The following is a 66,975-nucleotide window of genomic DNA, read 5'->3' as shown; positions in this document are numbered from 1 at the left end:
GCCACAGTTTGCTCTGGCATTTGCTTTGGAGTGGCTGGCATGCCACAGTTCACTTCAGAACATATGCCACAGCTCACCCCAGAGGGCCATGGCATGCTCCAGAGTGCTCTGGAATGCTATGGTTTGCTCCAGCACATGTGCTGCAGTGTGCTCTGGAGGGCCATGGCATGCTCTGGAGTGCTCTGAAATGCTATGGTATGCTCTGTCATATGTGCCCCAGATTGCCATATGGTGCCAATTTACATGTGCCATACATACAACACTACACTGCTGAGCTACCCTGAAGCATGCTGAGGTCTTGTGCCAACTTCCAGTGCTGATCTACACATGCTGCAGCATGCCACTGGATAGGTGACATCTCACACTAGGCTACTCCAGGTACTACAGGGACAATTTGATTGTGGCCTACTCATGTGTTATTTGATAATAGAAGCTGAGCTGGTCCATACTGCAGGGGGATGACTCAATGTAGGGCTCAACCTCCACTGGCCCTGTCATATGGTACAATGTAGGTACATTATGTGAATGCTTGACACATGATCAGTATGTCCTGAAAGTAGTTATGAGGGTCACTTTGTGAGCCAGTATGTGGGAATCATACATCACACTCCAGGTGAACACCAGGTTGAGGAGTATTCCAGAGTCAAAGAGTAAGCAGTTTGTGTGGCTCAAACATAGCTTTTCTGGAAAGCTAGCAGGTAGATGCAGAATAAATACTAGGAGACAGATGAAAAAATGGATGGACGGTGGGGGGGGGGATATTCTGTGCGAGGGTGCACTGCCAGGTGGCTCTTTATATCGCCAGAACATGAGGAATTGAGATTTTTGCTTGCTTGCACTTTCAAGGCTGAATAGTGTCAGGAATATTGCAAATGAGGTGCATATTGTGTGACTGCAAATCTTTGTCTTGGAACCTGGGTTGAACTGGTCATTGTCATGGGCAGAGACCTACCAGATACCTGCGAACCAAAGTGTTCTTTCTTGTCTACTGCATGCATTACAGCCCAATCGATTGGGTTCACCCTACCCAATGTATTCATAGAAAGCATGCTTTGTTGCATTGGTATACAACAAAACCAGGTGCACCATGTGGTACCTGACTGAGCCACTTTCCTCCAACATCATGTCCACCTACATGGTACACAAGACTCTATTCAATGAGCACACCAATTCTGTCAACACCCTCTCCTTTAGTCCATGTGGAACATACCTTGCATCAGGTTCTTCAGACCAGTCAATCTGCATCTGGAAGGTCTCCAGTGGTAGATTCATCTTTTGTGTTGTTTTTGACAGTCAAATCAACATATTGCTTTGGCATTCCATCAAAAAGAATACTCTAATCTGTGGTTGCGAAGACAGCACTGTGTTCTATCTCAGTGATTTCTCACTGGTAAGTGAGATTACTTGATTAATATCATTGTATCCCATTCTAATGCACACTGCATACCAAAGACTGGTTTTGCAGGGAGGGAGATCTGACTCAGTGTGAAGGATATGCCAATTTTCTGCTTGGACTTGGAGCCAAATATGGGGCTGTTGGCAATTGGTGTTGGGAATGAGGCTCACATCACTCAGGATGAATGTCTTCATAAGACTCCACTGGCTATCATTAGGTTTGGGATTACAGACTTGCATTGTTCTCCAGCAAGTTACACCACAACAACTAAACTTCTGCATCCTCAATATAAACCTCAAATTGATGGTGGTGGTTGTCAAATTTGTCCCTGATCAATTCACTTCTATGAAAGAGGCAAGAGGCTCATTGTTTCATACCTTAACCATGGTGTCATGTAAGAAGTTTACAGTGCTGATACTAATAGCACTGATGCAATATACAGAGCATGGGACATTGCTTCCATGACAGCACTTTGGCACATCCACTCACCAGGTATTCCCAAACAAATGTAGGTTCTAATGAAGTTATGAGTATCTCAGTGTACAAAGAAGTCACTATATTGGTACCTAATGAAGTTATGAGTATCTACACTACATCAGTACCAGGTAAATGAATGTAAGTATAGGTATGCTCACCTCAGTGTATGAAGAAGTCATTGAGGTGGAAAAGAACAGTGCAGAAAATTTATAGTACCATAATTAGTAAGTGTAGTGACATCAGAATTTAATTCCAAGGGTTGGGGAGAAATTCTGAGCCCTCTGGGTAAAACTCTGAGAGGCTACTGTAATTCTGAAATGCATTCTCAACACTCCCCCTCAATCAGAACAGAGTCCAAGTGCAGATGCAAAGTGTTTCACCTTGATGCTAGGTAAAGGTTTGGTAAGGGTAGCAGCAACCATGTCATCAGTAGGACAATAAATTAAATGAAAGGAATGGTTTTCCACAGTGAAACGAATGAAATGGTATCATATATCAATGTGCTTGGTGTGCAAGCATGGTAGCTGCCATCCTTTGTGAGTGTGATGGCAGATTGGCTGTTGGAATTCAGTGGGATAGGATGTTTGAGTGGTTGGAAAACTTCCCTGATGAGTCATTGAAGCCACAAGCCCTCCTTGGCTGCATGAGTTGCTGTGACATACTCTGCTTCAGCAGTTGAGAGTGTTACAAGTTCTTGTTTCTGTGAAGCCTAACTGATAGCTCCTCCATCCAGTATATAGGCATATCCCCTTATAGCATGTCAATGCTCCTGCGAAGCTCCATCTGCATTGCTATAGCCCTTGAGGCCTCAGTTCTGTATTTCTGAACATCAAAGTGAGTGCTTTTGTGCCTGTGATGTACCTGTAGATTTGTTTTACAGCTTCCCAGTGGGTCATGTTGGGTGCATTATTGAACTGTGCAACTGCTAGAGACAGCAAATGCAATGTCTGGGCACATTCCAACAGTGAGGTGCATAAGGGAACCTACAGCAGCACAGTAGGGTATGTTTTTCATGCATGCAGGCTTCTTTGGCTGGCTGCAGAATTTCTCCACAAGATAGTTTTATTCCAGGGTCCATCAAAATTGCAGCAGGCTTGCAGTTGGCAAGGTTATATTTCATCAGAATGGCCTCAATGTAGGACTGCTGGGATAGTGATATGGTGCAGGCTTCTCTGTTCCATGTCACCTTCATCCCAAGTAGCCAACTGATGGGCCCTAGGTTGGAGATTTTGAAATGAGTGCTGATCTCCTGTTTAAATGAGTGAACTGATGATGGGGAACTGCCTGTTACAGTGCAGTCATCAACATCACTGGCAAAAATGAGAATTTCTGGTCCTATGTGACCATAGAATACTCCCCAGTCTGCATGTGCCCTGGTGAGTCCAAGATCTGTGAGAGTGGCACATAGCTTCTGGTACCATTGAAGTGCACCTTGTTTTGAGCCATATAATGCAATGTTTAGCTTCCAAACTGGACAGGAAAAATTCTGCCCTACAGCATAGCCCTCAGGGAGCTCCATGTAGATGTCTTCCCCATCTCCAAGTTTGCCATTTAAGAATGCTGAGTGGAAATCAAAGACATCAATGTCCCAGTCATTGCATGCAGCAATTGCAAGTATAGTGTGAAGTGATGTGAGTCTTGTGACAGGAGCATAGGTTTCATGATAGTCGATGCCCTGTATCTGAGAGTAGCCCTTAGCAACTAGGCAAGCCTTGTACTTCTTGATCTCCCTAGTAGTGTTGCATTTGATCTTGAAGACCCATTTGCATCCTACAACATTTGCACCTTTTGGGGACTCAACAATGTCCCAGGTGTGTGCATCTGACTTAATGAAGATCACAAACTCCATCCCATGTGAGAATAAACAGCTAGGGTACAAGCAATGCTGCCTGGGAAAAACATTTTGGGGGTAGGCATTAGAGCTTGCAGGAGCTTGCATGCACATGTACAAGTCTCCTGCTTACATAACCACTGCAGCGCTATTTTCAAAGTCCCCTGGTGGAGTCCAAGCCCTGCACACCACAATTACACCATGATCACTGACAATCACAAATCCTACAAAAATTGGCATGCCCAGACAAAGCCTTGGAAAGACAAAGAACCAGATCACTAAGTGCACTGAATCATACAATTTGTATGATGCAGCAATAGCCTGACATTCTCACAGAAGGTCAGTGTACTCAGCTTGAGAACTCTCCATCCACACCACCCCCTCATTCTAATGACCTGCACACACTGCCACTGACTCCCTTACCAGCCTCCCAGCCTTTATCTCTTGGCCATGAACAAGGCACTCTGGTAACTGAGGCATCTTCCAATGAAGATCTTGTCACTTGAAGCAGAGCTGTTACAAGTGATCAGTGACTTCAGCTTCAAGCATCCCTCTGAAGGTAAGTTCTCCATACAAGTCAATGCCATGTCCATCATTTGACAACTGATTCAAATTCAAATGCAGTTCAACAAGAATGATGTATCCCTCAGGTGGGTTGGGCAATGGATGTCCTCTGCCAAGCAAAGTTGAGTCATGGCAAGACTGCAGTCTTTGTGCTTGTGATGCCACAGCAGTTGGAGCCTGTTGATGGAGAAGTATCTGACATTGTCCTCTGCCATACCAGGTGGTTTGTGAAGTGTGCACCAGATGTCTGCATCCATACTTTCTGTAGAGGGACTCTTGTCCAGAACTGCTTTGTGACAAGAACCAATGCCCCCTCATCATTATGGCCACTCTGTATTGGTTGAACACTCTCATCAGGGACAAAGTTCTGGGCACAAAGAATGTGATGCACTTCACATTGGTGAACAACTTGGTCAGTCCCATCAACTACTTCCAATGTCTTCACTCACCCCCACATAGTCTAACTGCCCTTGTGCCTTCTCAGTGCTGCATTGCCAAAGAAGATCTGAGTTACTTCAAAACATTCATTGTGAACACAAGTTTTCTTCCATGTTGATCTTGCATTGTTATTCTTTATAGCTGTTTTGACAGCCACTCAGAAGGGTTTCTAACTGATACCCTTACCCACAGGTATGGGTGCAGCTTGGGCCACTCACACCTATGGGAATATAGGTCTGAATGCATATATCTCCTTGAAACATACTTTCTATTTTCTATGTTATTACTGCATGTTTTTGCTAAACACATTTATTATATCTTGTTTGATTTTTTCTAAGAGAGAAAGACTGAATTTTTTACATGTTATTCTGACTGAGAATATGTTAGTGTTCACTGCATGTTCTTGTAGAAAATGAACATAATATCCCCTGGATGTTCTAGAGAAGTACAATCATCATGATCACTCAGTGTTCTGTTAAATGATACATTTCCCACTCTTTACAGTATCCCATGCTTAAATAATTGGTTATTATCTCTGCACACATGCAAACAAAATGGAAGAAATAAACTGTGTATTTCTTTGAATATTCTGTAAAAGAAAATCTAAGAAATCTAGTCAAAACTTTCAAACTGAACAACATCAGTAATATCATAAAGAAATGTTTATGGGCACATCAGACAAAGAAAATAAAACATTATCCTTAGATTTTTTCTGCAAAACCACTGGCAATAACATGGTAACTCTTTTTTGAATTTTCTCAACATGTTTTTTCACAAAACACTGTACAATGCTTGCAGTGACACCATAGAACTAAAGGAGTCATTTGTCCCAAAGAAGGGAAGGTTGATCCCACTCTCCCCTGATGAGCAATGAGAAGTCAGTAACTTTGTCAATGGACAACTCAAGAAGGCTTATATTTGGCCTAGTAAATCACTGCAAACCTCTCCAGTGTTCTTTGTCCCTAAAAAGGATGGAAAGAAGCATATGGTCCAGGACTATCAATATTTAAATGAGCATACCATCAAGAACTCATATCTGCTCCCTTTAATATCTCAACTTGTTGACAAGTTGAAAGGTTGCAAACTCTTCATGAAGATGGATCTTTGTTGGGGATACAACAACGTTAGGATCAAAGAAGGAGATGAATGGAAAGCTGCCTTCATATGCCATCATGGTGCCTTCAAGCCCCTGGTCATGTTCTTTGGGCTTTGCAACTTGCCCACCATGTTCCAGAACATGATGAACAATATATTTGGTGATATGGAGGATGTGCATGTTGTCTACATCAATGATCTAATGATATTTACAAAAACAGACAATCAGAAGGAACATGACAAGATCATGCTGGAGGTGCTTAGAAGGCTAAAGATAAATGACTTGTTTGTCAAACCACAGAAGTGTATCTTCAGACAACAAGAGGTGGACTTTTTAGGAATGATCATTGGCATTAATGGAGTACATATGGACCCTGCCAAAATCTCCACTGTGCAAGATTGGCCCATACCTATAAATGTTCATGGAGTTCATGGTGTCACACACCAAAGGTGTTGTGGACATGGTTACAACTGACTCTGCCTAACTTGTTGGTAAGTTGCATGCAATGTCCATGCCATGCAGACTAAAGGCCTCATGCATAGAAAGACTGCTGGACATGAGCAGTCATCCTTCACACAAGAATGAGTTGTCAGTGCTAAAGAGAAAAGAGGAAGTGAGTTAAGTGCACATTAAAAGTTTTTAGTGCCTGTGTATGGCATTCCAGTTTTCATTGTATCTCCATCATTTCCAAAGATATTGACTCCATTCTCACACTCACTTAAAGTGCTCAGCCATGCAATTCTGCCTTCCAAATTTGGAGAGGATCCTTGCACCCTACACATTTCTACAGCACTCCATCCATCAGATGCTCATTTCACTAAGTCCATCAATAATGGCCACCTCTTCATTGACCATCTTGCTTGTCTTGTTTGCCAGAGACAGTGGCTATGTATATCTACCAGGTGTTCCCACCAGCTTCCATCCTGAAGCCCCCTGGTTCATCCCATCATTGTCAGCCCCATCTCATCCCATGCAGCTTGGTCAGCATGTTCCCCTCATCAGTATGACTTCCAGAAGGACATTCTTTGGTTGCCTCAGGTCTGTCACTTGGTTAGAAAGGTCTTATGTGGTCATTTCAGTCTCCCCTCTTGATGAAGCATATGGATCATTCCTCCCTGCTCCCTGCACTGTCTTTATTCTGATCTTGTCCATCATTCTCCCCACATTGTGACAGCTGCAGCATAATCTACTGTTCTCCAGCCTCCCTGATCACATTTATGACAAGTATGATGTACATCTTGCCTTCTTACTGCAAGATCCAGCAGAAGATGTCCCCCCTTCTCCTCCTCCTCCATCAGAGCCCTGTCCATGAAGCTTTTGTTAACTTTGCTGAGAGGATGAAATGGTGGGAGACACAATTGCATATGCTCCCATTGCCCCACAGGCCCCCAATGCCCTAGCCCCTTTGATGCCTGACTCATGCCCTTCATTTCTGGAATTAATACTTCCATATCTGGAAACACTGTCCATCTGTCATACCATCTTTGGATCTAGTGATGTCTCTGCTGAGATCTGACTTGCATCACCACCCCCTAATGTGATATCAGTGTGCTTACTCAGTTTCTGACTCTATTTGACTCATTCTGTGATGTTTTGACTATCCTTGACTCATTCATTGCCAATACTTACCAATCCTCTTTGCTTGCTTACTTTTCATTTCTCACTTACTCATCATGATTACTCAGTTCTTACTCATTACCTCATTCTTGTGTGAAGGATGACTGCTCATGTCCAGCAGTCCTTCTATGCATGAGGGCTTTAGTCTTCATAAGCATGGCATGGCATGCAACTTGTCAACAAGTTAGGCAGAGTCAGCTGTAACCATGTCCACAATGCCTTTGGTGTGTGACATTGCCTGTGCTCAAGATCCCAGATTTTTTGAAGCCCTTCACATTATTTACTGATGCTTCAAAGCTTGGGACTGGGGCTGTTCTTGCCCAGAAGGGATCTGATGGAGAGTGGCACCTGTGTTCATACCTTTCACAGTCACTCATAGGGGCCAAACAACACTACCAAGTGTATGACTTGGAGATGCTAGCAGTCATCCAGGTCCTTGAAGCCTTCCACCTATCTGCTTTCCCCTGTCAAGCCAACCATGGTCTACATGGATCACAAAAATCTCAAGTACTACTGGGAACCACAGCAGCTCACCACAAGACAAGCTTGTTGGGCTGCAACTGTTCAATCCTATCCCATCTGTTTCTCTTCACAACTGTGGGTCAGTTGTCTGTCCCTGCAGAAGCCCTGTCCCATCAAAACATGTCTGAAGAACCACCTTCTACTGCCACCATCCTTCCCAAGTCCTTGTGGCTTGAGAGGGGGGTGAGCTCTGCAGTTCATCACCTTGCTTCACCCAATTTTTCCATTTCTGCTCAAAAACACAAACTAAAAATACAATGAATAGCTAGAATCAATCACCAAGTTTCAGCTTGCCTGTCTGAGGAACCTGCCAAAGGAGCTGCACCATAACAACAAAGAAACCCCATAATCAGAAACCCTATACCTGCCCATCTGAGGAGCCAGTAAATGAGGCCAGGGGTATCTACACCATCTCCACAGACCTGTTCAAGCATGTCAAGAACAATATGTCAAAGGATTCAACAGGCCCTGAACCATCAGACAACATCCAGGTGCAGTCCAATGGAACTAAGACCTTTGGAACAACCCACTTGTACATCCCTCCATCACAATGCCAGCATTGCATGCACTCCTATCATGATCACCCAAGCACTGGACATCCCAGGCAAAAGGCAATATTTGCCAAAATGAGGAAAGAAGTATGGTGGGAAGGCATGGGAATGGACATCAAGAAATATGTAACAGGCTGTCTGGTATGCCAAACAATGAAGGTCATTACTCATCTGCCAAATCTGCCAGTGACCCCACATGACATCCCCAATTCCCTGTTCCCATTCCAACAGATCTCAATGGGTCTCATCACAGATCTTCCCATGTTGGGCCCTGAGAAGTATGACTTGACCCTGACAGTTGTCAATCAGGGCCTGACTAAGGGCACAATGTTTATCCCATGTCACAAGACAATGGACTCTGTCAGGATCACCTATCTATTTCATCATTTCATTTATTCTCATTATGGCATCCTTGAATTGGCAATCTCAGATCATGGACCCCAGTTCACCTCTGCTTTCACAAAAGAACTCTATAAGGTGATAGGGGTCAAACCAAAGCTTTCATCTGGGTACCATCTGCAAACCAATGGAGAAAGCAAACACATAAACCAAGAAGTCGAAGGGTATCTCTGCATGTATTGTGCAGAGTTGCCAAACTCCTGGGCTTCAAAAGTACCTATGGCCAAATTCACTCACAACTCTCACATCCACTCCATTCACAAGATGACTCCATTCTCCCTCCTTATGGGTTATGATCCTGTGCCCTATCCAAAAAAGCAGCTCACACCTGTCCCCACAGTTGATGAACAACTTGAATCATTAGCTGTCAGCTGGGATACTGCAGTTCTGGCTCATAAGGCTGCACAAGAGGTCATGTGCCATCACTCCAAAGGGGATTATATTGAACCTAAGATCAGCAATCAAGTTCTCCTAGATACTGGGTGGTTACATGTCAAAAATTGATGCAATAAGATTGCACCAAGATGGGTCAGACCTTTCAAGATCACTGCTGTCATCAGCCCAGTAGCAGTTCACCTTGAGCTACCCCCAACCTGGAAAGTCCTTCCTGTATTCCACACATCCTGCATCTTTCCATATATCAAGACTGACAAATATGGACATAGTCTTCCACATCCACTGCCAGAGCTGGTTGATGACAAGCTAGAATGGGAGGTGGAGGCTATACTAAACCATAAACAGGACAGGCACAGAGGAAAGTGCAGTTACTTGGTCAAATGGAAAGGGTTCCCCCATTCATCCAATACTTGGGAACCTGAAGACAATATAAAGGAGCATGCTGAAGACATGCTTGACCAGTACAAACTCACTCACCATCTCAGATCTTAATGGACTCACCTTGCTCTGTCAATACTGAGAATGACTTTGTTGACAGTATTGGATCCTTTATGATGCCTCCTGTGAACACAATTCCCCCTCTTCATTTGCCCTGCTCCTGTAATATGGTCTGCTCAGTCTCCTTGCCCTTCTCACAGGCAGGGGGATGTTCCAATCACTCAAAGATTCAGATCCCCAACTACTCTCACCCCTTCTCTGCATTCTCTGTCTGCCATGTCCCACTGTGCAGAGCCCCTCCTGGAAGGGACAGTAATGCCTCAGGAACATGAAAGGATAAGGGAAAAGCTAAATATGATGCCAATAACCAAGCAACCTCACCCTGTGTCCCTGATGAAGCCACCCCCAGTGGTTATCAACACCAAGGTCAACCCCCTTCCCCTTCCCTCTGCTCAACCCAGCCTATCATGCAGCCTATCAGTTACTTGCTGCCACAGCAAGCACAAGGCCACACAAGCAAGGACTACCAATCCCAGAAGGTCACTTCCTCAACCTGGTTTGGTTGCTTATGAACTATGATGAGGGGGACAAGCTTGACAAGTGGTCACCAGAACAAAACAACTATCTATGGATGTTGTCTTTGCTCTACTGAGCATCAGACATAATCACTGCAATCACTCAGAAGCTCAGGGTCAGGACCCTGACCAGGGGATGTCCCCTTGTCAATCAGCTTCTTGTCAGGGTTATGGAACATTCTGCCAGAGATGTCCAGGACACTGTTGCTCATGCCACATATCACCTATCTACAGCTCAGCAAAACCAGGCCTTTGCAAGATCACCTCTGTTCAGGGTTAGAGATCACCTGAGGAAACTAGGGACCACTGTCACATGAGAAGTGCCAAAGGAAGAAGAAAAGGCATGGGTACCCAAAGTTCTGGTTGATAGGCTTGGAAAAGATGAGCTCTTTAGACAAACATCCTTTGTTCTTAATGGTATCACTCCTACCTGCAAGCATCAAGAAGATTGGGAGGCTCTGCTTCATAATGCTGCTTGGGTGGGTAGTGACCAGGCCTACTTTAACACCATCTGTGCCACAGCACCACTCCCCTGTGAACCCTTTCTTCCCATCCCCACTGACCAACTCCACAATTATCTCAGTGGTTGTACTTGCATCCCTGATGGACACCCCCTCTCTACCCCTTCACCTGCTACCAATTCCACAAGCTCAGACATTGGTCCTGCCATAACAGTGCTGGATCATGCTGAACCCCTGCTGCCCACAAGAACACCTCTCCATCTCCCTCACCTCCCACTCCCCACTTGTCTTTGCAATGCCTGCTCACAGCATGCCTATCCTCCTCTTCTTCAAGGGTCCAACAAGCTTGAGAGGGGGGTGATGTTACACCTCAAGCCAACCCCTTTCCACTTTTGGTTGCATGACACTTATGCCATTGTGACTCTTACATTCCAGATCATCACCACATGGGCTATAGTCTGGATCATCCACCATCTGTGGAGGAGGTTGGTTGTGGTCTAGAAGTAGCACAGGTTGCTGCACTTTGTTTGCTTGATTGTAGGTTTCCCCTTGCCTGTTTCTCATTTATACTTGTACAATATGTCATCTCATCTCGTTCCCCTACCATCAGTACTGCCCCCTTGCTGTGCTTGATTGCACAGCCAGTCTGGGCCTCATTTCCTTTACTACTGAGTCATCCTGACTCATTTCTATTTCATTGTTGACTGTCTGCAGCAATCTACTATTTACAGAGTCATTGTGTGCCCTCCCCTGCAGAGTACATAAGTAGAACTATGATACTCTGTAACCTTAGTTTTTTGCTACCTTGCAAATCCCCATATTCTTGCTCTCTTGCTCTCTTCAGTGTCAGAAATGTCCTTCCCTCCTGAAGGAGTGTGTCAAAGTTAGCATCACTTGAGGATCCATAGGGGTAATGACAAGTTCAGCCTATAGTGTGTCCCTCCTTCAATTTGTGCCTAGTCCATTTGATGAAGTCACTGCATTGGAGCATAACAATGGTCTTGGGAAGCCATCAATCATGGCAACCAGCTCTTGTGAATGTGGAGAGTTTGAGCAGAATTTTTAGGATGTGCTCACCATAACATCCATTGGATCTAACATTCCCTCAGTTGGCTGGCATGATGATGCCCATGACATTGCAAACTTCCTTCATCAGGAAATTAATTGATGTCTATTGTGCCTTTCACATGCATGGACAGTCAAAAAAGTCTGGATAGTTGCCAGGACTATTTCTAAGCAGACTCTATTTCTATTTTGACTATCCATACTATTTTTCTGACTATCCATCTATTTTTCTGACTATTCATACCATTTCTGTCTGACTATCTGGTCTATTTTTGACTATTCATTGACTATCCACACTATTTTTTTTTGACTATTTGTACTATTTGTGACTTTCCAGACTTTTCATGAGGGCGACTTTTTTGACAATCTTGATAGCAGGCTCACATAGTTCACAAATAATGCATCACAAGATCTCATTCATTTACCACAAAGCATAGTAGGAAAAAAAAAATTAAAATGAGCATAGTAAGCACTTGCATCTCGATTCAAGTGCAAGTGGAGGATTGGACTTGAAGTGGTGGAAAGAATGATTAAACATTTATGCTAACAGGCATCTGAGTGATTGGGGGAGGGATGGGAGAGTATGTGATATATGTATGAAATATTCTGTGCCACACAATGTAGGGGATTGCGATGAGGGGATATCCAGCCAAGTCCATCCTGTCAACTCATCAGCAAGATACTCATAGCATACACAAAATCTTACAGATGCTTTGACATAAATCAGTATTAACAGCAAAATAAAGCTCATCCATCAGGTCACCTGGAGAACTGCCATCATCCAACATCTCTGTGGAGGGGATAACAAGGGTGTGAGCCATAGCAATGATCTCACTCATTGCAGCATTATTGCATTTAGAAGTGGATGCATGATAGTTGCGAGTGCTGGTGCCCCAATTCTGCTCAGAGAATGCCAGTGCACTTGATGGCTCCTTCTTGGACACTTTGTTGAGCTTGAGCAGAGTTTTTGCTGTGGCCCTCATACCATGGGTACTCATTTGATCATCGAACTTGCACCTCCCCCTTTGGAATAGCTGAATGGCATGCTCAAGCTAAAGTAACAGTTAAAGCTGCAGATCAATGACTGACAAAAAGTTACATACTGTGGCAGCACAAAGGGAAAGTGCCCCTCTGACAGCATGTTTCTTCATCATGTTGGTGCCCAGTCCTGGAATGTCAGGGCATCCAATACAAGGCTGAAGATGGGCATGCATGAAGAGTTGCAGAATGAAGTGTGATCAATAAGTGTGTGCTGGGTTCATCACATTGAGGTCTTGATATAGGAAGGAAAGCAGTCCATCTATGAGTTCATTGCAAGTTCACCTGACAGCAGTGGTGGACCATGCATCATCATCCAGATCCAACATAAGAAAATGAGCAATGAGTGTGATGGTGGTAGAGCCAAAGTTGCTGTGCCACAGACTGAGTTGCCAAGTTGCCTGCCCAAAAAATGAGTCAAGTATCTAGTTTAAGTGTAAATAGAATAATCTTACCAGCATGAAAGTCAGCATCCCTGGGCATACTGCATGAGAATCAAAATCCAAGACAAGGGAGGTCATGATAATTTGAAGGGCAGTCATGAGCTCCAGATCTGGGATTGCCCATGGATCAGGGAAGGACCTGGCCCACATGAGGAGAGTGGGAAGCATTTGTTTTGACCATCTTCTATCCTCTTGCAGCTCTTCAGGCAAGTTTGCATTGATGAAACATATGCACCTGCAAGTCATGCTGTTGGTCCCCATCAAAAGTGGCTGATCTGATGTGGAACTTGCTAAGGCCAACTCCCTTGATTCCTGAGTCATAGCTTTAGTTCTGCGCTGGCTACTGTCACTAACCTTCACTTTCTTCACCAGCTTGTCAATTCTGATATTAGTCTGTGACTTGACATAGGTTAGCAACAACCTTAAGTGAACCAGAGGACATACCATTGTAGTAACACATGACTCCTTTACAACCTTCATGCAAACATTTACATCACAGAGGTCACAGAAAGAACCCCCATCATCCACATTCTCAACTTTGGATGAGAAGACATATTCAATGTTGTTGTGATTGGTGTGCCTGCACTTCAAGCCAGCCTGCACTGCATGGGAAATAGGATTTTCGACCTCAAGATCACTCTTGGCATCAGCACTTGTGTTAGTAGCATGTGCCATAGCCTAGAAATAGTACCAGTGTGTGTGAGAGACTCGTGGGCTTTTGTGATCCAAAGAAAAATACCTCAACAGGCTTCTGGTACCACATAAACTCAGTGGAGATGGTAAGGGGGTCCCCAAAGTAATGTTCATCCTCATCATGGGCCACTGCAGGAACATTGTTGCTGATCATATGGCATTCAGTGCTTTCCTGTGACATAGCATGCTCCTGATCATCCTCTGTGACAGAAATTTCTGAGCTGACACTGGTGGCTTTAGTTGTTAAGGATGAGACAGTGGAATGGGGCAGGTTAGGCATCCCATCGGTTTGAACTTGGGAGCCCAATGTTACAGAATTGTGGGGGGTACCATTTCCAACAGGTGCAACACTGCTGGCCCAGCTCTTGACATGACCAGCCAAAAGAGTCCTATTGTTTGGGGCACTAACATTCCAAGTAAGGTTCAGCCAAAATAAAGTTGATTCAGTGAGCAGAAGGAGCATTGTGCAAGGGAAGAGCACAATGTACTGGGACTTTCCTGGGTTGGGCACATGTGCTGAAGTTGCCACTATCATCACCCAGCAGCTCAGTCATATTGTGTTGTCTTGGTAGCTTATCACTCGAGCCCAAAAAATCATCAGCAGTCACACAGTGAGCTTCTACTTCTATATTCACAACTGTTGATTGATTATCAGCATCTGGAACCAGTGAATTATGAAATTTGCAACCACACCTTCACCATGAGGCAAGTCAGATATATTTGTAGGTCTGCCTTGCCTGCCCTTTGGTTTCAGTTTCAGCTTCACAGGCTTCACTTTGACAGTATCTTGTGTCACCTGCTCTACCTCCATGGTTGCCTCCATCTCTGAGATCCAGGTGCAGCCCTGTTGAACTGCAGCAGCATGAGCATCACTCAAGTCCTTCGCATGTGAGTCATCAGCTTTCTTCTGGCTTGAAGTGAGTCATTTAACCTGTGTGTCAAGAACTATTTGTCCTGGGTGTAGATTAGCCTTTTCTCTTTGCAGACAATGACTTCTAGAAGAATCGTTGGCTGACATAGTACCTGCAATGCAAGGATGGAGATGGAGATAGAGCAAGGTGAGTTTAAACTTCGCTTCTTTATGCAAAAAAGATCTCACAAACAATGTACCTAGTTTCTGTACAAAGTCCTGCTTACCTCAAGCTAATTCACCCACACCATCCCAACATGTTTCCTTACATTGAAAATGCCTGCATGACTGACATTTAATGTGCTATGACACCCTTTGTGCTGAACTGGGGTGCAACCATTGGTTTAGAAATCTCTCAGGTCTTACTCCACACACACACACACACACATCATCCTAGTTTAGGCCACATTCCCCCAAGTTTTGCCATCAGCACAGGGTTGCCTGACCATTTGGGACAAGACTACAATGGAACAGACCATGATGCAGACATGTTTCCTCCAGCAACCAAGTATGACATTCCAACTCCCAGCCATCAAGAACTTGGCAATGTCAATGGTGATGGTGATGACTCTGACTCATCGGGCTGGGAATGCGAGAGTCTAGGGCCAGAGTTTGTTGGTCCTGTGGGTAGGACTTATCACAATTGTCATCCAGGTCTAAATGGTAATTTGCATATACACTACAATAACTACTTCAACTAATACCTTGTCCATAGCATGAAGATGCGATGCCAGCAGTCAATATCTGTCAGACAATGCACCATCACCACTGTCTGTGGAGAGGTCTTCTGATGACTGGTCCCCTTTCTGAAACTGGCTGGAATTCAAGCTCACAGATTTTCTCTTTAGGCAGGCTGAAATGCCTGCCAAAAAAATTGACACATTGCTTGAAACCTGGGCCACATTGTTACTTGCCTTACATGGGGAACTGCTATTTGCTAACCAGAAAGACCTTTATCATGTCATCAACAGCACATCTGTCAGCAAGGTCAGGTGGGAGAGTTTTGTGGTGCAGTATGCCAACAATGGATGAGATGGACAAGACAGCAATATGGCTCCTTGGATGCTCAACAGTTACAATGTATGGTATCAAGATCCACATAAAGTCATCCACAATGTTCTTGCTCGCACTGACTTAATAGATCAAATCAACTACATACCATACTTGGAGTATGATTCTACAAACAATCAAAGGTGCTGGGAGGATTTCATGTCAGGAGCCTGGGCATGGAATGAGGCAGTAAGTCAGTGCCCACTGCAGCTTGAAACTTGATGCTAACTTCACACTCCTAGGACAGAATCATTAGTGAGGATTCAACAATGGCTGGGGCAACACTAATTCCCATCATTCTTGGTAGTGACAAGACAACAGTATTGGTAGCAACTGGCCAGACCAACTATTACCCCTTGTATCTCTGCATTGGAAATGTTTGCAACACTGTTCATCACTGCTCACTGCAGTGCAGTAGTCCTCATTGGGTTCCTGGCAATTCCAAAGAGTAAGATCGCACATTCTATGAGTTTGTATCACTGCTAACATACCATTTAGCCACTAGAGAACATGCCAGTTCCTCTGCTTTCTGAAATTTCAAAAGGCAGCTTTTTCACTCCTTGCTAACATGCATTCTTTGTTCACTTCAACCTGCCATGAGTGTCCCAGAAATCATATTATGTGGTGACAAATACTATCAGCACATCATATATTCACTAGCAGCTTATATAGCTGACTACAAGGAACAAGTTCTGTTGTCTTGTATCATACAGAATTGGTGCCTGAAGTGCTTCTCACACTGGGAGAGTCTGGATGATGACACAGCTCCATTGTTGTCATGAGTATGCTGATGCTGTGATCGAAGAATTTGACTTTCATAAACTGTAGGACATGTATGGGATTGTTGGCAACATAGTGGTAAGTGTAACCCCATGTTTTCTTTTGTTTTCTAATCAAAGACAGCTGTTTACAAATGATTTTCTGCATGCAGACATCTACAGCATGCTTTCACCAGATATCCTCCACCAGCTTATCAAAGGTGGGTTCAAGGACCACCTGGTGGATTGGATCAAGCACTACCTAATCCATGTTCATGGAAAGACACAGACAGAAAAAGTCTTGGACAAGATTGACTGGCAGTATGTGACTTCAATTAATATTTGTATCTACTTCCTGGTGTTTCAGGATCACAGCTGTTGCCCCATATACTGGGCTGTGGCATTTCCCTCAAGGTCGACACTTGAAACAGTGGACTGGCAATGATTCCAAGGGCCTTATGAAGGTGTGCTCATCTGTATTTCCTTTGTGTGATTATTGACCAGTCCTTCACAGGTTTACATCACAGCAATTGAAGGTTATGTTCCACAATATGTCATCTCCACTTTTCAAGCCTTTCTGGAATTTTGTTACCTTGTTCATTGGAACATTATCACTCAACAAATGCTTGTTGAAATTGATGATGCACTCAGGCACTTCCACCTTTATCATGAAGTCTTCCAGAATTCCGGGGTAGTTGATACCTTCTCACTGCCCTGGCAACATGCTATGAAGCATTACTACCACCTTATCTGTCAGCTCAGTGCACCTAACAGCCTCTGCTCTTCAATTACAGAGTCCAAACATATTAAGGCCGTCAAATGGCCTTATTGGCACACTAACCACTTTCAATCTCTCAGACAGATGCTTTTGATCAACCAGAGGCTCAACAAGCTCAACACTGCATGTGCTGACTTTAAAGAATGTGGTATGTTAAATGAACCATTGCTATCACATGTGCTCAGGGCTCTAGGTACAAGTATTAATCCTATGATTTGCCCCTTTCTGATGGGCACTCAAGTCAACATTCCAACAATGCTGATGATCCATGTGACCAAGTTGGGGAAAGCCATGACATGGCTGATGAAATTGAAGAACAAACAGGGAGTTATGAGGAGGAACTGGGCAATGCTGTTGATGCTCCCAGGTCAGTCAAGGTCCATGTATCATTGGCTCGTACTCATTGTATGTCTCAACCTTCCACTCTGTACATACTCAGATGCTAACTGGTTTAAATGTCTTAGAACATAAGCATGCAAGGACTGTAGGCACCCTAGCAGCTGAGCCCTGCCTGCCACAGCTTCCCAACATTCTGCACCACTTCCTCTACTCAAAACTCTTTCCCACTGATGATCTGGATGACATCCCCCTCAATGAGTGCCCACCCTATGATGGTAGCATGCATGTCTACAACTCTGCATGTTCCACTTTTTTTGCACTAAGCAATCTATGTGGCCTCTATGGCATGCACCACAAGCACATTCATTCCTGCCCCATGTGGAGGAACAAAGGACCCTGTTTCAACTGCATCTCTGTTGTAACCAATCCGGAGGTAGAGGGTATGCATGGACTGGACATTGCCCACATTCTGTGCTTTTTTTCATTCAAGTATCAAGGCACTTTGGATCCATGCACTGTCATATGTTGGTTCAACCACATGGGGGATGGCCCAGACATAGCTACAGGGATGTGGATCATCCACCCAAGTTACAATGCACCCAATGTCCCATACATCACCATCATTCACATCAACATGATATATTGTGTGGCCCATCTCATCCCTATTTATGCTGCCCACAACATCAACACCAGAGACATCAAGCCTCATGACTCCTATGATATGTTCAATTCCTTCTATGTGAACAAATTTGCCAACCATCATGGATTTGAAATTGCATTCTAGCTTGCCATGGTATGCTCAATGCATACTCGAGAACCACCCAAATCAATCAGCCATATTTACCATGTAACATTTGCTATCCAATTCCTGACCATGAGTTGAAGCAGGTTCATCTATCAAGTTGACTGGTGGTGGCCTCTACTAATTAGTATCCCAGACTCTGCACTGGACACATACTCACATGCCATCCAAATCAACCCATACATCTCTGAGGTGTGTCATGTCATCTCACAGCAACTACAGTTGCTAAAGAATGCCCAAGCAACTGGTGGTCAGCTTCCCACTGCCCCTGGTCCACAAGACATTCACCCAAATGCCTATGCTAACCCATCTACACTTCCACCTGGCTTGAGTGGCCCTCTGCTCCTCCTTCAGTCGACTTCCACCCACCCCCTACTTAGGTCTGACTCTAGAGGTCCAGGAAATAATGATAGCCTTCATTTGCCCCCACCTCCTGTGCCTGTTAGCTGTGCCTCTCCTCCATTCAGGGGTCCTCCCCCTCCTATTTCTATCAATGAATTGCAGCATCCCACCTCTCACACCCCACTTGCCCCTATGGATGTTGATTACCCCCATCACTGCAACTTCTCTGGCCCTTCCCAGGATAGCGTTGGTCATGGCCCTGCTGGTCACCCATGTCTCTTGCTTGCTGCACCACCCCATCCCACAACAGCAGCTCTCAACAGAAGAACTGTGATCTTCTGCCAACCAGGATCTAGCACAGCATTTGGAGTACTTCAACCACCCACTATGTGTCCCTTTTGGATCTGTGTCACCTGCTCCCCATCCCACTTGCCCTCACTCTCTTGTTTCCACCTTCCTGGCCTACCCTCCTCCAAGTCATCAGCCAATCAGGCCAGCTCAGCCAAGCATTCTGGCTTCCCAGCATACACTGCCTTCATATCCACATGAGCTACATGCAGCAGATCACAATATGGCCTGGGATTGCCATGGTCCTCACCCAGAGCACCATCATGACTGGGAGGATCACAACCACCACAGATGTTCTGAATATCCAACTCACCCTTCACAGCAACCTTACTACACCTCCTGCTCCCCAGGACCTTGCTGTGCCCTGAGTCCCATGGAGATGTCACCTCACTCTGCCCATCACTCATGGCCTCATTGGGACTTGAAGCCCCCTGGTGGCCTGTCCCATCAACCTTTGGGTCCTCCTGAAAGCAGGCACTGGTGCTATGATCCAACCAGATTCAATGCACACAAATGTCCAGTTGAGCAAGACATGGAGTTGAGAAGGCACTCAAGTTCAGTTGTCAACTCACCAGAGGCAGTACCTTGTGTTCTGCTACATACAAATATTCACATGTCTATGTCTCCAGAGCATTCATCAGCCAACTCAAAGAACAGGAGGAAGCAGCCACAACCAGCAAAGGACAAGGATTTGGACACACAAAGTATTGGTGGGTCAATCCCTAGTGATGCCCCAAAAAGGAAGAAGCATCAACATCAGGCCAAGGATGACTCTGGCTTACCCACTAATCTACCTGCATCATTCAAGGTTCCTTCATTCTCAGCTAAGGATGGACAGGACATGGCAAGTTTGAGCAGTTCTGTAAATTGTTCACTACAGCCATCTCTGACTAGTGCCACCCCACACCTGCCATCCCAAGTGGTAGATGAGGATTATGATGAGGGTGTTGCTGATGCATTAGTTAACTTGTCCCAGACCCATCCTGCCAAGCAGTCAGCTTCTGCACATGACAACTACAATGCAATGATGCACTCACCAACACTGTCTAATGCAAGTTTCCACACTGTCAATTTGCCACATGATGCCACCCCCCATCATTGATCTACATCATCCTCCAACAGTCCTTCACCTGCTTCATCCAGAGCATCATCCCTCAAGTGACCACTCAGTCCTGTGATGGAGGAAACAGACAGTAAGCACACTTGAGTTGAGAGTGTGAAGTGAGGTAGCAGTTCATCTTCTGGATGACACACCTCTGTTCCATCTCACTCATCTTGGTCCTTCCACATGCCACCCATGTCACACTTGCCTGATTCTCATCTGCATAACAAGAGTCACTTGAACACTTCTGAGACAAGGGTTCTCTTTTGATGGATGCATGTATTTTGACTGTGGTGGGCACAGGTAAAGACTCAGTGAGCAAGTGCTTGCAGACAGTACTCAAAAGGTGTTAGAACAACTGCATGGCTGACCATCTGGGACACAAACTTGAGAAGCAGTTAGGCATTAGGTAGTATATATAACTCAAGTACTAAATGAACAGAGACCCCTGTATATATGGTATATGGCACAGAATAACACTTTCTTTACTACTACTACTATCTTGACTAGTTTGACTTTTGAACTTTTCAAGAAATACTATCTTGACTATTTTAACTATTTTGACTAATCTAAACTTTGTCTGTATTGAGTGTGACCAGAAATAGCCATAATAGTCAAAATAGACAAATAATTCCATAAAAAGCATGGATAGTATTTGGTTAATTTCCTGATGTTCTAAACTACCTCCCTGAAGAGGCCACCCCTGCATTGCTGCCTACTTGCCTTGCACATGTTCCAGAAGCCACAAGTGACACATGCAAAGAACTTGGCTATCACTGTCAGAGGCTCATAGTAGTTGCTCACTCATTTGGTGGCACTTCCCCATAGGTATTTGTGTTGTTAAGTTTGCTCATTGCTCATTTCTTCTTGTGCAGAACCTTGGCAGCTTTGAATTCCCCCAATTTTTTTTCATCCCTCATACTGGTGGACCCCATCATTTTAGCTGACAAGACTAGGACTGTTGAGGAAGCTTTCAGGTTTGCTGTTAATGCTTTCACCAGGCAAATGTTTTGGTCATCTTGGTGAGTGCTGGTTTTGATATAGTTGCTTTTACTAATTGACACCAGTGAAGACACCCTATGTCAGTTCAAGCAATCACCATTCTTCACATCCTGGCACCCAGAAGTCCTGAAGACATACATTGATCATGGGTTGACTGTAGACACCATGGGCAGTGTCAGATTGAAAATGACCACCATTCAGCTGAGCTATAACTAGGGAGATCACAGAGATATAATTATTAGCTATACATTACTTGTTTACTCAGAGAGCTTGGCCTGTATCTGACTGAAAATTGTGTGAGGCACATCCAGGGGTGCCTGGAGGGGCTGTGTATAAGCCTATGTAATGACAATTCACTACACAGTCCTGAATAGGAAATACCAACTACTAATCTGTCTCTGTAGCTGCGAATCTCCTATGGGGAAAAAACAGTTTGCAGATGCTTAGTACCCTTATAAGGACTTATGGTCCTTATCAGGGAGTTACAAGGTTCTCGACATTTTGCTGATGACTTGGTCTTGACGTTCAGTCCACAAATTTCACCTTAACCTCTGCTTGCCGCCGGGTCAAAACGGGCCATTGAAGTGATTGAGCCCGACTCCCAGGCTCCCCTCCACCCTCTGTGAGGTTCATGATCAGCGGCCGCATCCAAATGTGCATATATATGGCGCACAGTGTGTTACCTCGAGCATACCATCCCTGGCGCAACAGTTCCAGAAGACCGCACGAGCCGCACTTGACCACCTCTCCTAGCTCGCTAATGATAGCTGGACTGTTTTCATGATGCATGCAAATATTTGGCTATCGTGTCACATGCACCGAAGTGTGTTTAATCAAAAGCATGTACAACCTCTGAACAGCACATATAGTACGAGTGCCAGACCGAAATGAGATGATTAAGTAAATATCCGTTAGATCAATGCCTAACCTCTACAGGATCGTCCTCAACTTCCTATAGATCCAAACGGTCATATCGTTTCACCTGACCCAATACAACCGTACTCTATAATATGCAAACGGCCGAGTGGAGAGCAATGACACACTTGCCAGCCGCACGCACATACCCAGCGAGCCGCACAATGTCATCGGCAAGGGTCAGATAAGGTTGATAGGTCCAGGTCCTCAACTTGCCAGCGGTTGGTCGATTTGGCAATAGATTCTCGGGTGTGAATGATGAATCGCGAAGACTGGTCCCGTTCGGTCAGTGGTCAGCTCATGAAGTAAATTCATTCTGCTCGCTACTTACGTAGAAGGATGATAACGCCATAAATAACCTGTATCGGCAACGCAAAGTTGGATTCATGGCTGAGAGGAGAAAAAGGTGACATACGGGGAGGTGACGAGTGAGAGAAAGTTATGAAAGACTGAGTTGGCTGCAATTGAGGTAACCAACATCACTATGCCAAAATTGTGCGCAGTTAGTTCTCCTTTGAAGCTCGTGACACGCGCATAGACATACCAAACATACTGTCAGCATAAACAGTAGTGTTTGATACTCTTCATTCATCACGAAAATAGGAGGAGCTACACTTACGAGATGTAGAACAGCACAGTATCTCTCATCAGTATTTGTGATATTGGCTGGAGGCCCTTAATCTCTTCTCTGATATTGGAGATCGTGAAATCTCTGAAGCTCCTAAGCCGCCGCCTCATGCTTGAGAAGACCAGATGTAGCGTACATCCAAAGAGAGCCGCTACAGAAGCATGAGATCTCCAATGGGCCATAGGTAGGGAAAAGACCAACTCGCAACCAGAATTGCTATGATCCTTGTAGTTCATCAGTCATACATATTAAGTGGCATTACTGCGAAGAACTCCTACCAGGTCGGGAGCACCAATGCATTACCTGGATCCTCACTAAGCACGCAGCCTGGCCAAGGAACTCCTGCGGGTGGCTCGACAACTCGGTCCCGAACCCATATAGCTGATAAAATGCCCATTATCAGTTCAACCTAAAGGCCAAAGGTTACTCCATGAGTCCGTGCATCGGAGTTTCAGTGACGAACCAAATATTCAACTATGTCCATTGGTGATCAGTGGGAGCAGGTACACAGGACGAAGCATCTCTCACAGCTGACCACACCGACAAGGAAGAATTGGTACTTTTGGAGCCCCTCTACCCCATAGAAGGTTTGATAGAAAACATTCAGACGCATCACCAAGATGACGTTGACAAGCGTTGTGTACAGTATTCCACCGGCACTAGGCATGAAGATTTGTGAGTGAATTATGCACGGAGATGTCTAAGTGCTCACAAAATGGTATAGTAATAGAAGCCCCTGCAACTATAGATGAAAACGGTCAGTGTCTGCAATGCAAAACCCATATAAATGCCTACAACTGGGATGGTGTCAGCCAATGAGGGACGAAAAGCTTGATCATTTGCTTACAGGTACAGAGAAGCTCTCGTGGTTGTAAACTGGAATGCTATTGGACAGTAGAACAAACGAGGAAGAAAATGCCATACCGGCGAAGTACACACTGGGCGACGTGTGAACATGGAATAATTGCTAGGATCGGGTGACTTACATGAGGTAAAAAAGACCGTAGTAACGACCGAATATACAAACGCCTTGAATTACCATTCGACGCAGCCTGCGGTTCCAGGGAACAAATGCATATGGCTCCTCCGCGTTATGGTAGTACCGCCAGATGAAGGAAATCTGCAAAAAAGATGTCACCTCAGCATGCGAGAGTTTGTCGATTGGGATGTAGTGTGGCAGACCTCTTTGTCGAGGTTAGTTAAGATGTCATAGACAAGGAGCGTTGCAGAAGATACTATGTCAGAGGAGAAGTGAGTACTATGTCGATCGGATGAAGACCAGTTTCATTACGCGTAACATAATTGACGAGACGAATCTGGTAGAGGGTGGTGTACACGACTTGGAGTTCTTGTTCCGGTACGGTGGACATGGTGCCGGACGGAGACCTGTGGTCGATGCGTAGAAATGAAAATTACTTTTTAAGATCTGTTGGGCGCCCATGCGTACTCTACTGTGCATGTGGTGAATCAGGGCAGCCCACAGGGGCGAAGAGCTTCGAGCACCGATCGTCGCCATCCATCTAGCCGCAATCATGACAGTCCACAATGTTACATAATGCACAGGTATATTAATGCTGCTGATACGATCGTGTGACAAGTAATGCACAATTTTTACAAAACTTGGAATAACCACACAACAACAACATTTCATGTGCTCGGTCTTGGACAATATAATAGATGCAGGTCCTGACTACAAGCCCATGTAAAAAAAACACAACAAAATACACTAAAATGCGTGTATAAGTGAGCCCCGAAAATGACAGGTCAAAAAGTATAGGTGTGTCACACCACTCTCCTTAAAATTTCCATGCTACGAGCTACCACAATCTACTCTTTTCTTATTAAAGTACAGTACCTAGTCGAATCGACCTCTGGCAATGTGTCTGCAATGTTATATTGCGAATATCTTGGGTGCCATTACCTATCCAATGTGCATTGCTCGTCACATGATAGTACTTTCTTGCATTTAACATGTCTGGAAACTCGGTAGTATCATGTAGCCAAAACCAACTGCTGAGTAAATTTCCCTTCCGACGTCATGGCAGCACATCCTCCATGCCCCATACCACCTGGCAGAATCATTCAACCATTATTGTGTCTGAGTCTGGAAGATCTGATCGGGACAGACCAAAATTTGCACAGCCAAACCAAACACTAGAGCGCCAATGGAAATTCAGGGAAATATTATCTATCCTATCTGTACTCAATTCCAAAGCTAGTTCGTAGTTCAAGTCAGTTCGCCAGGTCTCTGTCATACCCTGTCATTGTCATTGTGACCCTGACATGGTGCCCCAAAAGTAAGTTGGTGGAAAACATTGTGAGTATTTTAAGTCCAAGTAGCACCATTTGGATGTCGGTCCATCCTCGTCTCACGCATTTCGCTAGCATCTGTCCTGTCAGTGGTTGGGCTGGGCCGAGCGTTAGCTCGGCGGAGGCGAGGCAGGCGGAGCCGCTCGGGAGGGCGGGTCACCTGCTCGCTCTGACAGGACTGCGTAGGCATAGCAGTAGCATCGCGAACAGTATGTAATTATTGGGCTAAGACTAGAACGGTGACTGGGCTAATCTACGGCTGTGGCTATAGTGTGAAGAAGAGGGCGTGGCGGGTGGGCGAAAGGAATGACAATTGGGCGAGGAGCTGGAGTGGGAGCAGCAACGGTCTGTTGGGGGGTGTTTGTCTGATGCGGAAAGGCAGGGTGGCGGTGCTTCAGGCTTGTCGCTCGGATGGACGTTTGCTACCGGAGGTAACCGGCATCTACACTGACTACTGCACTCAAGATGAACTACATGATCACTACAGCACACAAGGGCCCTGAACTCGCTGTGGAAGTCTCTATCTGGCCAGCTCAAAGCCATTGAAATGAACACTTCACATTTCTTCCACTGATTGTAGTGGCCTCGTAAGCTGTCTGACAGCAAGCTTGAGAGTCCAAGCTGCACTTGCAGTGATGAGAAGCGAGGCTGAGCTGAGCCACTAGCACAATTTCGGTCGTCCAAGTCATCCTCCCAGGGCTCGCTGGTATTCCTGCACCGGTCAGAATATGAAATAGCGAGGGTCTGGTATACAATAGCACTCGTTATCAGCAGGTTAGTAGTGTCCTGCACAGACAGCATGAGTGGCTGGATCCTGACCGACTCACTGTCGACAGGATGGAGCACTTACGACGCTACGAGTAACAACAATGCGTTGCACCGGTCACCGAAACTGTTTTGGTAACTCACATCACCACACTATATTAACGGTCCTCATTTTTCCGCCTTACAGCACACGAACTGACCTAGATTCAGAAACTGCGAACCAGTTTTGGAAATGAGCAACTTATGCATGTGATTGATACGTGTAGAGATATCATGGCGTCTGACAAGCTCGTGAGTACTTTCGTTCATGTAACTTGCCCTCTTGGAAGTAAAGCCCGAAAGGTAAAGATGAATGCTAAAGTACGGTTTGTGTTGGGAGCGGACACTATATTTTTTCTATGACTCATCTGTGATCACTCCGGATACCTTCGATATCAACCCTAGTATGTATGCACACTAGACACCACGTGGAAAGGTCCGCAGGGGTGGAGCGAAAGTTGGCGTTTGGACAACAGGGTCGTATGGTAGGCAAGGCTTCAGTGACACAGCTAACACTTGAATAGGGAACATGGCAATTCGTGTGGCCACGCTTCTCTGTACTCAACTGACTTCCTACGACGAGGACGAAGTATGTTTCAGATGACGTGGAACACGGCATGCGCGAAATCCGCCTACAGAAAGATTGTGACCTCGATGGAGAGAGGGCGGTGGGGCGCATCTGCTGCTGGCCGCACCACGTAACTAATACAATTGTCGCTTGAGTGATCCTTCTGCGTTTTCCATGAGTCGCACGTTTGACAGAATATGCTGTGTTGACAAGCGGATACAGTGGGGGTTGACCTGACTTGTCGGTTCGCTGCAAGCTTGATTTTGAACGTGCTCCACCATTGATTTGACAAAGTTCTATGCCTGGGACGACCACACTGAGTATGGTTCATTAACTGTTGTACGTGTCATTTTCAAAGTCTCTGACATTGGAACCCAGCCCTCCGATGGACGTGTAGTCGTGCAGTTTGGGGAATGTTAGAGCTTTCGGGAGGTGAGACGGCAGTTCATGTCCGATGGCGACCGCAGACCGCTTCGCTATAAACAAGTTGATTAGTGACGGTGCGTTGTTCTATATCTCGTAAGCGTAGCTCTTCCATTCTCGTGATGAATGAATTGAACGTCAAACACCACTACATATGCTGACGGTATGTTTGGTATGTCCATAAACGTGTTATGACCGAGTCTCAAGAGAACTAACAGCGTACAATCTTGGGCACAGCGATGTTGGTTGCCTCAGTTGACCATAACTTTCTCTCACTCGTCACCTCTCCGCACGTCATCTTTCTCTTATAGTCATAGATCCAGGATCATGCAACTTTACATTGCCGACACAGGATAGTTATGGTGTTATACTCCTGCGCAAGTAAAACGAGAAAATTCGCTTCACGAACTGACCAAAGCGCTGACTGAGCGGGGATTAGTCCTCACGATTCATCATTCACACCCGAGAATGTATTGCCAAATCGGCTGGCCGCCTTCAAGTCGAGCAACTACACTTATCAACACTATCTCATGGTCACCGATGACATTGAGCGGCTCGCCAATGTATGCAAGGATGTGCGTGGGGCTGGCAGGTGTGCCGTTGTTCTCCAGTCGCACTTGTGCATATTATAGAGTACAGTTGTGTCGGGTCAAGTGAAACGATGCCACCACTTGAATCTGTGGGAAGTTGAGGGGGGTCCTGTAGAGGTTCAGGTGCTGACCTTCACGGATACCTACCTGATCATCTCATTTCAGTCTGGTGTTCGTACTACATACACGCTGTCCAGTGGTTGTGCGTGCTTTCGTTTAGACGCACTTCGGCGTGTGTCATACAACAGCTAAGGTGGTAGAATCTAAGTGGTGACCGGTGAAAAGATAAACAATCCAGCTTCGTCTCGCGCATGTCGCACTAAGGCCTGACGGTAGGTTGGGCTGGGCCGAGCGATAGCTCGGCGGAGGCGAGGCAAGGTGGAGCCGCTCGGGAGGGCAGGGTCACCTGCTTGCTCTGACCGGCAGGCAGTGCACGATAGCGGATAGAGGCTGTGGTGCTTACTATGCATTTGTAGCCGTTACTTAGGGACAGTAAGAAATGACACTTGAATTTTATTTTAATTACGGACAGGTGCTTATGGTATATGTAAAAGAGAGCGCGGAGGGTGGGCGAAACGAGAGGGCGAGGGGGTCGAGAGGGGGAGGCGATGAGCCTACTGGCGAGTGGCCGTCCGAAGAAAGAGGCGGTGGGAAAGTCAGGCTGCCGCTCAGCTGGACATTTGCTACCGGAGGGAGCCGGCACCTGCACTAAGCCAACATATCTCAGAGTGGTGTTGACGTGTCGATGCAAAATCGAACCGTGGACTTCTCGCCGACTACCACACGCCTGTTATGTATTCAAATAATCACGTTGTTCTTGTTTTCCGTCAAAGTTTGCACTCTCCGACTTTTATTGACTCGCCAGGCATCGTCTGAAAGTTCAAGTATAATTAGGACACAACAAAATACAAAGAAAACTACGTCGAGGATTGCCCCGCGGGCTACGCTTGATCCTACTTGTATAATTGCCACCCAGATAACCAGAGCCAGAGTGGCCAAGAATACTTCGAGCAGAGCGGCTGGCGGAGGCAAGTCCATTTCGTCGCTGAGCTCATTCACAGCAGTCTCGTCGTCTCCGGTCCATAGTACCGTATTGACATCTGTCCCCGTGGGCATGTTTGAATGGCCAGCAAACCAAGTACATAAGTTCCCTACCTCTTGTGTTGCAACGAATAACTGACACAATTAGTTTTGTTATCTTTGCCATAACGGTGGGAATGTCTTCCGTTGTCATTCCTGTCCGCGGGTATTGTGCGAGCGCTGCCTGGGTTTGGCGAAGATAGAGTCCAGCATCTGCGTTATTGATGTTAATTTCACATGTCCCGGGTGCCACGAACTAAGAGAGCGCGATGCAAAGTGCAAAGGGTCCCCCTACCATGTGAGCCATGCATTATGATTGTTCTAGTTTAAGCTAACATCAATTCAAGCCCTTCACGCGAAATGTGAATGGGATTTCCGTGTCGGTGTTCGACAAACCCATTTTTATGACCAGTGTCTGCGGAAGGTCATTGACGTCGCAGGTATGCGCCGACTCCGTACTCATTCTCCATCTCGTATGTGTGGGGGGGACGTTCGAGACTCTCCCCAAGCTCGTCCACGCTACCCTCGAAGAGTACCGCACCGCAGAGTCGCTGCTGTACGAAGAAGTCATTTTTGATTTCGGGACAAGAAGAAAACTCGCTGCGTGGACGAAGAAGGCGGCGCAGTTGGGCGCGAAGCTAGCTGCACGGAACTTTGGGCGCAAAATAATCTTTGTCACAGTTCATAGTGAGATGAGGCGCGGTGACTTGTTTGCGGGAAAGGACGAGAACGAGAAGGATGTCACTGACAGTTGATGATGTATGTATAGAACGAACCTGATATATTTTATTTCTAACTCTTTCCAGTTTATGAACTTTCTCTTCAGCGCGCCGCTCGATGAATTAGTTTTCGCGTCCACCCTTTACATGCTCGCGTGTGGACATGTCGTTGAATTTGAAGAATCGTTTACAGCATTGAAGCAATCCATCGTACGGTAAGTCATGTTCGATTTACTTGCCAAGAATATAGCTAACACCCAACAGTCTCAGCCCGGAATAAACCATTGTTTTCACCGCTCCGGAATTCATCAGCGCTTTCGGCAAAATGTTCGCCGTCGGATATACGATCCATGTCCTTATTCAAGGAAACAGTTTCCTCGATACTGTTCTCGACCTACTGAATCTTGGGTCGACCTGCGGATGCACACCGATGTCCTACTTTTCCATGTAAGAGACTTCCTTCCCCCGAGAGCGCCGTTCGGTTCCAGGGCTCGCGCTCCGAACGCTTCCAACATCTCTCCCCCTCCTGTCATTGGCTACAGGTACTCATGGTGCCATAGCCATCAGCGTCCATGGGGCAAGTCGCTCCCTATAGGATGTCCGGGGTGTAGCGCCATCCGCTCATGGAGCCGCTCGAAGCGTAATTCAAAGGGTATACACCCAGAGGGCCGAGTTACCGCTTGTTTGTCGTGTAGGTATAGGTGCACTCGGAGCCCCTGCAAGGTACATATGAGATACGGGGTGACACTGACTCGGGTTGGATCGTGTATTCAATGGCTCTTTGACCTCTTTAGGACTTCGCGCTGTTTTCGGCGTCCAATACCTATTTGTTTCATCCATTTGATACTAGAACGCCGTCACTGACGGCAGGCACCTGGTTTACTGAGCCTGGCATGTCACAGGCAACATCGGCGAGTACGTGTTTCGGAGCGTGGAAAGTCGGCATCACATATATTGCCTTAACTTTTCTTTGGCAAAGTGCAGTGCTGTCAGGTTTGTGATTCTCCTGGAGCGAGGGACAGGTCGACAGCGAGCACTGCAAGCTTCAAACGTTCGCAATGGCATCTCGGAATCAACATTCTTCTTCCACACTGTTGAAACTGTTTGCTAACAGACCGAAAGACACAGCGCTAAGCGTTGCTGAGGCAATGGAAGTCGTACGCGGTTTTCCTGACCTCCACAGCGAAGGACATTGCTGAGGCGATGATGGCGCAGAAGACTAACTCGACGGCGGAAATACGAGCTGGTCACCAGGCTAGGCGAAAAGAGGGGAAGTAGGTCCGCTCATCTACGAGAACGTCCAACCTTGCCATTCTTTGCGTTGCTGTACAGGGTGTCGCGAAGTGATATCCATACCCACTGCCGCCACTGATGATAGGTCATGGGTGTGGTCAATGCTTTAACGGGTTCTGGCAGTATCGCTGCACCTGGGAAAGGTGTGGTTGATAAGGTGCCCTGAAGCTGTGCGTAGGAATAGAGGGTAAATTCAGTGTTATAGTTGGGAGGGTAGGGCTTCGGGGTGCAGGTGGGCCGTGAACTAGGCCGAGCCGAAAGGATTGCCTTGGGGATTGTGTATGTGTTTAGTGTGTTTGCGGTTCTCGTTCCGGTGCGGGGGACTGTCGGATGGGGTTGTTGATAGGGGAAGATCGGGGGGTTGACGTACCTGGGTAAGGCGTCACTGAAGACTCTGTGATCGAGTCGAAGGGAAGTGATAACCTGGGTCCCGGACGACATACCGCGACCCTTGATCCTGGCCTACTAGCAGATCATGGCACGGAGCATGAATGAGAGTATTTAGACGAACCTGGAAGAAGTTGAATATATACAACACAAGAAGAACCTGAGAAAGTCAACCAGGGCAAGGATGAGGAAGGGAAGACACTGGATCGTTCGTTGTTCTCATCGTCGAGCTGTCAGGATGGATCAGGCAAAAATAAAATCGGAACTACACCTCCGCATTTGCATAAACATGTATTTCAACTATGTAGATGCAGTATAGGGCCTATCGACTTGTGAGCTATCTGAAAAAAACTCCAAAATTCGGATTGGTATTCGCACGACGCCATGAAAACAGCCCGTCGTTGGCAGGCTAGGAGTGATAGTATGTTCGAGGTAACTCCGAAGAAAGGAGTGTGTAACCTGCGCCGCCACATTTTCTACAGTCCTTCAGCAGTTTTCGTGTTAACATGCTGCGATTTTTGTTTTTGTGGCGTACGTTCTGACTATACACGCAAGGGAGTCAACTTTTCCCCAGGTACTGTATCCAAGTTTTGAGGAAGCACTGGTACGCACGCGTCCGTGGTGATCCGTACTGTGTCTGTTCTCGATATGGTTAGGCTGGGTATGTATGTGGGACCCACTGGTCATCGCCTGTGGGAGTGATTTCTTTGACTAGGTGGTACCCGGAGCTTATCACCCCATAGCATTTTATGTCCTATTTTTGACTGCTTATCTCTGACAGAACCATGCCGGATCACTGGGGGCATATTTAAGCAGGAGCGTACAATTTGCTTTTGGTCTCCTCACCCGCCATGAACTAGGCTCAGCTGAGGTCGCTTGTAACTGACAGCATGGCACCTTCCGATATTTCTTCGGTCGTGGATCAACCGGCTCCAACCGGACCCCCAAGCACTGATTCCTTCCCAGCAATTCGCAAGCACGCGACAACCGTCCGCAACAAGGTCACTACGAAGCATGGTTGGCTCGGGGATTATGACTATGTATGGCTTTGCTCACCGACGTTGCCATTCTCCATCTCCGGGAATAAAATTGCGCGCAGACCACCTCCATTCTATAGAGTAGATGCAGAGCTTCCTCTACTACTCGCCATGGCATGTGGGTTGCAGCACGCACTCGCAATGCTTGCAGGTCTAATTACACCACCAATCATGTTTGCGAGCTCACTAATGCTCGATGCGCAAACTTCCCGCTTATATGATATCTGCCTCTCTCATTGGTTGTGGTGCGTGACCCGGTGTTTTACATAGGAGAGACCAGCCATTCGCTCAGCATTGTGAAATGCAACAGGTATTCTCAGCCTTGTGCAGATGTCACGCGTTAAACTATGGAAGGGATACTATCTTGGAACGGGCCTTTTATCCGTTGTCGGGACGAGTTTTGCAACACTGAGTACCGCGAACGCCGTAAGTCGTTTGTCTTCGTTTAGAGTACCCTTGCGAACAGCACTACGGAACAGATCTTCGATACAATGTATAATGACGGAACTTGTCCTTCTACTGTGGCTTCCGACGGTACTGTCACTCGAGGCGCATGCCCAGACGCGTACGGTATGGTCCTTGGTGAGGCCTTTGACTCCCTTCTGCCTTCAAGATAGCGAATTTGATGATTATAGGGACATCGTTGATATGCTCATTCCTTGAGATCGGCCTTTCGTTCATCCCATCACGTACTTTGCAACGTATCTTCCCTCCGATTGTCACCGGTAGGTGCCCAGTGTTGTTTGCGACATCGCACGCTGAATGCGTTGTGCAGGTACGGTGGTCGTTATGATTGGAGCATCTCTAATCGGTACTTCTGGTATTCTCAATTGGGGTGGAGGATCAAACGGTTGTCAAACACGTCCCACGAGTGGACTATATCAACTTTGTCCAACCATCAATTCACCACACGCCCTCCCGTGAGTCTCAACTAGTCCTTGCATTCCTACGTTATTATAATGAAGATGGCTTTAAGATGGGGTTCACCTGATTTTATCGGTCTCGGGTTTCTCTCGTTCGTGAGCATTATCCTAACCGAACTCTTGGGGTCTCCGTTCTTGAAGAATGCGAGCATCATTGTCGGTCTCGCTGTTGGTTGCATCGTCGCTGGCGCGGCCGGCTATATTGATGGTAGCTCCATCAAGTCTGCACCAGCTATTACCTTCTTGTGGTAAATTCGACTTTCATAAATCTTGAGAGCCAGTCTCACCACCTTCAGGGTTCATACGTTCAAGATTCGCGTGTACCCAGCTGCAATTTTGCCAATGCTGGCTGTTTACGGTGCGTTACTGAACATCAACGTGTTCACCCGAAGCCTGATATCTTTCCGCGAGGCAAGTGTCTGTGGCCATGGAGGCCATCGGTGATATTACGGCCTCTGCAGAAGTGTCTCATTTGAAGGTCGACGATGAAGAGTTTGACTCGAGGGTCCAAGGTGGCGTTTTGGTATGTTTCCCGCATTCTTCCCAAGATGATAATATTTGTTGACTCCAGTATCAGAGCGACGGCCTGGGGGGTTTCTTTTCTGCGTTATTCACGGTGACGCCTCTGTCAATATTTGCTCAGGTGAGTCTTTTCCCTCCATGCTGAGACCGTGTGAACGATGCCTTTGTAGAACAACGGTGTAATCGCCTTGACCCGTTGCGCGAGCCGCACTGCGGGACGGTGGTGTTGTGTCTTCCTCATCCTCTTTGGAGTTTTTGGGAAAATATCGGGTCTTTTCCTTGCCAGTGAGCGGCTCCTAGCTGAAAGGTCACCTTTTCCGTGCTTATTTCTTATCTGTAGTCCCTAATCCCGTCCTCGGGGGTGTCACGACTTTCTTATTTGCAAGTGTAGTCGTATCCGGCTTCCGTGTCCTTTCTTATGTCCATTACACCCGCCGTGATCGGTTCATTCTTGCAGCAGCCATGTCATTTGGCTTTGGCAATTTGCTCGTCCCGAATATATTTACCTACCTTTTTCAGGGTGTCAGAAATCCAAATTCAGGGCTTCAGGGCCTGTTCGATTCTATCACCATCATCTTGAGCACGCCATGTGAGTATCGAACCTTCACTGTGCCTATCTGTGACTAATCCATCCCTATCGCAACAGTTTTGTTAGCAGGACTGGTTGCTGTGATTCTTAACCTTATCTTGCTACAGGAGGCGACGGAGGTTGAAGAAAACGAGGTACGGGACAGTGTAGAACATGTCGTTGGGGATGTAGAAGCCGCCCATGATAAAGCTAAGGCATGACTGGTGCAAGTCACGCAAAAATCAACGACTTCGCGGCAGAAAATGACTGACTGTAGTGAAGGACTAGTGCCGAATATGATCTATCAATACTCTTTATGTGAAGCGTGACGGGTGCGTTGCTTGTCGGTGCTGCAGATCACACGATCGCAAGGTTGTGGATGGCCTCAACAACAGGGTGACAATTTGGTCCGGTCAAAATGGGCCGTTGAAGTGATCGAGCCCAACCCTAGCGTCCCATCCGCCCTATGAGAGGTTCACGATTGGCAGCTGCATCTAAATATACGACGCGCAGTGTGTTACCTCGTAACCTCGAGCATACCATCTCCAGTGCAACAGTTCTGGAAGACCACGTGAGCTGCACCTGACCACCTCTCTCCTAGCCTACTAATGACGGCCGGACTGTTTTCACGATGCATACAAATACTTGGCTATCGTGTCCCATACACCGAAGTATGTTTAAACAAAAGCATGTGCAACTGTCCGAATAGTATGTATAGTATGAGTAGAAGACCGGAATGAGATGATTAGGTGAATGTCCGTGAGATCAATGCTTAACCCTACAGGATCGTCCTCAACTTCCCATAGATCCAAGAGGTCATATCGTCCCACTGGACCCAATACAATCGTACTCTATAATATGCAGAAGTCCGACCGGAGAACAATAACACACCTGCCAGCCCCACGCACATACCCAGCGAGCCGCGCAATGTCATTAGCAAGGGTCAGACAATGCTGATAGGTCTAGGTCCTCAACTTGCCAGCGGTTGGTCGATTTGGCAATAGTTTCTCGGGTGTGAATGATGAATCGTGAAGACTGGTCCCGTTCGGTCGGTGGTCAGTTCATGAAGTAAATTTACTCGGCTCGCTACTTACGCAGAAGGAGTATAACGCTATAACTAACCTGTATCGGCAATGCAATGTTGGATTCACGCCTCAGAGGAGAGAAAGGTGACATACGGGGAGGTGACGAGTGCGAGAAAGTTGTAGTAGACCGAGTTGACCGCAACTGAGGTAACCAACAGCACTATGCACAAAATCGTGCACAGTTAGTTCTCCTTTGAAGCTCGTGTCACGTTCATAGACATACCAACCATACTGTCAGCATAAATAGCAGCATTTAACTTTTCGTTCATCACGAAAATAGGAAGAGTTGCGCTCACGGGATATAGAACAAGAAACCATCACTAATCAGCAATAGTGATGTTGGTTGGAGGCTCTTAATCTCTTCTTTGATATTGGAGATCGTGAAATCTCTGAAGCTCTTAAGTCGCCACCTCATATTTGAGAAGAGCAGATGTAGCGTGCATCCAAAGAGAATCGCTACAAAAGCATAAGATCCCCAATGGGCCATAGATAGCAAAAAGGACCAACTCGCAACCAGAATTGCTGTGATCCTTCTGGTTCATCAGTCATACTAGGAGGCGTGACTGCAAAGAATTCTTACCAACTTGGGAGCACCAGCGCATTACTCACGGTCCCACTAAGCAAGCAGCCTGGCCAAGGAACTCCCGCGGGTGGCTCAATAACTTGGTCCCGAACCCATATAGCTGAAAAGATGCCTATTATCAGTTCAACCTAAAGGTCGTAGGGGTTGTTCCGTGAGATTGCGTGGCGTAGTTTCAGATGCGAGGTATGACGAACCAAATATTCAACTATATCCATCGGTGGCGATCAGTGGGAGCAAGTACACAGGACGAATCATCCCTCACTGATGACCACACCGGCAAGGAAGAATTGGTATTTTCGGAGTCCCTCCATCCCATAGAAGATTCGGAACAAAACGTTCAGACGTATCGTCAGGATAACATTGACAAGTGTCGTGTACAGTATTTCACCACCGCTAGACATGAAAACTTGTGAGTGAAATATGCACAAAGATGTTTCAGTGCTCACAAAATGGTATAGTAATAGAATCCCCTGCAACTACAGATGAAAAGGGTCAGTGTTTGCAATGCAAAACCCATATGAATACCTACAACTGCGATGACATCAGCCACTGAGGAACAAAAGCTTGGCCATTTACTTACAGGTATAGAGAAGCCCTGGTGGTTGTAAACTGGGACGCTATTGGACGGTAGAACAAACTAGGAAGAAAATGCCATACCAGCGAAGTACATACTGTGCGAGTTATGGACATGGAATAGTTGCTGGGATCGGGTGACTTACATGAGGTAAAAAAGACCGTAGTAACGACCGAATATGAAGAGGCCTTGAATTAGCATTCGACGCAGCCTGTGGTGCCAGGGAACATATTCATATGGCTCATCTGCGTTATGGTAGTACCGCCAGATGAAGGGAATCTGCAAAGGATGTTATCTCAGCATACGAGAGTTGTCGATTGGGATGTAATGTGGCAGACCTCTTTGTCGAGGTTAATTAAGATGTCGTAGGCAAGGAACGCTGCACAAGATACTATGGCAGAGGCGAAGTGAGTACTGCGTCGATTGGATGAGAACCAGTTTCATTACGCGTAACATAATTGACGAGACGAATCTGGTAGAGGGTGTCGTACACGAATTGAAGTTCCTCTTCTGGTACGGTGGACATGGTACCAGAGGGGGAGGGGACCTGTGGTCGATGCGTAGAAATGAAATTTAATTTGAAGGTCTGTTGGGCGTCCAAGCATGGTTCTGTACATGTTGAATCATCAGGGCAGCCCACAGGGGCGAAGATTTTCGACTGTGGACTGATTGATCCAGCCGCAATCATGACAGTCGACAGATTACATGATACACAGGGTAAGTTGCTGCTGATACATTCTTGCATTCGACATGAAGGTAACAGTAAGTATTGCAATTCAACTGAGCTTTCAAGCAACCAAGCCCATCTGAAAACTCGGCAGTATGTGCATGGCTCAAAACCAACTGCTGAGCAAATTTCCCTCCCGACGGCAGCGCATTCTCCGTACCCCGTGCTACCCGGCAGAATCATTCAACCGTAATTGCGTCCGACTAGAGCGTCAATGGAGATTCAGGGAAATATAACTTATTCTATCTGAATCAGTGATGCCGCAGGGAAGCTTCAGGCTCGGCGGGTGCAGCCGGTTTACGTACAATGAACTTAAAGTCAGAGTCCCCAAGAACCCCCTATTCCTTTCGGAGAAGACGGTCACAGGTGCGAGAGAAATACGTGATACGATAGGCGGGGTGGTCTATGTGATGGATACGTGCATAGATATCGTGACGATTCTGACAAGCCCGCAGGTATTCACGTTCAGCTTGCCCTCTTAAAGGCTAAGGCGCCAAGGGTAAATTTCAGTGCTAAAATACAGTTTGTGTTCGGAGTGGACACTTGGCGGACACTACATTTTTTCTATGCGACTCATCTGTGGTCACTCCGGATAGCTTCGATATCAACGTCCAACCTGGTATGGATGCACACCAAATATTACGCGGAAAGGTCGGCAGGGGTGGAGCGAAAGTTAGCGTTTGGACAACAGGGTCGTATGGTAGGCAGGGTTTCAGTGACACAGCTAACGCTTGGATAGGGAACATGACAGTTCATGCGGCCACGCTTCTCTGTATTCAACTGACTTCCTACGGGGAGGACAAAGTATATCTCAGATGACGCGGAACACGGCACGCGCGAGATCCGCCTACAGAAAGATTGTGACCTCGATGGAGAGAGACCGGCGGGGCGCATCTGCTGCTGGCCGCGCCACGCGACTAATACAATTGTCACTTGAGCGATCCTTCTGCGTTTTCAATGAATCGCATGTTTGACAGAATAGGCTGTGTTGACAAGCGGATACAGTGGGGGTTGACATGTCACGTCGACCAGCCGCAAGCTTGAACTTGAAAGTGCACCACCATTTGATTTTCACAAAGCCACTCTATGCCTGGGACGACCACACTGAGTATGGTTCATTGACTGTTGTGCATGTCATTTTCAATATCTCTGACATCGGAACCCAGCCCTCCGAAGGACGTGTAGTCACGCAGCTTGGGGAAAGTTAGAGCTTTCGGGAAGTGAGACGGCAGTTCATGTCCGACGGCGACCGCAGACCGCTTCGCTATAAGCCCGTCGAAAGAGCGCCATGTGCAGCACGAGTCCCGAACAACGCGATTTGAATGCAGCCGACCTCGCGGACTCACTCCGTACAGCTAAGCTATGATGATCGTTACGGGAACGAGGGCGAAGAAAAGGATATGTAGTAACCTGAAGAATTGTCCAGTCGAGTCCAGTAACTAACACTTCGCCTCTTCTCAAGCTGCATGCCCCAGGTATCCCTTCAATACAAATAAGTTTATATAATCGGATGCTCGAAGACCTTGAAGTACGAGAGTAATACCGTAAAAATCTGCCCGGGAAGTCTTTGGAAATGCAGCGTGACCACGGTGGTTTCAAGAAGCCGTACAAGAAGCACTCGGCGGATGATGCAAGTGCTTGACTGTGCATTCCATTTATACCGAAAAAAAAACCATTCCTCGCCGCGCTTCGAGCGTTGAGTGAGTTCAGCGTTAACATTTCCTGTTTAGTGGAGTCATACCGCGCTGCGCATATACTGGTTCCTTGATTATATATAATAGAGCGTTTCGGTCTCGTGAATAAGTGAGTGATCAAAGGTATGTCTTGCAGTTACCAGGGTGACATGTCGTTAGGCAATGAACAGTTGGGAGCACACCAAGTATACACAATTACGGTGTCGTGGGTTGATCGGAGTACAATGACATATCATATTACAGCGTTCTATTCAAGGATCTGAACAGAGGCGGGGTCAGTAAGGGAGTGCTCAATTCAAGAATCAAAGGTATCAGACAAAATAAAAATGATTCCGGATAGACAGTTATCCTCATCGACAGAGTCTCCGTCGAGGGAGTCTGTATTGTCATCGTCTTCGCCAAAAGCCGAGCGACACTCACCCTAACGATTCTTGAAGTAGTCCAAAAGAACGTGCAAACCCTCACTCTCAACGCCATAGTCCTTAACGACAACACAAGTACACCCAACGATCTTGCGCGGGTTTCCCTCCTTGTCGATCTTGCACAGACCGGCCCAGGTACCAAGCACCTTCGCGTCACCGACTTTGATCAAGTTGATCTTGTGTTCTGCGCAGAGAGCTTCGATGAGCTTGATGTATTCGGCTTCCGTGCAAGTTTCAACGAGGACGCAAAGGTGAGCTTGACGTTTGTCCAGTGCCTTGGCACATTCGCGAAGACCACGGGCGAGGCCATCGTGTACGAGGGCGTTCTTCAGGACTTGCTGGAGGACCGTTAGTAAGGGGACGTCGTTACCCGTTGGTTTATGAGGTTACCTGAAGTGCTTCCTCGACGGACATTTTGCCGCCCCTTGGGGCGTCGGTAGTGATCTCGACGGCGGCCTCCTCTTCGACTTTGATTTCCTCTCCGGCGTCAGACATCCTTTTGCCAATCAGTGTCGGTCAGCCCCAGTACCCGATGAACGTACTTTTTGTTATTTTAGTGTGAGGCGATGTCGTCGTCCGCTGGTTGATCTGAGGAAAATTAGAGTTCAGCCATCCGCAAAGTTTGACGGAACTTTGAATCTCCGACTCGGGATTTTCCGGGGCATGCCTCGCCCTGTCCCCTGTCCAGGCCTGCTTCTCTGATTGTCCAACTCTTCCGCTAATACAAGACAAGAAAACATGGTTTGTATGTTCACTTGCAAACGAGATAACACCGTCGACTCGTCATTATTAGAGTCTCGCATTTGTCAACGCGCTAGAGTGTAAAGAACGTACGCGTCGTCCGATCCGTCACTGCACGCCCCAACGGTAAATCGAACTTCTTTCCAGCCCACGCCGACGAAATATGGAGCATTGCATGGACATCCAACGATACCATAGTGTCTGGGTCCGCAGACGGAACTGTCAAGCAGTGGGACTCTACGTCAGGTCAAGTATCACTATCTCGTCCACCGCATAACCTCGCAGTCGTGTCGCTGTCGGTATCCCCGGACGCGCGGTTCGTCCTGTATAACAGTCTCGAAGGGACGACGTGTCTGTGGGATATCCAAGCAGATAAAATCGTGGGGAAACACGAGAGTTATGACCGCTCGGTGGTCGATGGTGCGGAGCCGTGTAAGTCCCGTTCGCTATTTGGACATGGAGACCAGCAGGTACTTTCGGGGTAACGAGTTTCTCTCCCTCTGCTGTGTGTGTACATGCATCAGCATGGTCGGTATCCCTCAACCCGAAGGGTGGCACATACGCTGCCAGTAGCGGATCAGGAAACGTGACTGTTTTCTCTGCGAACCCCGATTCATTTGGCATCAAACAAGGCACCCTCATCAGTGGTAAATCCAAGTACGGTATGGTATGCAAATATGTACGTGCCTTTCCATCGATAGCCTCTTCGCCTTGCTACGTAGATAGCATACACACGCTTTATATGCATGTGCTACCGGCTGATCTTTTGATTTACCCTGCATATAGAGCCCGGATGGTCGCCGAATAGGACTCTCGCTCGAAAATGGCCAGCTCTTCATATTTGATGTCGACTCTCAATCACTTACAGCTACGTATTCCTCGCACGCAATGACAGTTCGCGACTTCGCATGGTCATACGATAGCAGTGTCGGTATTGTGTTTCTTTACCTTGTTACCGTTCACCACTTGACGTTTGCGACCCGCAATCGCTTTACCCAGTTACTTCTCACGGCGTCTGACGACAAGCGCCTCACGCTGCATGACGTCCGATTGACGCCATCTGGAAAACCAGGATCTGGGGCTGTAGCTACGCTGGTTGGGCATTCATCGTGGGTGCTCAGTGCGGATATATCGCCAGATAGTCGCCTTGCTGTATCTGGGTAAGTATTGACCTTCCTTCCTATCCATTTCCCCTCACAGCCTCTCACTTCATTCGCTCGTCTCGCATCGCTTACATCTCACATCTCATGGTATGCACACAGTTCTGCGGATAAGTCTATCAAAGTATGGGATCTCTCTGCCCGGTGCGCAGTGTCGACCACCCACGAGTCCGGTGAGATTTGGAGCGTGTCGTGGCGCCCGAAACCAGCTGCGCCGGGGTCAGCAGGCGCGTTTGTGAGTGGTGGGCAGGACGGGTGTGTGAGGTGGTGGAGGAGCGCTGGGGTTTCGGGGCTGTGAAGTATGTACTTTTTCTTCTGGAGGTGTTGGTCAGTCAGTTTTCTGTTAGCTGTTGTTGTTTGCTCAGATGTCCTTCCTGATGTTCAGCATCGCTGATCGATCATGCCCACATGGGGGATTTTACATAGACATAGACAACCTGCTCGGCGATTGATGTGAATCAGGCAGGCACCTCCAAACAAGATTCCAATCAGAGATGAGGAACGCCAATAGCAATCAGAAACATACTTGAGCAGCAGAAGTTAAGATTTCCAGCGCAATTCTGGGCACAGGGGGGACCTGGCACGTGCGTAAGATCATTGCATGGATGGAAAACCGAAGCACTTACATGGGGGTTTGATACCTATCGCTGAAGTCTTCGGCCTTGATGAATATGTCATCCGCTTCACCGATGTAGTCGATAGCGTCCTGGCTGATAGGCGAGATGAGATCCAAGCCGTCAAACCCTGTGACTGCGGCATCGACGACCCTGCCAGCCGATCCCAGTGTGGGTTCTGGTTTTCCTTGGTCGGTTACCTGTTGAGCTCGTTCAACAGAATCATTCACATATCATAGTATGTATATCGAGGTCATAGATCACATACGTCCTGAGTTGGAGCTGTCGCTCGTTGCCTGCCAGCGCCCCCCATCAGTATTGGTGTCTGCAGTCTTCGTGATGGATCATTCCACATCCTCACAGTAGGTTGGTTCCTGTCATGACGGTGGTTGAGTGCTTTCTTCAATCGACAGAAGAAGCGCTTCATTCTGGCGAGCCCTTCCCTGAGACGGTGGGCCCGCTGTTTCAGGTGTAGAGGAACCGCTCCAAGCCCAGGCGTGGAGTTGGATGAGGGCTTCACAAGTCCCAACAGACGATGTCTCTTTGACGGTGTTGTTCTGGCCATTGAAAAATGAGTACTTTGTTCAAGTTTGCGGGTTTGGTTCAAGGTTGAAGGTGTACCCAGGAAGTAGCGAGAGACGTTGAAATGAGGCGCCATCAACACGTTGCGGTCGGCGCACGGACCACTGCCGGACCCAGTATGTTGTGATTCGTCCCAGCGGTTCCGGGGTATGCTTACAATGTTTCTAAAGAGGTGTTCTGGTTCATGAGACATTTCTAGCACACTAGTTACATAGACGGCGAGATCTTACACTTGACACTGGAAGATTAGCAGCTATGTAACTGATTTCATTCAAAACACTGAATACATACAAACCAAAAATTACAAACGAATGCAAAACTGCGGATGGGTAGATAGGCTGCATATAGATGGAAGGATACTGTGAGTGGACGCGTATGGATGCGACTTAGAACGAAGAGAACGAGGAGGAAGGGGAGGGACACGGGGAGCGAGTTGCAATACAAATTGTCCTTGCGAATGAGAACGGGATTAAAGGCAAACATATAAAGTCGCGCACGACGGGCTTCACGGGTGGGGGGTGGTACAGGTATCCATCCTTCGTGTGGAGGCAATGAGATGGTATTCGAGTACACGTTGGCCACCGCCGTTGCCAGTTATCATTGTGATTGCAAGGTCTGCGAGAGAGTGGGGGTGTGCAGGTGACTTTCTATGGACAAGAACTGCATGATCGCATCAAAGACCTGCGTCGCATGGCTGACAATGATATCATGTCCAGCGTCATCGACAGTGAGATGTGAGGTGACACGAATGTAAGAATCTTGGAAGCATATTTATAGGAACAGCGTTATCGACCGTACCCTGTGGGAGAGGACCGCACGTGTCATATGAGCTACGTCGGCGGAAGAAAGAGGGGAACATACGTGAATCAGGAGAACCTGTGTCGATGAATTGAACAGCGCTGTAAACGAGCTTTCCAGTCCCCGTACTGGGCTATCACCTAGGCTATACACAACAGCTGTATTGAAGTATGAATGATGAGCGAATTGCAACCAGACAATCTTGACACGGTCCAGGTCAGGGGTCAAAGTGTGCAAGTGTATGCGTGGGCACATACCTCTTGGATAGGATCAACGTTCGTCTGCGATAAGCTAAACGAGTCGGAAAGGCGGCGCATGTATTGCTATCGACTTATCAGCGTCAGAAATATTGATGTAGTGGATGCAGACTTACCTGGAAAGGTGGGAGAGATGAGACGCTCTGTATGAGCGGTGATGACATGAATTTAGCTGTTCTGGATATATCGTTCTACTGGTGCAATTTGGGTGCAATCTATCGGACGGCGCTGTGAAGTAATTGGGATGCGAGTAACCTCGTTGATGACAGCAAAACTATCGGAGAGATTTGTCCGTTCACCAGTGGAGGAATTTGGGTTGCGAATGCAGCTACGATGCCACCTCCATAGTCCAGTCCATGGGTCAGATTGGCATGTATGTGGAATGAACACTACCATTGAGAGGCCAACTATATGAGCGTTGTACCAGTTAAATCAACAAGGCGAGATGGGTCGTATATAGGGATACGTCGTAGGTAACTTGTGGTGCGTCGGAGTATCCCCTGCCGTGGAGATCTGAGGGGAGTTGAGAATGTACTCGACATGAATTGCCAGCATTTACCGTAGAGAAGTACATGATAGCCGGTGATGCAAGAACAGGAGCGATGTTTTTCCATATGACAGCGGGAATGGAGAGCCCGTGTATGAGGACCATCTGAGCTAGGTGTGAGCGGGTGTCTCGTGATCGTCGATCCTACCTTGTCGCCATCTTCCGGACCCATCAACCAGCATCGCATCCTGCGCCATGCCAAGTGTGAATGTGTGAGAGCACCGCAGTGAATGGGGCGTACTTACTCTGCCATGAGGAAGGGCGACATAAGCACTGAGCGAGCCATGCACTTGGGTGGATAAGGAAAGCTAAATCAGCAGATACGCTAGACACGCAGACACTGAGACCCCCGCCGCAAGCAGATACCGAGAGTCGACAGTAATGAGAGCATACTATTAAACGAGTTTGGGCACTTCCGAGCAGGCGCCCAACACGAGGTCTGGATTCATTCAGCCCCACGGCTTCAAGCCTGCTCCAATGAGGGACTCCTTCCAGGATGTGTACGCAAAATATCTGCAACACTGCCGACTATGGCTACCCTCTGCGGATGCCAGAGCCAATGAGCACGCTCCCGCAAAATTACCAAGATGATGGACTTCAGATCGGAGATGTTGGCACTGTTGACAGCAGGGGCCAGTTTGACGTCTTATTCAACATTTTCAAACGTAGCGACAACCCTCTCCATGATTCTCGCGGAGTCCCTAAGAACTTCCAGCCTGTTCAGCTCGGCGATGTCAAGTACAGTGACAATCCAATATCTCCTGGCCCAATCCACTCTCATGGTATACAACGAATCCTTCAGCCCGGAAAACCGAGGTGCCCCTCAGTGCGATCGTCAGTATACCGTTTTCTTACTGACAGTGTTGCGTCAGGCCAGCAGATTATGAATTCGACACATCCACCGCTGCCGGGGCTATCCTTATACTGCCGCAGGGCGCTGTATCCCTCGAACTCTCATTACCAGACCGGCTTCGCGAAGTGGCAAGGAAGAGCGCGCTTGACTGGTTTGAGTTTGCCAAAAAGCACTACGGCGTCGAGCATCTCGATCGCTCCCTTTATCTCGTCACAGGCTTTTACAAAGCTCGGTCCTGGTCTCTCGGGTCATTCAACAACCCTACAGATGCCACGGGAAAAATTCTGGCCCGAAGGGATGACAACAATCACAACATATACCTACTAGAATTCACGTTTCCTGCCGATTGTCGCCACCGCGACTGTGGCGACGACAGTGGGAGCAATCAAACTGTTTTCATAACCGGCTTCAAGATTACAGTTAGCAGTTGGCTTCCAGATCCTGTGGTTCTGAGAGTCACAGAATCGGAAACCACTTGGTCCATACTAGTTCGTCTGTTGAAGGCCTGTCTCAGCCGGTTACGCGGTTTTTCAGATGCCCACAAACAGCGTGCGGCGATAAGTAAGCTGCCAAGTTGACCGCACGTGGACTACCTGACGATCTGCTAATGACGAACAGGTGTCGAGCATAGCCCACAGTTATCCCAGGTTGGCTTCATGGTTGCATTTGTCTGAATTCCAAGCACTGACTCGTTCGTCAGCCCTTCCATCCCTCCGACATAATCAACCGTTTCCTCCTGAGCAAGGTTTGTCTGACATGATAACGACGCTGTGTTCCGTTGCACTTCTTACAACATCGGCCAGAATCGAAATGCCAAGGTTGCTATTACACATGATAACCAATGGATGGATATGATGAAGGTAGGTCGTTGTGGTGCATTCATCTTACTCATGTCTTACTCTCATCTATTAGGAAGGATTAAGGCACGAGGACCTTCTCCATGAAGATCGTCTTGAAACGTTCTTAACACGATGTTATACCATCTCTGTCGACTCGGAAGGCGAAAACAGTAAATTTTTGATTGCTCTAATTGTCAATCATTGCTGATCACTCTTTAGGTACAGTGTTTCTGCAAGGCAAAGCGTTCGTCTTGTTATTTCACCTGTGTTCAGCGACATTTAAGACTGTTTACAGTAACGACACCATGGACTCTGTTTCCTCCCTCGTTGACCCACAAGATACATCCGCCGAGCCCGAGATGTCGGAGCCTCTTGCTTCCGGGTTTGAGGTATCGTCACCACCTACTTTTGAGCTGAAGATCTGACCACTCGCTACGCCTAGCTTGAGGCGTCGTCCCCTCCCACATCTGAGCTTGAGTTTTCTCCTCCTCCCACACCCTCCATCGACAATCCACGGATTGTCATTAGATGCACGTAGTCATGCTATCAGAATCCTTGAAGATGTCTGACAATGTTCTTGCAGGTATCCGTGCTCGAAATATAAGATTCCCTCTCCATCGGATCCCAGTTGGCTTTTTTGTTCTAGTCCAGTCTGGTAGTGACCAACGGAGAACTCAAATCAAGTCTATGCAGTTGAATGATAGTATCGAGTGGGAGGATGAGATTCTGCTGTGAGTTTATAATCTCCTGTCGGCATACAGCCTTTGATTGTTTGTAGGCCCTCTAGAGCGTTTGACAAGGTCCGGTTCACGGTTTATGCACCCTTCGAACTTGAACCGATGTTGGGAAATGGCGAGGTTCTCCATACATCAGAAAGCCCTGTAGAGGAGTTGGTGGGTGGCACACATTGTGAGTGAATCCCTCTGAGCACCGAGGCGCAACATGTCACAAGATTTTAATGCCAATATAGTAATCACATTCCCTTCGGGAGAATTAGAGACTTGCAACTCCTGAACCCTCACTGCTCGTTACCCTAGGACAACGGTATTCTAACCAATCGGCAGTAGCCCTAAGTGGCGATGATAGTAATGTGATTGGACTTGTATATGTCCATGCTCGTCAGTTGATGGCCTGTTGGCAGTTGCACTCGGAAGAATCCTTGAACCTCATTCATGAGACAAATTTAGGGCAAGAAGCTCTCCTCCGCTATCACCGTGAATACCAGAGGGAAGATCTCGACCATGCTGTCCGGCATTTCGAACGTGCTTGGCGAAACTGTCCTTCAACCCACCGATGTCGTGCGGTGGTGCTTGCCAACCTTGCGAAGGTCAAGTTCATCAGCTATCAAACTGACCCGACGGGTGCAAGTCTTGACGAGCCAATCCAACTTTATCGACAGGCCCTTGATCTGCGCCGTCGTGGTCATCTGGATAGACCGACGACGTTATTACAGCTTGCTCAAACTCTGTTATTTCGCTATGAGAAACAGGGATGCAATGAAGCTGTTGCAGATGAGATCAACGAGCTCATGACCGAGTTCCAGGATTTCTCTGATGACAGCCCTGAATGCAAGGCTGCGAATTTCGTGCTCGAAATGGTCAAGCGATGCAGAGCTGTCAACTCTGGAGACTTAGTTGAACTTGAGAAGTTGGACTGGAAATTGCAGCATAGCAAGATGGTACCTCCAGATGGCTACCTTGACAGACCGCGGCGATTGATCAAACTCAGTACCGCAATGTGGGGAGAGTGTGAGAAGCATGGGAAACTCAGTGACCTTGACCATTTGTTGGAGTTGAGCAAGCAAGCTTTGCGGTTACTCCCAAGTCGTCATCCTGACAGGCTTCCTGGTCTAAGAACCCTTGGTGGTGTGTTGTGGAGGCTATTTGAGGTCCATGATGACTTGAGCTACCTCAGAGAGTTGATTGTGCTTTGTGAAGAAGCTCTACAACTCATACCAGAGGGACATCCTGAACATCCATACTGGGTCACCAGTGAGTTGTTCCATCACCAATTTTGTTAATGCATAAATGAATATGCAGCTCAGATTTCAACCTCTTGCTTTGTTCTTTTTTCTAAAAGCCATCTTGTTGAGATGTTGGAATGCTTAGACAACATGGCCTTCAAGTCCCAGGAATGTGATGAAATAATTGGACAGTGATTATGGAAATGGACAGTATAGTAACTAAATTGTGAGAGATGGTCAGTCTGTTTGGGGTATACTCTAATCTGGTAGTCACCACTGATAACATATGAGTCAGGTCTGGGCCTTTGGGGGGTCAGGCTGATCAGGCATCTGTTCTAGTGATAGCAGGGTTTATATAGAGAACTGAGATATGAACTGATTGGATTTTGTGGGGATCAAGCCATTGACTATCATATACATATTTAAGGGAGGATGTGAAAAATTGCTGATAGTCAATGACTATTTTGTATATTTCAATATTTTGAGTATTTTAAGTATTTCACATATTTTACTAATTTTGCTAAGTAATATATAACTTCTACTTTTGCACAACAAAAATCATGTGGCAATTTCAAAGTCCTGCAGAGGTGTGCCACAATATTTCAAACTCAGCAGAAGCTGCAGAAATGTGAGTTCATGCCTCTTGCACAATGGACCCAATTCAAACAAACAATTGCCTGTCCCTGCTCTAGGGGAAAGCAAGCTCAAGATGACAGTACACAATACACTATTGAGATACAGGCTACTGCAGTACAACAAAATCTATGTCAAATCAATAAGTTTCACAGATGATAGGAGGGCAAATTGCTGACTGTTCTTGCAATGCTAAGCCACACTGGGATGCTGTAATCTAACTACTCTGATAACCACACTTTTCAGCTGATAAGCCCTGATGAAGGTGTTTTGGACACATTGTCTACTGATCCTTGCAAGCTTTGGTGTGATGCCACCTCTCCCTTCACAGATCCAAGCTGTTCCCTCACATTTTTGGGTGTTTTTCAGCTGATCAAGGCCCCTCTGCTCACAATTTGGGATGTCTGTGCTCAATCTGAGGAACTATGGAGATATCCAGGTCCACACAGAGGGTTCTGTGACTGGTTCTTCTCAGTCAGCTGGGGGTCAGCAGGTCAGTGTAAGTCAGGAATTCACCAAAGGCTGGATTAAGCCTCTTCCCCAGAGGCTGCAAAGGAACATGATGATATTGGATATTGGATCAAGCACATCATTTGAAATGTGAATTGGTATTGGTTGTTTGAGGAGCAATGCTCCACAACTGACCAGTGGGAATGGACACAGCTCTTCCCTTGAAATATGAGCTGGCACTAGTTAGTTGAGGGGTGTTGCTCCTCAACTAACCAGTGCCAGCAGAATGACCATTTCAGGATGAATCCAAGCTGGCAAAGCCAGTGGAATGACTATGTAGGATGCTCCTGAGGCCTCTCAGCTCCAGGCCTAGTGATAGCTAGTATAATATGAGAGAGGGATGCCATCAGGTAACTGCATGTACAAAGGGAAACATGCTACTTGTCCACAGCATCACAAGGAGTCTGGATATTGAACACAGTGTAAGGGGTAAAAGTGTCTGTGGAAGAATGGTACAACTATGAGATGAAAGAGAAGACAACTGGGAAAAGGAAAGATTGCTTGAGAAAGGAAGTACAAGGTGGCAATAAGTTTCAAGGTGGGCAGAACCTTGTAGGATGCAAGTGGCTCTTCAAGATCAGGTGCAATGCTGCTGGAACAATCAATAAGTACAATGGCTCACAAAATTGTCCCAATGTTTGCATGTTTTTCATTAATGATGGTCTGGACCATGGTACCTGGAGTGTAAAGAAGGTTTGGCTTCACCTTGACCTCCATACCAGTTTCTCTTTGGCAGAAATGCACTGGTTAATGGGTGATGGTTTGTTCATGATAGGGTGGATGCCAGATTGGATCTCCATGTCATTGTCAACTTTCACTGTAGTGATTAGTTCCAGGACACATAGGGCATTGGTGGGGAAACAGTACAGGGGAAGACTGCCAGCAGGTTTCTGAAGAGACTGATGGTTCTGAGAGCATATTCCATTGATTACACTGTAGTGTACACCAGCATTTACTGAGATTTCCCTGAGAGAATGTCCTTGATGAGCCAGAATGGTGATTTGTTGAGTTATGCTGCAGCAAGTAGGCTTAGTGGTGCAAAATCACTGTTTGGCATTGTTTGTTTGTTAACAAATCATTCAGTAGACCATATGATACATTGGGTAAGCATTGATGAACACCTCATCACATTTTATGTATATGTGTTCCCAGGGACTACATCCCCAGCATACCATAAGGTTACATAATTTTCCCAGTGAGCTGTCATTTTCATTTGGGTATTCTGTCACCAAGATATTATGTAATATAGCTTTCAAGAGAGCCATGACCAGCTGCTTTGATCCATCTACAGTACACTCATTCATGGAAGAAGTTGCTACCAACTTCAAAGTCTCTAACTTAGAGCCCATCAACAGGCTACTCAGAATGAAGGTGATACAGAATAGAGAGGCTGGTAATATGTATTTCCCTACCACAACAGCCATACATTGAGGCCATTCTGACTAAGTACAACCTTGCCAGCTGCAAATCAGCCACAAATCCAATTGCCCCAGTCTCAAAGTCTCATGTGAAAAATTCTGCAGCCAGTCCAAGAAGCTGCACACATGAAACATGTACCATACAATGCTGCAGTAGGCTCACTCATGCTTCTCACTGTTAGATCTCATCCAGATATTGGATTTGCTGTCTCTACAGTTGCATGATTCAATGATGCACCCAACCAAACCCACTGGGACACTATAAAGCAAATCTACAGGTACATGTGCTGCCAGCACTAAGTTGCTTGCTTGGATGTTTGGAAGCTCTGGGTGAGGAGTAATGGGTTATACCAACACAAATGGAGTGTTTCAGGAACACTGACATGCTAACAGTGGATACTCTAATCTACTTATAGTGGGGCCTCATGCAACCAGGAGCTCATCATACTCTCAATCACAAAAGCAGAATGTCACAGTAACTCCCACTGTCAAGGAAGGCCTATGGCCCCAATGGCTCATTGGAGAGGTCTTCTGATAACTTAAACACCCATTCCTCTATATTCCAGCAGTCAATTTGTCATCATGCTCACACTGAAAATATCAAGACATGAGACTATTTCATTCATTTGCTGTGAAAATCATCTTTCCTTCTTTTCTATACCCTAATGATGATATACAGTAGACTTTCTCATAATGCATAATGTCAGACCAGCAGAAACTGGCATCTGGTACCACAAAAAACTCAATCATGGAAAAAAAATAGTTATGCATTATGAAAAAGTGTACTGTACCCTTACCAAGCCTTTCCTTAGCATCAAGGTAATACACACCCAGACTTCATTCCAATTGAGGGGGAGTGTCAAGTATGTGACCCAGAGTTTACATTAGGCTCTTGGAGCTTCACTCCAGATGCCCAGGGTGTAGCTCAGACCTTTAGGATTGTCCCATACAAATATTGTTTACCCAACCATGGTACTGAAACATGTCAACCCCATTCCTTTTTCCACCTCAGTGACTATTCCATTTATTGAGGTGAGCATAGCTACATATCACTCATTTATCTAAACTTTACTGGCATATAGCAAGTATTCTGTCTACTGAGAACTCAAACCTTCATTGCCATAGATATTATGACATCCACAGCAGCCAGAATGTATATATATATATATATGAAGGACAAAACTGAAAACAGGAAAAATCAAAGAATCATAGTCATTATTTGTGCATTCCAGCATACAAATTTGTCTACACTAGACAAGTACTATATCGATATCATGCAGCTGGCTGGAAACATTGATGCCATTTATTCCCATGAACAATCTGGCTTGAGTCCAACTCTATGCAATGATCCCAGGGTATCATTGCTATTGTCCATATAGAATACAACCTTCTCCATAATATTGGAGGTATCCACAACAACAATCTGCCCCTGGGACCTCTGATCCAACCATCAGGGTGTAACCTAACAGGTTCATCCCTCACACTATCATCTTCCTGGAGCCCATCAAGAAGTTGCAAGACATCTGAGAGTGCATGTGAAGGGACTGATGAAAAGCAAACAGGGTATGGTTGAATGACTGAACATGAGTTAATTAAAATAAGGAGATATAATACAGGGATATTACTCACCAGCAGGAGAGGGAACAGGTACATTTTTCAAATTGTGTACAGGTAGCAATATTCCAAAGTTCTGAGCATCCAAGACCCTCACAGCAGATGCTGCTGAAGCCAGGGCTACCTTTGTGCCATCAGGGGAGATTGCCACAGAATAGATGTCACCAGTGTGCCCCTGGATAGGGATGCCAATCTGCCTAAAACTCTCAGCATTCCAGACCCTCACAGTCTCATCAGAAGAGCCTGAGAAAATCCTATTACCAGAGAATCTGACTGACTGGACCCAACCAGCATGCCCCTGAAGAGGGTCACCAATCTGCACACCACTCTCAACATCCCAGATCCTCACAGTCATGTCATCTGAGCCTGAGATAATCCTCTTGCCATCAGAGGAGAATCCAACTGACCGGACCCAACCAGCATGCCCATTAAGAGGTTCACCAATCTGCATGCCACTTTTGGCATCCCAGATCCTCACACTCTTGTCACAAGAGCCTGAGACAATCATCTTGCCATCAGGGGAGAATCCAACTGACAGGATCCAACCAGTGTGCCCCTGAAGAGGGTCACCAATCTGCACACCACTCTCAGCATTCCAGATCCTCACAGTCCTGTCATGTGATCCTGAGATGATCCTCTTTCCATCAGGGGAAAATCCAACAGACTGGACCCTACCAGTATGTCCCTGAAGGGGCCCACCAATCTGCACACCACTCCCAGCATCCCAGATCCTCACAGTCTTGTCCCAAGAGCCTGAGACAACCATCTTGGCATTGGGGGAGAATCCAGCTGACTTGACCTGATCAGTATGTCCTTGAAGAGGGCCACCAATCTGCACACAACTCTCAACATCCCAGATTCTCATAGTATTGTCATTTGAGCCTGTAACAATCCTCTTGCCATCAGGGGAGAATTCAACTGACTGCACCCCACCAGTTTGCCCCTGAAAAGGCCCACTAATATGCACACCTCTTTCAGCATCCCAGATCCTCACAGTCTCATCCTGAGAACCTGATATGATCCTTTTTCCATCAGGGGAGAATTCAACTGACTGGACCCAATTAGTATGCCCCTGATATGGGCCACCAAGCTGTACACCTCTCTCAGCATTCCAGATCCTCACAGTCTTGTCATGTGAGCCTGAGACAATCCTCTTGCCATCAGGAGAGAATCCAACTGACTGGACCCAACCAGAGTGCCCCTGAAGAGGTTTACCAATCTGGACACCTCTTTCAGCATCCCAGATCCTCAAAGTCTTGTCATTTGAGCCTGAGACAATCCTCTTTCCATCAGGGGAGAATTCAACTGAATGGACCCCACTGGTATGCCCTTGAAGAGGCCCACCAATCTGTCCACCACTCTCAGCATCCCAGATCCTCACAGTCTTGTCATTTGCACCTGAGACAATCCTCTTTCCATCTGGGGAGAATCTGACTGACTGGACCCAACCATCATGCCCCTGAAGTGGCCCACCAACCTGCACACCTCTCTCAACATCCCAGATCCTCACAGTATTGTCATCTGATCCTGAGACAACCCTCTTGCCATCAGGAGAGAACCCAACTGACCAGATCCAGGCAGTATGCCCCTGGAGAGGTTCCCCAATCTGCACACCTTTTTCAGCATCCCAGATCCTCACAGTCTTGTCATGTGAGCCTGAGACAATCCTCTTGCCATCAGGGGAGAATCCAACTGACTGAACCCCACCAGCATGCCCTTGAAGAGGCCCACCAATCTGTCCACCACTCTCAACATCCCAGATCCTCACAGTCTTGTCATTTGATCCTGAGGCAATTCTCTTTCCATCAGGGGACATTGCAACTGCACAGACTGTAGCAGTATGTCCTTGCAAAGCAAGTTGAAGAACTGGCCACTCTGTAAGCCCTCCTCCAGAAGCTACCACCAGACCAGTGAACTTGGGCATCATGAGTCTTGACAATGCTGTGTTTAAAGGAGAAAATGGCAGAGCAGAGATATAAAGGTGTGGTGCACTGCATGAGATTACACTGCCAAAGTTCTGAATGAACTTGATCCCATCTTGTACAATTGCCAATACATCCTCACAACCAATCTGGTCCTTTGCTTTGATTTTAGATGATATCAAATACAAGTGCAAGGAACTCACCAGTAGCCACACTGCAGTACTGGCGAGGGCATCTGTAGCACCCCCCAATGCACCAAGTAGACTTAGAACCTCAAGCCAGAAGAGAACTTTTTCACTTTGAACAAGAGCTTTTACCCATGTCACCAGTGCAGAGTCAAATGTAGTTTTGTGCAGATGCTGAGCCCAGAATCTGCATGAATATGACAGATGAGGTGAGATATTTTTGTCAACTTTCTCTGGCAAATCAAGGACTTCAGAGTTGCTGAGGTAGGAACTTTCCAATCCACAAATATTGAATTGCAAGCCTTCACAGAGAATCTGCAATGAAGCAAAGGTAAGGCTGTGCATGTCAGATGCACCTACAAAATATATCCCACTCCGTTCAGGATCAGTGAGAAAGTCATAGAATGATGTATGCAGGGGTCGGACAAGAGATGTCCTGTCTGCAATGCCACCCAATAATGGGGACATGAATTCAAGAATGACGACCATGTCGAAACGGTCCTCCTCGTAAGGGAAGTGAGCACGCATCTTGTTAAGGGCATCCATTCGCAGGGGTTCGAATGTCGACATGATCTGCTGCATCACGGAACGGAACCGTGCGAGTGTGGCCTTGTCATTAGGTATAGCGTCTTCCAGGATTGTCCTGTACATGACATCCAACAGGGTTCCACCACCTCCAGAGGAGGAAATGCGACCTCATAAAAGCGCTCCCTAACAGTCCGACCAGGCCTATTTGGCTTGACGAAATCGCAGGCCAGACGAGCCCATTCAAATAAGCCATCCGACTTGTGGACCATGACTTGGATTTCGTTGTCTTCGATCTCTGGAAGATGCCCAAGTTCCTTGGAGACGTATAGTCGGATATCGTGTTCCATCGACTCCTGCAGAAACATCGTCCAGCGAAGTCACCTTCACGTGTGAGCGAGCACCCAAAGCACGCTCGATGTCGGGCAGCGGCCTAGATGTCAGGAGAATCCGCATATTCGCGGGCAAATGGGCAACTTCCGTCGAGCTAAGGAGGGAAAGTATATGTCTCCTTGACGTTTCCGGCCCACTTTCATCCAAAGCATCAATCACTACAACCACATTCCCAACCATCAAACCATCCACCTTGGACAAGGGCCCCAAGATGAAGTGCTGCCACTGCTGCATCACATCAGATGTTGCCTTAAGATCGTAGTTTCTTGTTACAACATCCACCAATGCTCGCCGAAATACCAGGTCACGGTCGGCCAGATCACGGGCAATAGTCGCAAATATTTTCTGCTCCCGGCGCTCGGCCTGCCTGTCACGAGCGAAACAGAAACATGATCCAAAACCCCCTGCGTCCTTGATCCACGACGCAACTGTATGAGCAATGGCAGACTTTCCCCTTCCGCTCTGCCCACGAAGCCACAAGATTCGAGGGGCATTGATGTCAAGATCGGTGGCCCAGTGAATGATCCGCTGCAGAATTTCTGTCCTCGTGCCATCCAGGCATTTCTTGGTTATGTTGAACCCAGCCCCAGCTGCATAAGCCATGCCTTCGAGGTTCACGTCTTCAAGTACGCGGGGAACGTTGACCTGAATATCTCGGACCTCACAGTCGCGATATTGCTGCATCAAGTCATCTAGGGCGTTGATGTAACCATCGACAGCCGACTGGGTTTCGGAGGTAATGTTTTTGCCTAATCTTCTCCCTGGGAGTGCAACTTGTTTGAGCTCCTCGAAGCGAAGTGAATAAGACAACGCCTACAAAAACTCTTCATTTCGGTGTAGTTCATGATGAACTGTGCAGCAGCGCTCACGACCCGCGCAATCTTTGCCAAGGTATCTCTCATGCGGTTGATATTCTTCATCATATCTTCCTCTAGAAGTAACTTGTAGACGAACCCAAGTTTCTGCAGAAGAGCCGGTGTCGCATTGTATAGGCTGGCTTGGGTAATGATCGACTGACACAATGACCGTATTAGCAGAAGGTACAAATACGGTGAAGACCCATACCTGAGAAGCAGCAGTCAAAATTCCCAATGCTGTCTGGGCGTAAGGGTGAATCTGCGTGCCTACATTAGAACAGGCTTTGCACAGGAAAATCGATAGCATACGTCTTCGATAGCGGTAACAATGGAGTGAAAGATCTCGAGAGACTGGAGATACGGATTATTCAGATTCTGCATATCTATGACAGCGGTATTAGCCGCGGTTACGAAGTCGGCGGCTGTCGGGGTCGGGCCCATCAGCGACACGGGCACCGTAACATCCAGTGCCAACGGAGCAGTATCGACCCTCGTTACGACTGATCCACGATCTAGGTCTGTTTCTGTAGGGAGACTTTGACTCTGTCAGTTGAAAGTAATCAGCGTCATTGTAATGACGAGACCGGATACAGATTACATACCGAAGACTTCGCAGCCCCGAAGAGAGGTTTCTTTAGCAGCTTTCTAACCATTGAAAGGTGTTTATTTCGTGTGAAGTTTACGGGTTTGATCCAATGCTGATGGTGTAGGCAAGGGAAGACTCAGGTTTCAAGAGAGCTGATTCTGAGTTACATAGACGCCAGCCGTGCCAGACGTGGCTGTGGCGGTGCACAGACCTACTTGATCTATGTGGCCCCTCCGCGGTCCGCCTAAGAGACGCAGACAGCGTCTTTAAACCGTGATAGAGAAACCGATCATCAACGAACTTCTGGCATAACCAGGACGATGCATGACATGTATATCTCGATTAAGTTGTAAAGTCCTCTCGTCTTTTCTCGTGTTTTCCGCATTTCGACTGGCCCTGAAAGTATCATGATGAATAGCCAGCGATTGCGAGTCCCACTGTTGAGGCTTGCTGCGTATTTCTGCGTACTGCCCGCGCTTACGCACCAATAGGTCAGGATTACCACTTCCCCTCATCACCGACCTACTACCGCTATCTTGCAAAGTCTCCGTCCTCTCAAAGGTGTCATAACGTGGCATATGGTGACAGTAACGTTCTAACGTTTTCGAGCGAAAGGTCTGTCCCCAGTTGCAAATTATGAGTTCAGCGTGCATCTTAGCCACCCCTTCTGTTACGGAGACCGTGGGCATGTAATTGTTCGTGGTATTCTTTAGCTGATAACAAGGTTAGGCAGTCAGTCGAAGCGGGTCGTTGTATCGGGGCGAGTTTATCGCATCACGACTGTGATCATAATTCGCATCGTGCCCCCATCCGTTATCGGGTGCATCGTTCTCGTTGATCTGACAACATTGACTGCTCCTCATGAATGCTATCCCAGCAGTTGCACTATCACGTGCAGTATCTATGTCTGCTACAGCGCTCTTCCATCCGCTGCTGACAGGGGAACACTGCAAAATTCTTTATGACGATTTGCGAAATCTAATACCAGAGCTTGTACCTCATCGTGCGCACAGTCATCAACGAGAACGCCCGCTCTTTCCTCGTCACGTACATTCCCATCATCCTACGTGAGATTTCTGGACATGGGTCTCCTCCAAGCCTAACTCTGTCGAGCTTACGCAGCCATACATCTGCACCATCAGGAATGTCATCCTCTGGAGCGTCTCCACTGCTTGGCTTACGAGTACACTAACACTCACTCGTTCACGCCTCCACTGACAGCAGCAGCCTCGATGCTATGTGTATCAATGCCAGCTCCGGAGACGGGACTCTAGTCAATGCTTGCTACGATTCATTACCGTCCATTGGTGTTGGAGAAGTACCACCCGCAGCCTTTGTCTCGGCATACACGCACATTCATATTCAAGTCTATTCTGTCTGGCGGAGGTAGACTTGGTGAGTTAGATTCGCCACCCACGAGTGAATGAGTCTAAGGAGATTGTGGCTGCAGGGACGGAGACAATTGCCAACGAGAAAAATTGAAATCCCGATGCTAGCGAGGATGTGACTGACTTGCCTGGCCACAGATTCTTGGCAGATACACTCGTGCCCTCAATCGAGGCCCCTTTCGTGTGTACTCGCACTGAACTGTGTATCCAGCGCCCTTCTACACGTCTTCCGACGATTCTAAAGGTTTTTTTCTGTGCTTCTCCGGGCGTTCGCATCGATCCCACGAGAAATATTATCTAGCCCGAATCCTCGCTTGCTTAGACATCACGTGTTGGCATCCTGAAGGTCATCCGATACTCGTTGATTGGGTCGGACGTAGCGAGGGAGTGAAGACTCGCTGGAGGAACTAATTTGAACGTGCTGGTGAACGACCATCGTGTCGTTGTTCATCAATGCTCCTGGAACTCCCAGCTCTCAGTCGATTCTCTCAAACATCCATGATATTTGCGCGGTTACCAATGAGTTCATAGGGATAATATAGGTGCGTCAGTCGTGCAATTGCTTCAGCCCTGCCTTTGCCGCCACCATCCTCAGACAGAAAGGAAGAAACCACCGTACCCAGACCTCAATATCCTCATCAAGTTGCGCAAATAGGATACATGACTCAGCGTCTATGTTGTGCCAAACCCTTCGTGGTCAATCTACACGGCCCCACATAATGTAGATCGGAGAGTGGTAGTTCGTCTTTTTTTCGCACCAGCCGACTCCTAGAGTGTGGACACCAATATGCGTCCGTGTGTCATGACGGCGAGCGATACAGGACTAGTAGTCCTGTTCCGGACGGATTGTACCCAGACGTTTGCGTTTCTCCCTCGCAGATTGAATGTGCGATTGTGTAGGTATCGACTCTCGAGACACCGCTCGGGGTACAGTACTCAGGATAAGAAGCGCTGCGTATATGCAAGGGGGCACACCTGCGGCCCTGTCAAGACACATGGTGGCACGATCTTCCACGTCCATTTCCGAAACGTCCACGTCGTAAACCCCGTGATCAGAGCACGGGCTGTCGTGTGGACTGCATGCTCGCCCTCATCTCTGCAAGTATGCTGTGTCATATGTATATGAGTGCGCCCTTGGAACGGACACCGATAGTCGCCTGATTTGAGGTATCAGGTAGAGCATTGCTGTTGAGGGTCAACAGGTCAAGCGTCAAGCTTCAAGACAGGATCGGCTTAGGACGAGAGAAGGCATGCGCTGAAGGAGTCAACTTCCGACTGAGACTTGATTGGAAGGTCTAGTCCGTCTCGGCGATGCAATATCTCTACCTGCGCCCGCTTGCCTTGTCCTTTGCCTCGGACGATGCCATGCTTACAGGTAGATTCCTCTGTCATTGCTACGCTATATATCCCAAGTAAAACATGGATATTACTTACTACATGTCAGCATAATCACCGGCCACACATTCAGGCGCGCAGCTGCAGGCTTCTGCACCATAAGTCCTCTGTCAATCAATAACAATCGCAGAAATGTTATCCTCCTTTGTCAAAGGTCTAACTGGTGGGATTTCATTAAGAATATAAGTCTAGTGAAGTACACTGGTCACTGGAGCGATACGTTTGACAAGGTACGCGAACAACATAATAAGTATGAAGCTCAGCCACGGTACGTAACGGAGCCAAGTGTTAGCTGGTCGCAAGAGCTGTGAAAACGCAACGAGGCGTGCTTCACAGATTGCCGAAAACCAAAACTCGTGATCGGAATTGTGCAAATCAGTCACGTTATGTGCGATCTCGTGGGCAAGAGCAAGGAACCTTCAGTGGTAACATTTGTTAGACAATGCAATAAGGTGACAATAAGCGAAATAAACAGACCATGACATTTGAGCGTTCTGTCGGTTCCCGTTTTTTACTTGCTCATCATCTGAAGTCATTGTCTTAACGGTTTCCTAGCTGAAAGGCAGAAACCAAAGTTCACTCACGCCAAACCTCAAAATATCGCAGATTGAGGTAGATGATCCCTTGGCAATTGAATGCAATGCACCCTCCAGAAACGTCATAGAAAATACGCAAGGTTGTTGTTGGGAAATGATATATCTCGGAGAGAGTGATGATGATGTCTACGAAGCGAGCAAGCGGGCCGTGCATGCGTTCCATAAATGTGTTAGAGTTGGGCATGCCTGTGCAAATGTGTGGCTCCATGTTAATAGACGGACGTCATGTTCGGGTAATGAGGGTCGGAGTTTACCTTCAACCAGACAGACTTGAATATTATTCACTTGTCCTAGTTCTTCCGTGAACAACAGCCGGAAACGACCCGCGCCAAACTCACCAATGGAACGCAGACTTCCGGCGTCTGCAGACGCCTTGCAGAAGCCGCTACTCAAGGACTGGCTCACCCCTGCGTCAATAGCTAACTTTTCCCCTCCCAAGCTACATGCGTTGATGGCTTTCTCTACATTGTTCCCTGGGAAACAGTCAAGATACCCCATCTCATCGTAGGGAAGTAAAAGTCTCACGGATGTAACTTTGCGAGATCACCTCACGCGAAGTCCTAGATATGTGATGAGGGACGTGACAATACTCGACAGCCAAGCCTACCGAGAGAGGGGGAGAGAGGTAGAATGCCCAACTGTGTCTAAGGGCTGTTCACCAGAAGCGTTGGATGCCTCGTGAACCTTCAATAAGGTGCTGTTAGCAGTGTTGGGAAGGCATGGGAACTGCGGGGTGGTTTCGGGACTTCCAGGCGACCTTTCACCCAATCGGGGATCAGACTGAGTATTCAATGTAGATTGTTGCGGAGAATTAGTGGTCGAAGCGGAACCTACAAAATCCTTTTTCCGCGCCTTATTCCTCACTCCGTACTCATCTCTGCGTTGTTGAGAAATTTGATCAACTGCGATGTAACCAATACTTGTTAGCCAATTGCGATGGGCACAGGCAGCCAGACCAACCAAGAAAACCTCTGCGCTCCAAAGATTCCAAGCCCACCGAAAGGATCGTCTCAAGGAGTACCGTAGCGTTCATCTTCTTTGTTCCAAATAACAGTCGACAGAGAGATGTAGCAACTCTTTTCGCGTTGTCAGACGCCAAAACAAAGGATGCTGCAACAACTCACTGATACATGTCGGGCTTTTGCGTTTTGGAAATCCATAACACTATACAGTCGTCTTCACGCCTCACGATTGTCCATACATCTCTTGTTCGCTTCACGTTCCTGTTCACAAGAGTCTTGGAAACGCGGATCCTTTTACATGCCTTGACTTTGAGGTGATCCGGGCTAGAAGGGATTGTAATTTTAGGCTTTGTATCTGGATAATTTTGAATGAACAAGGGGAGCCGCTCAAGAATCAATGATTGGACTTCGGCGCAGGTCTTGGTAGCTGGTATTTCATGGAGATCATGGCAACTCTCTCTAACGATCGTGCTCAGATAACTGCACCCGAGCGATGCGTAGAAGCCTGTTGGTCCGGACTGAGTGAACAGCTACCAAAGATCAATATCAAGGCGCACGTTGGAGTTCTTCCCCTTGGGGAGCGACGAAGAGACAATCTCCAAATAGCTGGTAGTCGATGTTGTCATCGACAATAGTCACCCCCTCATAAGTCAGGAACTGATGATCGTACTCCCATACGGCTTGGTCCTCATTTTTCTTCCGACGCACACCAAGCAGGGTAGGTGTGTGGCTCATCTTATGCAGAGTATTGTTGGAAATGTCCTGGCTCTGGTAGGCCAACTTTCGCAGCTCGACTAAGAACCTAGTATTAAACAGGTGAATGATGATCCCAGTAGGGGCCTGGCGAACCTACCCTTCATAACCTCCTGCGAGCTCGAAGAATCGCCCGGGGTTTTCGGTCAGTACCTCCGCAACGTCTTGTATTGACACTTTGCTCTTCGAACCACAAGTGGATAGGAAATGGTTCGCTTTGGTGCCGAAATTCACAAAGACGAACAGTTTCCCATAAAGTACTGGCTTTGTACCTTTATCAAGGTAACATTTGGATGGGGAAAGTAATCTCGGAGCACTCGATGGACCCGTCGGAACTATCTGCAACTCAGACAGTTTGAGGAAATCAGAAGGTAAGAAATCTGGAATGAGTGATGTCAACACACGCAAAAGAGCAGAAGGACTAAGGACTCACTTGACATATGGTCAAATAGAATTTCAAACCAGCCGTCAGCAGTTTTTTCATCGGGCGGGGGGTTCTTCTCCAGTGACTCCAGAAGTTTTGACCTCGAAGGATGTTGCATTACACCTAGTTGATGCAAGGGCGCGCTCAGAGCGCTCAGGTATCGGTCTTGTACCACAAAAAAGCCTAATGCCTTCCACTGGGTACCGGTGTATACCTTGAGTGGGTGTTAGCAGGAACGCAAACACAGGCGAACCTCACTGTACTTCTCCCAACTTCTTCAAGCAAGTAAAATCTTTGCTCTCTGCAGGAATGAATTCCACGTCACAGAAGTCCTCTGGTCTATAATCTCGGTACTGCGAATGAAGTTCACGGCACAGGTAAACAAATGCAGTCTCTTGGACCCCATTATCCTTTGATGAGCAGAGTTCCACAATCTTTGGGAGAGGTGGGAAGTGATTCAAACCGAGACGGTACAGCAGTCGGGCTAGATGACGATTTAATCAAACGGATGGGATAGATAAAGTACTCAGCTTGCCTTGGGGTGATGTATCACTCCATTCCGATTTCGCGTTCCATTCGATCACCGGTAGACGGAGGCTCCGGAAGATGTCCACAGGCGGGTAGAGTTCATCAGCGCAGTGACGACTATTCTCTTCATTGCTCTGGAAACTTTCTTTCGTGAAGATTTCGGCCAATTTGAGAGCAGAGATGTCCTCGGATGTCAACTCGGGTCCCAATTGGGCGAGATAGTCAACCAAGTCGAACACAGTCCACTCTCCCGTCGACAGCATTCTTGATCACTCTCAGTGAGCGCAAGAGCCAAGAATGTTGCGGAAACCTACTGATGGAAAAGAAACTGGATTGGAAGACTCCTCCTAACTCCAATGAAGGAAAGGCATCTTTTCATACCCTCGTCAACCTCAAATCCTGAATCACGGCCGACTATCGGCAGGTCAAGGTGATAAAACAGAGAATTATCTGCGATAGGAAGATAAGAGCCTTCCGGAAAACACAAGCCCTTAGATGTAGGGATGCATGGCTTGTTTCTGAGGACTTCCCTTGATTTATTTCGCATATCTTCAGAAAGTTGAGACCATACACGGCAAAGGGTACGGAGAACACGGCTAGCCCAGTCAACCGACCGAGTAAAGTCGTATTTCTCATTGGCCGACATGACATCGGGTCGTGATAAGTGTTGTAGCCATGAGGTAATAGTGAACTCTTTCCAACCGAAGGTAGCAAGCTCCGCGCAACCGAAATGCTTGCTGACGCTAAGAGGGATGAGAAACAGAGGAAGTGGTCCGTCGGCTGGGATGTAGAATCCAAGAACTTTTGGGTCAACGAAGTAGGTTATCGACGATAGGCGTATCGCTCCACCTGGGCGGTGGAAAGTAGCTGCGTCCAATAGGTCAGCCATATTTGATGTCAAATTACCACGCCAGGTTATACACCAACGAAGGCATGCGACCAGCTCTTCAACATCCAGGGTATGGCAACGTAGACCTTGTAAAACGTCTGACATCGCTATCTTGGGGATTTTGTGTTGATGTGGAAGTGCTGTAATGAAGTGTGCACCGTCTCGTGCGACGTCTTCTGAGAGCATCGGTAAGGACTTGAGAAATCTGGCCACTCCCGAGTCGAACAATCTTATGTCGGGAGCTGCGTGTACGCCAACAGATGAGAGAAGCCTCAAAGGGAGGGGAGAACATCCATAGAATGAGTCCGCTAATAATTGTGCGACTTTCGACGAGGGTGTGGAAGGACGAAATGTGAAGAATTTGAGAATGTGGATAAAGCGTTGATCCTGTAACTCTCTGGATGCGCGTGAATGTAATTTATCGGCAGCTGCATCCTCCCACGAACTTTGAATCTTGGAGAGCTCCAAGTCGTACACCGCCCGACATAAGAAACCTCCAACATAGAGTAACTCCCTATTCCAGACTGGACGATAGGGGTAGGTCAGGGACATCTCGACGGAGCAGGACACTCACCAGCAACATTTCTGTCGCTGGGGTACCATGTTAGCAGCCGGTTGAAGCCACTTGCGTACAAACCTAAACTCACACTAAATCTATGGATTCACGCTCTACAGTGGGGATGAAGTGTGATGCCATGTGACCTCCAATGCCTGTCGTTTGTGCGGTAGCATGACCCTAGCAAAGTCATCAGCAGAAATCAGGAGATGATTGTGTGAAGACTCGCGATGAAAACTCGTGTGGACGTAGCTCTGGTGTTCCATTAGATCATTGGTTTCGTTAACACAAATGGCTGCTCACCCATCCAGATCGGCGCGAAGCCCTCGGAAAGGAGATGGGAAATCACGAAGGTGTTTCTGTTCGTTTATGTGATTCTGATCATATTCATCTTTATCGGTCTTGTGAAATGAATCTGAATAATGCATTCGAGGCACAAGGAGTCTAGTAACTTACATAGATCAAACTATACTTGAGGCGAGAAGGCGGATTCTTTTTCGTACACCGATTCAGCTCCTTGGACAATTTCTCAATGGTATTGACATCCACTTCCGCTGTGAACACAGTCAGGTCCATTTTTGTCTCGTGCATTCGCATAGGCTCATATCTGATTCTAGCTTTAATCGTGATGGCTAGTCAGGTGTAAGACTCGGTGCGCAAAGCGTAAATGCTGGAAAGACTTGCGATGTCGCTCAACGGACTTCACGATCAAGTTCTTCTCGGGGGTCCACCGCACTAGCTCCACAGGAATAGGAATAGCTTGAGACTGTCCCAGGGATTTGTTAATCTGTCCCACAGGATAATCATCAAAAAACACAGTCACATCCTTCAGATCAACCATGAAAGTGATGGATGATGCAAGAAACTGCATTAATTCCGAAACTGGTGGCATTGGGGCAGCCTCTCGTAGTGGCATCTTGAATGTTGTCCATAGATTCCTAGTCGCTGTTTGGGGGATGTCGCCAAATCGGTAGTGGAGCTAGACGCAAGGTCAAGAAATGGTACTAGTGATCGACTGATCTTCATACCTGATTTTCTTCATTCCACGAGAACTCCATCTCCTTATCTAACATTGTGTAAGACTGGGGTCTTCTCGAGAAGATGTACTAGGATCCTACCCCCGGATGCTACATATGGACTTTCTGTAACAGAAAACAAACTGTAAAAACCTAGGAACGGTTCATATTCAAGCACAGTTCCATTCTGAGCGGCGCTTGACACCTACCGACACCGAATGCGCCGACCTTCTGTGGGTCTGGATTTCCCAAGGCTGGATGGCGAATCGATTATGAGACCAAAGCCAACAGGAGGCTGAGTGAGTACAAACCAATCTTTGGTAGTCGGCCCCAATCTTGTGGTGTGAACGGTTTCCCGTGGTTTTTGAATGTCCATTGCGCGACCTTGAGTGAGTGTTAATGGAATAGCAATGAGATGGAGAATCAAATATGGTTTTGTACATTTGTTGTCTTGAAGTCGGACAACTTGGGCGGCCCAGCGTTCTTCGCTGCTTTAGGATCCAAACTTGAGAACCTAGCAGTCTCGAAGCGGATTTCGGCGGTGTCACATCCAGCATCGTCTGAATTCTGAAGCAGTTCGCGGAATACTGACAAGTCAACCGTATAAGAAAAGGAACGTTCGAACATGATATTCGTTTACCAGTGAACTCGCCAGAATAGCGAGCAAGAATTTTATCGATCAATGCACGGCTGTCAACGGTCACTGATGCATATCCTTGTTGAGACTGGTGCTGCAGGATAGTGACCGGAGCCACCAAACAACTGCCGAGACCAACGTACCATTAGAATCCACACTTGCTGCTATTGAGAGGCTCCTCCGAGTTGGTCGCTGACAATCCAAGAAAGTCAGACAGTGAAGTGTGCTCGACTTGTCCTACAAATGCTGTTTGAAGCTGTACGCACACTAGCAGACTAGATGACGTCTCCAACAGCATGACAGGCATCTTCTTTACGCATGGGAAGAACAGAAGATTCCGAAGAAAATGCGACTAAAATTATATTTTGATATAATATTGGATGACTTCCGTAGCATAAATCAGAGTAGGCTCAAATATTTTTTGGCCAATTTGGATGGGCTGCCGAGGATTCACCGCAGTCGCAGTCGACGACAACCACGGACAGGCCAGTGAGTGAGCAGATAAGCAGCCACGGCAGCGTGCCAGGTGTCCGCACTTGTAGACTCGCAACTGTTTTCCAAGTCTCTGGGTCCTACGTCGTCGATTATTACACCGGTTTGCGAAAATAATGTCAGTTAGCAAAATATTTGTGAGCGCGTCGTGAGCCCTTCCCGATATGGGAATGTAGGAATGTGTGCGTTCATCGCATTCATTTGTCTACATACTACTAGCGATGGCCGAACTACATCATGTACTCACGAGATGGCGCAGTAAACAACATGTGCTGCAACGTACTTACCCATTCACTGTTATTGCGGCACATAGTATCTATCATCTCGAACAAACGCGTCCTTTAGCTGTACACAGTGACTATATCCTGGTCTTCTGTGGTGCTGGGCGAGCGTGCGCTCGTTCTTACTCGTTTCGTCAACGACCGCGAGTTCCGACCCGTCGCCAGTGAGATTTTCGTGAGTCGGAGTGACCCCGGTAGTTAGTCTCACTAGTGTTTTCATGCCAGCTTGGTACGTTTCCTTGTTAGGCGGAGCTCACGACGCGTTCACAAATATTTTGCTAACTAACATTATTTTCGCAAACCGCTGTAATGTTTGTTTCTATTTCACGCCATAATAGGGTCCCTCAAAGCTGGCGCCAACACCGCCGACGATACCTACGCCTGCAGCGCGACTACCATAAATTAGCTGTAGGCGTCGGCGTCGGGGCCAACTTTGAGCGGCCCTAATGCCCAGGTGTTTCGTCGTGCAGGGCACCACGTAGAAGTTCGCTGCGCAGTGGCTAGTCGATGAGGGGGAGGACTCGGTCGGTAATTGCGATGTTGTGGTTAGCGACTCACGACTCGACGTGGTTGGGGTACATTTCGACACATTCTGTAGACACTTCAGTCTAAGCCTCCATCCCTGATGACTACTGCCTCCGAATGGCAGGGTCAAGGCTTTTTAGCATTGCCTTTGAGGTCTTGACTCCGACTGTCGCGAACACCAAATACTGATCGTACAAGGCAGTTGCAACGTGTCTACAGGTGTCCACAGCATTTTGGCGCCGCACTTCAACCC

General features: G+C 47.1%; 16 protein-coding genes across 16 annotated transcripts in view; 7 read left to right on the top strand and 9 right to left on the bottom strand.

The window, feature by feature from the left end:
• F5J12DRAFT_784597 (uncharacterized protein) overlaps window positions 1–228 on the bottom strand; it is a gene marked incomplete at both ends in the record, with an annotated part of 926 nt that extends 698 nt beyond the window's left edge. The window contains 2 exons of the mRNA XM_051743072.1: window positions 1–34; window positions 78–228. The exon at window positions 1–34 is cut by the window's left edge and continues 32 nt beyond it. Coding sequence (XP_051597703.1) covers window positions 1–34; window positions 78–228 — 185 coding nt within the window. The remainder of the gene's footprint in view (window positions 35–77) is intronic.
• A 12,398-nt stretch (window positions 229–12,626) lies between these two features.
• Window positions 12,627–12,878, bottom strand: F5J12DRAFT_688305 (uncharacterized protein; the record flags this gene model as incomplete). Its single annotated transcript, XM_051740346.1, has 1 exon — window positions 12,627–12,878. A coding segment is annotated over one exon (252 nt), but the record flags the coding sequence as incomplete, so codon positions are not given.
• A 267-nt stretch (window positions 12,879–13,145) lies between these two features.
• F5J12DRAFT_895067 (uncharacterized protein) lies at window positions 13,146–14,463 on the bottom strand (the record flags this gene model as incomplete). The annotated part of the gene is made up of 5 exons (XM_051747800.1): window positions 13,146–13,265; window positions 13,320–13,619; window positions 13,662–13,700; window positions 13,752–13,985; window positions 14,047–14,463. The coding sequence occupies 5 exons, from the start codon at window positions 14,461–14,463 to the stop codon at window positions 13,146–13,148; spliced, it is 1,110 nt and encodes a 369-aa protein (XP_051597701.1).
• Window positions 14,464–15,215: 752 nt separating this feature from the next.
• Window positions 15,216–18,619, top strand: F5J12DRAFT_906690 (uncharacterized protein; the record flags this gene model as incomplete). The annotated part of the gene is made up of 12 exons (XM_051748813.1): window positions 15,216–15,533; window positions 15,739–15,923; window positions 15,957–16,149; window positions 16,203–16,369; window positions 16,505–16,649; window positions 16,726–16,755; window positions 16,789–16,818; window positions 16,864–17,039; window positions 17,086–17,182; window positions 17,233–17,689; window positions 17,821–17,892; window positions 17,961–18,619. The coding sequence occupies 12 exons, from the start codon at window positions 15,216–15,218 to the stop codon at window positions 18,617–18,619; spliced, it is 2,529 nt and encodes an 842-aa protein (XP_051597700.1).
• A 1,240-nt stretch (window positions 18,620–19,859) lies between these two features.
• Window positions 19,860–20,429, top strand: F5J12DRAFT_724331 (uncharacterized protein; the record flags this gene model as incomplete). Its single annotated transcript, XM_051741529.1, has 1 exon — window positions 19,860–20,429. One exon carries the CDS (start codon window positions 19,860–19,862, stop codon window positions 20,427–20,429), a length of 570 nt encoding a protein of 189 aa, XP_051597699.1.
• A 1,801-nt stretch (window positions 20,430–22,230) lies between these two features.
• F5J12DRAFT_914423 (uncharacterized protein) lies at window positions 22,231–24,486 on the bottom strand. The gene is made up of 15 exons (XM_051749117.1): window positions 24,422–24,486; window positions 24,266–24,360; window positions 24,157–24,209; window positions 23,961–24,094; window positions 23,822–23,912; window positions 23,687–23,718; window positions 23,503–23,633; window positions 23,438–23,448; window positions 23,253–23,383; window positions 23,176–23,198; window positions 22,966–23,125; window positions 22,891–22,898; window positions 22,762–22,828; window positions 22,678–22,705; window positions 22,231–22,618 (listed from the first exon to the last, which is right to left on the bottom strand). Exons 2-15 carry the CDS (start codon window positions 24,342–24,344, stop codon window positions 22,514–22,516), a joined length of 1,053 nt encoding a protein of 350 aa, XP_051597698.1. The 5' UTR covers window positions 24,345–24,360; window positions 24,422–24,486; the 3' UTR covers window positions 22,231–22,513.
• A 4,667-nt stretch (window positions 24,487–29,153) lies between these two features.
• F5J12DRAFT_895065 (uncharacterized protein) lies at window positions 29,154–29,748 on the top strand (the record flags this gene model as incomplete). Its single annotated transcript, XM_051747799.1, has 3 exons — window positions 29,154–29,489; window positions 29,556–29,683; window positions 29,733–29,748. The coding sequence occupies 3 exons, from the start codon at window positions 29,154–29,156 to the stop codon at window positions 29,746–29,748; spliced, it is 480 nt and encodes a 159-aa protein (XP_051597697.1).
• Window positions 29,749–31,872: 2,124 nt separating this feature from the next.
• F5J12DRAFT_846875 (xanthine/uracil permease) lies at window positions 31,873–34,533 on the top strand. The gene is made up of 12 exons (XM_051746366.1): window positions 31,873–32,430; window positions 32,506–32,611; window positions 32,665–32,767; window positions 32,821–32,910; window positions 32,961–33,105; window positions 33,162–33,356; window positions 33,405–33,466; window positions 33,525–33,631; window positions 33,686–33,751; window positions 33,801–33,915; window positions 33,971–34,219; window positions 34,277–34,533. Exons 1-12 carry the CDS (start codon window positions 32,039–32,041, stop codon window positions 34,417–34,419), a joined length of 1,773 nt encoding a protein of 590 aa, XP_051597696.1. The 5' UTR covers window positions 31,873–32,038; the 3' UTR covers window positions 34,420–34,533.
• A 278-nt stretch (window positions 34,534–34,811) lies between these two features.
• On the bottom strand, window positions 34,812–36,966 carry F5J12DRAFT_928651 (uncharacterized protein; the record flags this gene model as incomplete). The annotated part of the gene is made up of 12 exons (XM_051749457.1): window positions 34,812–35,233; window positions 35,293–35,320; window positions 35,377–35,443; window positions 35,507–35,514; window positions 35,580–35,813; window positions 35,864–35,994; window positions 36,061–36,071; window positions 36,129–36,259; window positions 36,313–36,342; window positions 36,447–36,503; window positions 36,586–36,719; window positions 36,856–36,966. 12 exons carry the CDS (start codon window positions 36,964–36,966, stop codon window positions 35,132–35,134), a joined length of 1,044 nt encoding a protein of 347 aa, XP_051597695.1. The 3' UTR covers window positions 34,812–35,131.
• Window positions 36,967–39,281: 2,315 nt separating this feature from the next.
• On the bottom strand, window positions 39,282–39,872 carry F5J12DRAFT_771607 (50S ribosomal protein L30e-like protein; the record flags this gene model as incomplete). The annotated part of the gene is made up of 2 exons (XM_051742252.1): window positions 39,674–39,872; window positions 39,282–39,621 (listed from the first exon to the last, which is right to left on the bottom strand). The coding sequence occupies exons 1-2, from the start codon at window positions 39,776–39,778 to the stop codon at window positions 39,283–39,285; spliced, it is 444 nt and encodes a 147-aa protein (XP_051597694.1). The 5' UTR covers window positions 39,779–39,872.
• A 76-nt stretch (window positions 39,873–39,948) lies between these two features.
• On the top strand, window positions 39,949–41,741 carry F5J12DRAFT_922051 (WD40-repeat-containing domain protein). Its single transcript, XM_051749305.1, has 8 exons — window positions 39,949–40,024; window positions 40,077–40,113; window positions 40,172–40,456; window positions 40,549–40,703; window positions 40,811–40,951; window positions 41,024–41,184; window positions 41,287–41,511; window positions 41,575–41,741. Exons 1-7 carry the CDS (start codon window positions 40,022–40,024, stop codon window positions 41,480–41,482), a joined length of 978 nt encoding a protein of 325 aa, XP_051597693.1. The 5' UTR covers window positions 39,949–40,021; the 3' UTR covers window positions 41,483–41,511; window positions 41,575–41,741.
• On the bottom strand, window positions 41,725–43,599 carry F5J12DRAFT_895060 (uncharacterized protein; the record flags this gene model as incomplete). The annotated part of the gene is made up of 5 exons (XM_051747798.1): window positions 41,725–41,761; window positions 41,811–41,998; window positions 43,242–43,379; window positions 43,436–43,501; window positions 43,552–43,599. 5 exons carry the CDS (start codon window positions 43,597–43,599, stop codon window positions 41,725–41,727), a joined length of 477 nt encoding a protein of 158 aa, XP_051597692.1.
• A 105-nt stretch (window positions 43,600–43,704) lies between these two features.
• Window positions 43,705–44,350, bottom strand: F5J12DRAFT_268510 (uncharacterized protein). The gene is made up of 4 exons (XM_051738667.1): window positions 44,224–44,350; window positions 43,995–44,170; window positions 43,829–43,948; window positions 43,705–43,775 (listed from the first exon to the last, which is right to left on the bottom strand). Exons 2-3 carry the CDS (start codon window positions 44,167–44,169, stop codon window positions 43,863–43,865), a joined length of 261 nt encoding a protein of 86 aa, XP_051597691.1. The 5' UTR covers window position 44,170; window positions 44,224–44,350; the 3' UTR covers window positions 43,705–43,775; window positions 43,829–43,862.
• Window positions 44,351–44,373: 23 nt separating this feature from the next.
• On the top strand, window positions 44,374–45,577 carry F5J12DRAFT_268493 (uncharacterized protein). Its single transcript, XM_051738666.1, has 3 exons — window positions 44,374–44,798; window positions 44,855–45,482; window positions 45,536–45,577. The coding sequence occupies exons 1-2, from the start codon at window positions 44,479–44,481 to the stop codon at window positions 45,411–45,413; spliced, it is 879 nt and encodes a 292-aa protein (XP_051597690.1). The 5' UTR covers window positions 44,374–44,478; the 3' UTR covers window positions 45,414–45,482; window positions 45,536–45,577.
• Window positions 45,538–48,123, top strand: F5J12DRAFT_846822 (uncharacterized protein). Its single transcript, XM_051746365.1, has 12 exons — window positions 45,538–45,580; window positions 45,639–45,695; window positions 45,748–45,844; window positions 45,894–45,918; window positions 45,970–46,063; window positions 46,117–46,194; window positions 46,236–46,405; window positions 46,453–46,587; window positions 46,674–46,764; window positions 46,816–47,665; window positions 47,719–47,863; window positions 47,933–48,123. Exons 2-11 carry the CDS (start codon window positions 45,681–45,683, stop codon window positions 47,748–47,750), a joined length of 1,587 nt encoding a protein of 528 aa, XP_051597689.1. The 5' UTR covers window positions 45,538–45,580; window positions 45,639–45,680; the 3' UTR covers window positions 47,751–47,863; window positions 47,933–48,123.
• An 11,080-nt stretch (window positions 48,124–59,203) lies between these two features.
• Window positions 59,204–65,953, bottom strand: F5J12DRAFT_846808 (uncharacterized protein). The gene is made up of 29 exons (XM_051746364.1): window positions 65,691–65,953; window positions 65,568–65,616; window positions 65,428–65,512; window positions 65,229–65,374; window positions 65,099–65,171; window positions 64,997–65,041; window positions 64,890–64,940; window positions 64,800–64,837; window positions 64,456–64,750; window positions 64,228–64,403; window positions 64,075–64,172; window positions 64,001–64,025; window positions 63,863–63,951; window positions 63,790–63,806; window positions 62,641–63,739; window positions 62,334–62,590; window positions 62,062–62,282; window positions 61,808–62,012; window positions 61,475–61,754; window positions 61,179–61,423; window positions 60,784–61,126; window positions 60,620–60,735; window positions 60,267–60,561; window positions 60,185–60,219; window positions 59,998–60,132; window positions 59,914–59,949; window positions 59,648–59,845; window positions 59,541–59,589; window positions 59,204–59,480 (listed from the first exon to the last, which is right to left on the bottom strand). Exons 2-29 carry the CDS (start codon window positions 65,568–65,570, stop codon window positions 59,252–59,254), a joined length of 4,884 nt encoding a protein of 1,627 aa, XP_051597688.1. The 5' UTR covers window positions 65,571–65,616; window positions 65,691–65,953; the 3' UTR covers window positions 59,204–59,251.
• Window positions 65,954–66,975: the final 1,022 nt, after the last annotated feature.

Source organism: Pisolithus orientalis (assembly GCF_024613125.1).
Source record: "Pisolithus orientalis strain OTSU chromosome Unknown F5J12scaffold_27, whole genome shotgun sequence".
Lineage (NCBI taxonomy): Eukaryota > Fungi > Basidiomycota > Agaricomycetes > Boletales > Pisolithaceae > Pisolithus > Pisolithus orientalis.
This window is presented reverse-complemented; position numbering and strand designations above follow the sequence as displayed.

Coding starts and splice junctions, on each gene's coding strand:
- F5J12DRAFT_922051 (XM_051749305.1), top strand. Junction 40,114..40,171: donor CGCGCTAGAGTGTAAAGAAC/GTACGCGTCGTC, acceptor ACTTCTTTCCAG/CCCACGCCGACGAAATATGG. Junction 40,952..41,023: donor CATGGTCATACGATAGCAGT/GTCGGTATTGTG, acceptor CGCTTTACCCAG/TTACTTCTCACGGCGTCTGA.
- F5J12DRAFT_914423 (XM_051749117.1), bottom strand. CDS start 24,344: ATGTCCACCGTACCGGAACAAGAACTCCAAGTCGTGTACACCACCCTC. Junction 24,095..24,156: donor TAACTAACCTCGACAAAGAG/GTCTGCCACACT, acceptor TCTTTTTTGCAG/ATTTCCTTCATCTGGCGGTA. Junction 23,634..23,686: donor TTCTATTACTATACCATTTT/GTGAGCACTTAG, acceptor CTTCATGCCTAG/TGCCGGTGGAATACTGTACA.
- F5J12DRAFT_268510 (XM_051738667.1), bottom strand. CDS start 44,169: ATGCGATGCTGGTTGATGGGTCCGGAAGATGGCGACAAGGTAGGATCG. Junction 43,949..43,994: donor CTATCATGTACTTCTCTACG/GTAAATGCTGGC, acceptor AACTCCCCTCAG/ATCTCCACGGCAGGGGATAC.
- F5J12DRAFT_846822 (XM_051746365.1), top strand. Junction 45,845..45,893: donor CGACTCGGAAGGCGAAAACA/GTAAATTTTTGA, acceptor ATCACTCTTTAG/GTACAGTGTTTCTGCAAGGC. Junction 46,064..46,116: donor CTCTTGCTTCCGGGTTTGAG/GTATCGTCACCA, acceptor CGCTACGCCTAG/CTTGAGGCGTCGTCCCCTCC.
- F5J12DRAFT_268493 (XM_051738666.1), top strand. CDS start 44,479: ATGTGTACGCAAAATATCTGCAACACTGCCGACTATGGCTACCCTCTG. Junction 44,799..44,854: donor CTTCAGCCCGGAAAACCGAG/GTGCCCCTCAGT, acceptor GTGTTGCGTCAG/GCCAGCAGATTATGAATTCG.
- F5J12DRAFT_846808 (XM_051746364.1), bottom strand. Junction 60,133..60,184: donor GATCTCGCAAAGTTACATCC/GTGAGACTTTTA, acceptor ACTGTTTCCCAG/GGAACAATGTAGAGAAAGCC. Junction 59,481..59,540: donor CAGAACGCTCAAATGTCATG/GTCTGTTTATTT, acceptor TTACCACTGAAG/GTTCCTTGCTCTTGCCCACG.
- F5J12DRAFT_846875 (XM_051746366.1), top strand. CDS start 32,039: ATGGCACCTTCCGATATTTCTTCGGTCGTGGATCAACCGGCTCCAACC. Junction 33,357..33,404: donor CCAGCTATTACCTTCTTGTG/GTAAATTCGACT, acceptor CACCACCTTCAG/GGTTCATACGTTCAAGATTC. Junction 34,220..34,276: donor CATCATCTTGAGCACGCCAT/GTGAGTATCGAA, acceptor CTATCGCAACAG/TTTTGTTAGCAGGACTGGTT.